The 72089-nt window shown below is 46.0% G+C and overlaps 1 protein-coding gene across 1 annotated transcript; it reads right to left on the minus strand.

The window, feature by feature from the left end:
* Positions 1 to 9904: 9904 nt before the first annotated feature.
* On the minus strand, positions 9905 to 43772 carry PTGFR (prostaglandin F receptor). Its single transcript, XM_088450073.1, has 3 exons — positions 43543 to 43772; positions 39677 to 40517; positions 9905 to 13055 (listed from the first exon to the last, which is right to left on the minus strand). Exons 2-3 carry the CDS (start codon positions 40469 to 40471, stop codon positions 12720 to 12722), a joined length of 1131 nt encoding a protein of 376 aa, XP_088306199.1. The 5' UTR covers positions 40472 to 40517; positions 43543 to 43772; the 3' UTR covers positions 9905 to 12719.
* Between the last annotated feature and the right edge of the window lie 28317 nt (positions 43773 to 72089).

Here is a 72089-nt window from a genome sequence, read left to right on the forward strand (position 1 = left end):
TAGGAGCAGAAAAACCTACAAATTCTGTGATTTTAGCTGTTTTTATGCTTTTTTTCAAAAAAATACAGATCCAAAACACAAAACCCAGAACCCAAAACACGGAAGGGTGGTTTTGGCAAAACCAATCCAGATCCAAAACACAAAGAAAGATCCAGATCCAAAACCAAAACACAAAACACGAAAAGTGGCCGGTGCACACCCCTAGTCAAATATAGGATCCCTTCATTTACTAACATTCGATTTGCAAATCGAACTGAAAACTTAACTTGAAATCCCCAAATTAATAGAATAATGAGAGACAGTCGATTTGAGCTTCTAAACACCATTCTATTGGCTGGAAATTGATTGTGATGCCTTTAAAAGCATGTGGCGCAGTCTGGCTGTAGGAATAATGGCTGCTCAAGGCTATGCTATGCTGTGCACCTACCTGCAGTATCAGGGGTGTAACTAGCTCTTTGGGGGCCCCATAGCAAAGATGCACACAGCCCCGACCCCCCCTTTCCCCATGGTGGGGTTCAGCCGACATACTGTAGCAATGCAAACAAAAAATATATATATATTTTTAAATGATATGTATATACACATGTATACAGTATATATGCTCATATAAATGTGTGTGTGTGTATATATATATATATATATATGTATATATATATACTGTATATATGATCATATTATATTTATATAGAAATTAGAAATCACTTTCTAGAGTGAGCACGAGTGTTTCCAATATTTTCCCCGTTATTTAATGTGCATGTGATACATTTGGCCTAATAGGACGTAATGAGGGGAAGTTGAGTTGGATTTTGCATTCTATTTTAAAGGGGATTTGAGGTTCAATTTTTTAATGGATTTCGTAAACTGAACACAAAGGCCCTCATTCAGAGCCACTCGCTAGCGGCAGTACGCTCGTTCCGAGCGATGTTCGCACATCTGCGCATGCGTACGGTTTTTAGTACGCATGCGCGAACCAGTCAGTGCGGCCGAAAATCGTTGGTACGCAATATAGCGAGGGCCTGCTATTTTGAGTGACAGAATGAGGCGTATGTGGGTGGTAACAGGGGAAGGTGCTTGAAAACGGGGAGTGGAGATCCGAACGCAGGCGTGCTTAAAGGTCAAAACGGGCGTTTTAAGGGAGTGCATAATTAATACAGCAGCGTCATTGACCACGTCACTTGGTTTTTTTTAACTCAGAACTGCTCGCAAAATAGCAGTTGAAAACACCAACCACAAGAATAGCGATCAGTTCATACGCTGTACGATGTACTCGATTAATCTAATAAATAGCGGACATGACGTATGGTGCGTGCGGCCAGGGGGCGTTTTTATCAAATAAACGAGCGTATGTTTTGCGCGCTCGTTCAGACTTAGAGGCGGGAACAGACTGCAATTTGCGAACGGATCATTTGAATAGCCACCCCTTGTTTTTGAACGAACGACCACAAATAGCGAACGGCTCTGAATCAGGCCCAAAATCCCTTCTTAAAATCGACCAAAATCGAATATTACTAAATGAGGGATTTGTTAAGGGATTTTGCAGTTCGATTTAAATTCGATTTCAGTTGATTTTATAGATTCATAAAATCGAATACCAAATCGAACTTTAGTAAATTTACCCCTAGATGTTCAGTGGCAACATTTTTTATAAGGTAGAGGATAATCCTTCAAACCCATAATACTTTGTGGTGTCTGGCTCTGGGCATTTTCTGAAACCATGTTCTGTGGGACGGAAATGTGCCATAAAACTGTTTAGGGCTTGCACAGTAGATGCATAAATTCCTTTCTTGACTCCACCAACATTCCTGCTTGGGAGAGAGACCTTGAGTACCTCCAACCTTAATTTCTTCATTCAACTCTAATGATACTGAAGTTGTAGAGATTACACCTAAGGGTAAATTTACTATAGTGAGAGTTTTTAGAAGTGAGTTTTAAAAGTGATGTTACCATAGCAACCAGTCAGATTCTACTTAACATTTAACTAGCACCTTCTAGAAGATAATAGCTAGAATCTGATTGGTTGCTATGGGCAACATCACTTTTAAAACTCACTTCTAAAAACTCTCTCTTTAGTAAATTTACCCCATAGTGTTATCGGGCCAGCTTTTCAATCCTGCTGTATATTCCAGTAAATTTTCAGAATATGTGTTTTAGGGACTCCTCAGCTGTCAACCTGTGACGTGGATCACTAAAAGCAGATGCAGAGGTTTTCAGGAAAGCATACAAGAAATTAACAACTGTATCACCTCTTTCTATTCATGGTATAACCCAAGCCAAGGCCTCTTCTAGCAGCTGTATCACAGATTAAGATCATCATTATCATCATATCAGTGCCATATGGTCTATGTCAGGAAAACCAGGTGAAACTGAACCAGAATGGTCAGTGATGTGAATGCTCACCCTCAGATTTGTCCGCCAGGTAGTCTCACCTAAATTGTGTCTGCCAGGTACTGTAGGTGAGACCTCAGAATATTTTGTCAACCAGTGACATGCAGTGCGATCAATGGCTAGGGAGGCACACATTCAGATAGGTCTGAGTGCTGGGAGCCTGTCTCACCCCCTACTCACTGTAATGCTCCCCTCACTACACTAAGTTTAAGTATCCATTGATTCTCCTACCTGCATCACTGTGTCTTCTCTTGCTGCTGCTGACTCAGCTCCAATCTCTAAGCACTGAGGTGTACTTCCTGGTGGCATGACATATACAAGGTGTCTATCAGTGCTCAAGGCATGTCCCCCACATATTCTGAGGCATGCCTCTATTAGCTCTCTTACTGTGCAGCTTACTGCCCGTGGTGTGGCCCCGCGCCCAGTTTTGCAAGCAGTGTCTGACTATACAGAAGCGAGGCTGAGCTGTTGCTGCCTCATCTCTCATCTCCCTGCAGTCCCAGGGAGCGCCACAAAGCTGGGGAGTGTTAACTATAAAATTGATTACAATAAACAAAGAAGATGTTTATAAGTGATAAATATCTTCTTTGTATTGGTCTAATAATTTTTATATCAAATCCCAGGAGTATGACGCGGAAGCTCTGCCTCACCTGCCTACCCTCACTGCACGTCCCTGTTGTCAACATACAAGAAAACTGAGCCTTGCAGAATTCTGTGATCTGAAACGGATGATACTCTAGAGTAGCGGGTTTCAACCTCTGTACCACGGCACGCTGGTTGTGAGGTGTGCCACGGCGCTGTCAGGATTGGCGGTCAGGGCCGCCGGTCACATTACAGATCTGCAAAACCGGGCAGAGCTGCCGCTGAGCTCCTCTGGGAGACTCAGGCGTCCCCGGGCCGTGACCTGCCTAGACGCGGCGGCGTGACATCACAGGTCACGCACGCCGCTTTGCCAGCCAGCCCGCCCGCCCGCCATGCCCGCTCTGCAAGAGTCTTGCAAGACAGCCCACCCACCCACTCCGCAAGACAGCCCACTCACCTGCCCGCATGCTTGCACGCTCTCACGCTGCTGATAGCTCTGCACTGACAGGTATGTGGTTATCAATGTGGTTGACATATTGTTCTGTGAGGGCAGCCAATGTTTTAATTTTTTTGTGGGAATGTGGTTTAGATTTATTCTGTGGGGCTATCAATGTAATAGTTTTTCCTGAGGGGAGCAATGTGTTTTTTTTTTGTTTCTGTGGAGGCCGATGTAGTGTGTTTTATTCCTGTGGAGGCCAATGTAGTGTGTTTTATTCCTGTGGAGGCCAATGTAGTGTGTTTTGTTCCTGTGGGGGCCAATGTAGTGTGTTTTATTCCTGTGGAAGCCAATGTAGTGTGTTTTATTCCTGAGGAGGCCAATGTAGTGTGTTTTATTCCTGAGGAGGCCAATGTAGTGTGTTTTATTCCTGAGGAGGAAAATGTATGTGTGTTTTATACCTGTGGAAGCCAATGTAGTGTGTTTTATTCCTGAGGAGGCCAATGTAGTGTGTTTTATTCCTGAGGAGGCCAATTTAGTGTGTTTTATTCCTGAGGAGGCCAATGTAGTGTGTTTTATTCCTGAGGAGGCCAATGTAGTGTGTTTTATTCCTGAGGAGGCCAATGTAGTGTGTTTTATTCCTGAGGAGGCCAATGTAGTGTGTTTTATTCCTGAGGAGGCCAATGTAGTGTGTTTTATTCCTGAGGAGGCCAATGTAGTGTGTTTTATTCCTGAGGAGGCCAATGTAGTGTGTTTTATTCCTGAGGAGGCCAATGTATGTGTGTTTTATTCCTGTGGAAGCCAATGTAGTGTGTGTTTTTTATGTGGGAGCCAATGTAGTGTTTTTGCATTGGTCACACGCGTGACATCGCCAGATATTGTGCCTTGGCAATTCTTGCGTAGTGTGCCTTGCTTTGAAAAAGGTTGAAAATCAGTGCCCTAGAGGCTCCCCATGTCTGGAATATACAAATTGCAAGTTACTCATTCCATTTATATGTTTAAATTTAAACAGGTGCTTGTTATTGAGGGGTTTATCTAGGCAAGAAAACATAAAAAGCCCCACCAAAAATTTCACACTGCAATAAGTCCTGTACTCTATATGTAAATAATATGCAGGAAACTCAGTTACACACATTGGCAAATATATAATAAGCCTCTCGCCACGTCACATTGTCTAAAATTCAGACCACTCTCAGCTGAATTGATTTGGGGCCATTGTCTCTGCTCAGCCCCCTTCCCACCCTATATGTGTTTTGTGTGGATACGGTGCCTAATATTTTTATATGTGTGCTTTATTGACTTTGCGCCTTTCTCTCAAACACTGCACCCTATAGTATATATATATTTTTTTTTTATTAAATTTGTGCCCTTTTCACAAAATCTTATCCAGCCCCATATATATATATATATAAATGTAATAATATGTTGCCATTTTCTCTACTCCACAGCCAATATACTGTATATTTTTACAGCGTTCCTGTTACTTGTTCCATCCCATCGTTTTCATAAACTATAAATGTCTCCGGCAGATCATACTGCTATACTTTACAAAGGGACCTCAAGTATCAACTACTATACACAGTCTTTGATTGCTCACTGCTGAATATGTATTAGCTCGGCTCATGGCTTCAGACCCTGCTGTGAGCGAATCTCCGCAGAGGAGATGGATGATATATCAGATTATATCCAGATAAAAAACGTGAACATCTTTTTATTAGTTTTTAGATGCAGCTTAAAAAAAAATATTTTAAATGTCTACACATTACTGTGTTTTATTTTGACGATAAAGTTTGTATGTGTAGATCACCGTTCATATGGAAATCCATTAGAAATCATATTTACTGTTTACATAAAAGCTCATGGTGGACAGTGTTCTGCGTTACAGTCCTGAGGTCATCATGGGTTACATACAAATGGGATATGTTGATACATTTTTAGCATTTTTTTTTAACTGTAGAACTGATTTGATGAACCACTTGTAGAACCACATTGTGTAACAAATATGATCAGCTCTAATTTATACCATTTGTCCCATATTTAGAATTATTAAAATTCTTTAATTGCATTATTTATGCTTATTTTAGTTTTTTCTAGGTTTGGTTGTTGTATTTGTGCTACTTTTGTTTGTTTTTTCTTTTTTTTTTATTAATAAAGATAATTTGTAGGGGAATGCCGGTATAAGTTGTAGGGGAATGCTGGTATACTGTAAGTTGTAGGGGAATGCTGGTATAATTTGTACGGGAATGCCGGTATAAGTTGTACGGGAATGCCGGTATAAGTTGTAGGGGAATGCCGGTATAAGTTGTAGGGGAATGCCGGTATAAGTTGTAGAGGAATGCTGGTATACTGTAAGTTGTAGAGGAATGCCGGTATAAGATGTAGGGGAATGCTGGTATACTGTAAGTTGTAGGGGAATGCTGGTATAATTTGTACGGGAATGCCGGTATAAGTTGTACGGGAATCCCGGTATAAGTTGTAGGGGAATGCCGGTATAAGTTGTAGGGGAATGCCGGTATAAGTTGTAGAGGAATGCTAGTATACTGTAAGTTGTAGGGGAATGCCGGTATAAGATGTAGGGGAATGCTGGTATACTGTAAGTTGTAGAGGAATGCCGGTATAAGATGTAGGGGAATGCTGGTATACTGTAAGTTGTAGGGGAATGCCGGTATAAGATGTAGGGGTATGCCGGTATACTGTAAGTTGTAGGGGAATGCCGGTATAAGATGTAGGGGAATGCTGGTATACTGTAAGTTGTAGAGGAATGCCGGTATAAGTTGTAGGGGAATGCTGGTATACTGTAAGTTGTAGGGGAATGCTGGTATAATTTGTACGGGAATGCCGGTATAAGTTGTACGGGAATGCCGGTATAAGTTGTAGGTGAATGCCGGTATAAGTTGTAGGGGAATGCCGGTATAAGTTGTAGAGGAATGCTAGTATACTGTAAGTTGTAGGGGAATGCCGGTATAAGATGTAGGTGAATGCTGGTATACTGTAAGTTGTAGAGGAATGCCGGTATAAGATGTAGGGGAATGCTGGTATACTGTAAGTTGTAGGGGAATGCCGGTATAAGATGTAGGGGTATGCCGGTATACTGTAAGTTGTAGGGGAATGCCGGTATAAGATGTAGGGGAATGCTGGTATACTGTAAGTTGTAGAGGAATGCCGGTGTAAGTTGTAGTGGAATTCCGGTATAAGTTGTAGGGGAATGCCAGTATAAGTTGATTAATACTTACAGTTGAAGACTAGTTAGAAAGACTGCAACATATAGTATACAATAATATAATGAACAGAAACACATAAGGTAAAGTTAACCGAGAAAGAGGAAATATTAAATACGAGAGAGAGAGAGAGAGAGAGAGAGAGAGAGAGAGAGAGGGGTTGTTGAGCTGGTTGAGATATAGATTGTACTCGTACACAATTATTGACCTCTTATTACGTACAGGGAATGTACGCTGTTAGCATTGATTAATATATACACAGATGAAAGTGATAACAGTAAGTAACGTAAGCAGCTTCTCATTATCACAACCTGGACCAGCCACCGATTACACTAAGTATATCTATTACAAAGATAAGAGAGCTCTCATAGCATAGTACGTAGATGGATAGAGAAAAGTCAATATTAGGCAGTAGTCACACAGCGAAATAAAGCTTATCTGAGTGCTGTATAACATCAGGGCCCTTTCACAGATGTTCTCATCAAAATTATTAAGGACATCTGCAACCACTATTATCTCTGAGGAAACACAAGCCAAGTGCAGGTCAGCCTAGGGAGGTTTGTCGCATAGCCAGGGACATCACTAGGTATTTGAAGGCCCCATAGCAAAAATGTGTAAGGACCCCTATGTACCACCCAATGGTGCAAAATGTATATATCACAAGTAACTTTGACAAGGAAGATGGGTCCCCCTCAGCTCAGGGCCCCATAGCAGCTGCACCCCTGGTACCTATGGTAGTTACACCCAAGTGACAAGGAAGATGATCCCCCCTCAGCTAAGGGCCCCATAGCAGCTGCACCCCTGGTACCTAGGGTAGTTACCCCCATGTGACAAGGAAGATGGGTCCCCCTCAGCTCACGGCTCCATAGCAGCTGCACCCCTGGTTTTTATGGTAGTTACCCCCATGTGACAAGGAAGATGGGCCACCCTCAGCTCACGGCTCCATAGCAGCTGCACCCCTGGTACCTAGGGTAGTTACGCCCATGTGACAAGGAAGATGGGCCACCCTCAGCTCACGGCTCCATAGCAGCTGCACCCCTGGTACCTAGGGTAGTTACGCCCATGTGACAAGGAAGATGGGCCACCCTCAGCTCACGGCTCCATAGCAGCTGCACCTCTGGTACCTATGGTAGTTACGCCCATGTGACAAGGAAGATGGGCCACCCTCAGCTCACGGCTCCATAGCAGCTGCACCCCTGGTACCTAGGGTAGTTACGCCCATGTGACAAGGAAGATGGGCCACCCTCAGCTCACGGCTCCATAGCAGCTGCACCTCTGGTACCTATGGTAGTTACCCCCATGTGACAAGTAAGATGGGCCACCCTCAGCTCACGGCTCCATAGCAGCTGCACCCCTGGTACCTAGGGTAGTTACGCCCATGTGACAAGGAAGATGGGCCACCCTCAGCTCACGGCTCCATAGCAGCTGCACCTCTGGTACCTATGGTAGTTACCCCCATGTGACAAGTAAGATGGGCCACCCTCAGCTCACGGCTCCATAGCAACTGCACCCCTGTTACCTATGGTAGTTACGCCCATGCGGATAGCCTAATTACAGCCCAATATGCTTCTTAGTAAACCAATGGGCCCGACACTCTGCTCCTCCCATCCTTGTCCCCTCTTCCCATTATATTTACCCCCCCCCTCATTCTTCTATACTCTATTCTCCATTCACCGCTGCTCTTCATGCATGCACATCACATCTTCTGTGAACGACGTGCGCAGTAGGAGCTGGAGCGTGTGCCATGTATGTTACATGTGATGTACATGTGCGACAGCCACAATGAAGTCAGCACGCAGACGTGATTGTTTTTGTACATGCTTAAACTTATACCTGTGTGGTTAAAGTCGTAGCCCCATCGCAGCGGCTCGCTCACACATGGCGCCTCGCACCGTATGGCGTATAGACGCTCGGTGCATGAGGACACATCTGTACAGTATTAATTTTATTGGTTGAAGTGAGATGTAGGATGTGGCAATATGATTTAAGACACACCTGCACTCTTGTTAAATTAATTTAAATTGTAAGCGGGATATCATTACTATTGTGTATGCAATCCATGTTGTATAGATAATTTATATTATGTAATTGTTATTGTGTTCTACCACCTGTTATAGTGGTTACTGCATAGGACACAGGGTATACTCTCTATGTACAGCGCTGTGGAATATGTGTGCGCTATTTAAATAACTGGTAATAAATATATATATATATATATATGTATATAGACAGGTTGTTAGTTTTTTTTTTTTTTGGACAGTACAGGAATGGAAGACAGTAACTCCAACCCCCAGCTGCCTATACTCCATTATACAGTACATTGTCATCATCCAGTTGTAGTCAGATATTAAAGTCTTCATAAGATTTTTTGTTGGGTCTCCTTCCAACTTCCATTTTCTATATGACCATGTACTATGCACTGTGCTATATTGCTATAATATTTGATATCCTCCCCTTCAATTAAACTTACTGCACACAGGAAGAAAACTAAGTACAGACAGTGAGATCGCCTTCCTGAATACTGTGCAGGAGGAACGGGGACATCAGCGATATCACGTTTCAAGGGCTCATCTTTAAAAAGTGACTCAGTCAATCTCAATCTAATGCGGGGGACAGGTGACAAGTGTGATGGTAACTTGCCAACTTTGGCCCTGATTCAGAGCCGGATGCTCTTTCAGAGCGCTCGCTCTGAATCAGGGCGTTTTTTTTCTAGGAGCCAGCCTCCTAGCCTCTTGCTAAGCTGTGGGTGACCACCCACAGCTTTTGCAAGCGGTCAGGTGAAGGTCGCGATGGTCACGACCATCGTGACCATCGGGCTTGCGACGAGACCCTTGTGGTAGGTTCTCATTCCCGCAAGCCCCAGGAAGCTCAACTACTGACATCACGAGTGATGTCAGTAGGGCCGCCCTCAAACGGCAGGCGTTCCTTCGGGAACGCCTCCATTTGGCCAGCCACCCCCCCTCCCCGCCTACAAAATGGGGCGAGCTGTCGATCAACAACGACAGCCGCCCCGTTTTGTTGCGAGCCCCGGAGCGAGTGATTTCTCCCTCGCACCGGGGCTTGCACACTGCCCGTCCATCGACCCGCTTGCGAGAGGGTCTGAATCAGGCCCTTTATTCTCATTGTGAATCCTCCATCCCAAAAACGTTTCTTACTCCTCTATGATCCGCCACAGATATGTTATGAACACATACTGTATATACAACGTACATATATAAAAAATAAACAACAACTGGTGCTAATAGGTGACAGCTGTAAGAAAATGAAATAAATCACATTGACGTTTGCAAAGGAAAAATATTTATTGCATCAGCGTCACGTTGGACAGGACACAGGACAATAGGCATCGGGTGTGATTTTTTTTTTTTCAGACACCGGACAAGTAACAAATCACATAACATTGTAACAACAATAAATGGCAAGGTACTGTTTTTGGTAAATCCTATTTAGCGCTCTCTCTACCAATAATGTCCCATAGAGGTTCTTATATTTGTGTAAAATATAGAGTAGCAAATTCCATGCAGATCGGTGCTGCGAATCATTCACAATATTAGTCTGGTTTTTACCAAATTGATTTATTTTTAATTTTTTTTTGTATTAAACCCAGACTTTTTTTTTTTAGCGTCCTGTGGTTAATTCTGAGACGCATGCAAATTGGCTGTAATTGCGTCAGCCGTGGAAAAGTGATTAACTACCGTAGGCTGATGCGAGTATCCATTAATATGTTGTAGGGGATTGTGCATGTGCGAGCGGAAACCGGTGCCGCCCATTGATTTTTTTTTCACCAGCCGCCACAATCGTCATCGTTCATATAAACAGTTGCTCCAGTCCCGTGCTAACTGCAAGAGATACGTCAGAAACAGCTGTCTCTTCTCGGAATGCATGTCTCAGAATCGCACAGTGTTTTTGATACATGTCTACGACACTCCCACACGTCAGGGGGTTACATGTGATCGCTTTTTCAGTTCCTGCCCCGTAGCACTCTACTTTACAGAATGACAGATCCAGACAAATTCTGCCCTACTCTGTTTAGGACGGACATACCCAACATTCGCTTCAACACTAGCGCTGAAATGAGAAACCATTAATTCTAAAGGAGTTTTCACTACGTGTCCAGGTCAGATTTGCAGCATCATCTATTGTCTTGCAGCTATGTCCCATACACTGTCTCACTACCATCAACAGCAATTCAACCGTGTTACCAAGCACATACAGTAGCACAGGCAGAAAAGCGCCCATGTCAAAAAACCTTAGGTGTATTCAAATTATTTTGTTATGTAAATTTGTTGCTATTGTTGTTTTGCATTTACCGTGATTTGTTTTCCAATTTCCATTTTTGAAAACACTTGTTTTTAATACTTTTTAAAACAAAAATTGTAGGATGATTGAAGTACTACATTTTGTAGAAACTAAGAATTTGGCAAAACTTTTTTATTTTTTAATACAATTACCAGCTTGTTGAATTTTTAATAGAAAATGATGTGTAATATTCTCTATTAACCAACAACAATACACATCCTATCAATATCATCCTATTAATAAATGCGCAAAAGAAAAATATTTTTTTTGTGCATCTTATAAAGTTCAGTAATCTGGACATTTGTACAACAAAAAGCCGCATACAAAACACACGTATGTTGACTCTGTCAACATAAATATTTTCATATATACAGTACTATTGCACAATTTGAGTAGAACAAAGTTACATAAAACTAAAAACATTTACATTCATTCTTTAAAAATAAAGATTTATTTTATGCAAAAATAATGTTTTAATCGAAAAAATGCACAGTGACTAAAATATGGCAAGGCAAAATGTTGGTGAATATTCCCAAAAATGGCAGACAGAAAGAAAAAAAATAGCTTAAAATTCAGGGGGAAAAATGTCAACTTTTCTTTTTCTTAAGAAATTCCAGAAAGAAAAAGAAATTATTTGAATCATAATATTTTTTAAAAAATATATACTTTTCAAAAAGCTAAACAAAGGTATATTTCAGTGAAATTAAGGTTTAGTGAAATGTTAGACTCATTTTAAATGTTTTTAAAAAAAAAATGTTTTTTATACTGTAATTATTATAGTAATGTATTTTATTGATTCTCACACCATGCTAAGTGTTTTTCTCTCTGACTCTAGTGAATGAACAATATCTTGTTTAAGATCTTTCTCTTTTTTTTTCTATTTTAGTGCCATTTTTTAGAATATCCTCCTTTGTGACCAATGTATAAAAACCTGGCCAGGGGGAGATGGGGTGTATCACTGGGGAGGTGCAGCTTCTTATGAATTTCCCATTCCCACCCATAGCGATAAAATAAAACGCCACTACCATGTAGCCAAGTTAATTTGCTATGAAATTCCCCAGGTCAGACATTGCTGACTATGGGACTGATTTTCACAGCTGTGGATGGGTGAAGATATGCTAATTCTACAGCGCCCGGGACTTGTATTCAGATGCCCACTGGAGCCTTAGTAGCTGTCCGCAACTGCGCACACATACGCAGCATCAGACGCAAGTCAGGCAAACATTGACTCTTTGAGTGAGTCTATGGTCACTCAGAATGACCTCCATAACTGAGATGCCACAGCCATGTTTCCTGCATAAGGGAACGTAGACGCAGCATGTGATGCCCCCGAAACGGTCAAGACATGTCTGCGTTTTTAGCCACCATTCCCCGTTGCCACCCCCAAACGCTCCCTGCCTGTCAATCTCACAGCAATTAAAGACTCACAGCGTACAACTTCGGTAATGTACCTTGACACATGCGCAGTACGACTCAGATGCATGCGCAGTGTTAAAAAAATTTCTTCGTTTGCAAAAACATCATCATTGTGTACAATACTGAATCGGGCCCTATGTACATAGGGATTTCTTTTTTATGGCTTACAGTATAATCATACTGTACCTGCAAAAAATGGCTCTACACTACCTGCATGCTATACAAAAAATAAATATACACTTTTCTAGACTTTTAAGCTTCATGGTAGATTCAACTAAAGTGACTCATGGAGTAAACGTTGGATAAGAATGATGTAGCAGCATCATTCGATACCAGCCTGTGGTATACGGGGAAATGACATTGACAAAAAAAAATGAACGGGTTTACTTAGTTTGCATGAGTTCACATTTTTGTTCCGTGTCAGTTTTCTGGGAGATGCTGAAAGTGTTTGTGCGAGAGCAACTGGGAGATTCCGAAATAGTGGCGACTTTCAAAGAGTTCTTAAAGGAGCTAAATTCCCAAGCGTGTAAGCCGATGATCTCCACGCCGCAGCAGCGCCTGGCAATTGTAAACAGTTTTTTGAGGACAGTTTTCCTCAGAAGAATGTAAACCCACGGGTCCAAAATTTGATTCCACGTGGCCATCCGGAGGGAAAACAGTATTGTCTCATTAGCCTCCTGGGATCTATACCTCTTCAGTCCAATGTTGGCCATCGTTACCTGAAAAAAACAAAGAATCACAAGTTGGTTAATGCATAATATATTTTCACTGCAGACCATAAATATCTAAAAAATGTTTTAGCTTGACAGGTCCTTCGGCTCCCAGTTCACTCCACGTCTTTCCCCATTTGCCCCGCTTCTTCCTTTCTTCCTGATACCTATTTTTAATTTCTTATTTATGCTGGAGTCTACCACTTGTTTAATCCTGTTATGCCTTCCTGTTCTGTACTTTTAAATTATTTTTTATATATTTCTTAAGTGGTGCTGCTAACACTTTCCGCTGTTTAAAAATTGTCTCAATGAAAAAAATACATTATATCTTAAAAATAAATTTATCGCAGACACGTTCAGGCTGATTTAAAGGCGCCACGCTTCTGTATTATTCAATGGAAACCAAAAATGTTTTCGATGCAGCCCATTGCCTGTTTATAGCCTGTAAATGTCTCTTATAGACCGTGCCCCAGTGACTGCAGCAAGCTCTCTAAAGGGAATTACAATGGAATGGACAGGTTTGAATTAGATATTACAATTATATTTTTAGGATACCTCTAATGTAGTAACAGATACATGATCAAAATCAAAACTGTTTTGTAAAATATGTTTCTCCTTTGTATATATTATTCTACAAAGAGATGCAGTATTATCAAAGTATTAATTTAATTAAACTTTGTACACACCTCACTGAGAAGACAATTTAAGTAATATTAAGGTACAACATGAAAACATCTACAAGGAACAGACTGAACTCAGGGCCTGATTCAGACCTGGTCGCAAGTGCTGAGCACTCGCAACCGGGTCGATGGTGGTCCACAGCGCATGTGCACGACGAGACCCGGTTAGCGACAGGCACTCCGTCGCTCCGGGTCTCGCACCAAAGGGGGCGAGCTATCGATGTTGAGTGACAGCTCGCCCCCTTTGGTGGGCGGGCAGGGGGAGTGGCTGCCCAAACGGAGGCGTTCCCATGAGAACGCCTGCCGTTTGGGGGCGGCCCCACTGACTTCACAAGTGATGTAAGTGGAGAGCTTCCGGCTCTGTTAGAACCGAAAGCTCTCTGGGGCTTGCGGCCACGAGACCCTACCACAAGGGTCTCGTCGCAAGCCCGATGGCTGCCCGCCCACAGCTATGCGAGCGGCCAGGAGGCCGCTCGAAAAAAAAAAAGCCTGGTCCTGATTTAGAGCGAGCACTCTGTCAGAGCGAGCGGCTCTGTATCAGGCCCTCAATTCATAAATGTGGGTGTAATTGAAACTTTATATTTAAAGGGTAAAATACAGTTATATTTTTACATTTTGTCTTTCTGGAAATGTTAAGTAAAATAAAAAGCAAAAGTTATTCTAGGCAGAATATATGTAAATGTGAGTTGAGGGTGACATTTATGCTACTGTAATGCTGCACGTCGGCAAAATTCTTCATCGGTTTTAACAATGCATTTGCAAGACACTGCAGACACTTCCCTTCCAAAAATAAGGTCAAAGTCACAAATCATAGAGTGAAGTAGCTCAATCATCTCTTTTCCTTTATATATTAGGCACTTTCCTGTGGCTAACAGAGCAGCAATTATACCATTGCTATCGCCATTTCTGACCATAAATCAATGTTACTCGGCATTCTCCAAATCTATCTGACAAATGTGCCACCAGTAAAAGCTGCTCAATTAGATGATCTACTGGATAGGACACGTAACGTTGCAGATTTCTCTCATTATAGAGACGCCAGCACTCTTCAAGAGCTTGTATCCGACAATCCGAGCAGCTGGTGCTACTCTTCCTGCATTTCAATTACAACTGCATTGTGGAAATATATAGCCTTGATTACAATTAACTAATAGACGGAATAATGAATACTCTCACCCAGATCATTGCAATTCAGAAATAAGTTTGGAAAGCGGAATGAAGAATATTATCATAGCATTAAATGGATTAGATTAGCAGAGGTATATGCATCTTTTACCATTTTCAGTCATTTAAATTGAGAAAAACAAGTGTACTGACCACCGCTTTTTTCAGGGAAAGAAATATACAGGAGCTCTCCCCTCCGCAGGCCTGTCTCCACTTTTACTATTCTTGTTTATTACTTTCCTTTCTATTCATGGGCCTGTACTTCATCAACAATGCCCCCACCCCTACCAGTTTCATACTCCTATCTGTGGGCCCTACACCCCACCTTTTGCTTTTTCTGGTTCATATTTCTCTTAGGGTCATCTCCCTACAAATCCATTGACGCCATCTTGCTCTCCCTGTACAAACCCAATTTTCCTTCCGTTCCACCAACACTATCTCTCAGACCACCAACAAAGCCTCTCACCAAATCTATCAGGACCATTTCTATCTACATTCACCAACACAATCTTGCTCCCAATCCAATGATAGATCTCATGCTTACACTGCGACTCCCAAACTACCAACACCAACCTCTCACCCAATCCAACAACTCAAGTTTTTCATACCTCTCACACGTCCAACACTAACTATATCCCAATCCACGAATACCTACTCCAATCCATCAACACCATATCTCTCACAACCCAACAACACTCTCTAAATCCCAATCTACCAATCCCAATCTACCAACACCATACCTCTCACAGTCCAACACTATCTATATCCCAATTCACAAACACCATCTCTCACAACCAAACACAATCTAAATCCCAATCCACCAACACCATCTCTCTCGCAATCCACCAACACCATCTCTCTCGCAATCCACCAACACCATCTCTCTCACAGTCCAACACTATCTATATCCCAATCCACCAACACCATCTCTCTCACCACCCACATCATTTTTTTCCAACTCCACCAACACCATCTTTCTCTGAATTCAGCAAAACTATCTCTCTCTGAATAATTCATTGCCATCTCTCTCCCAATCTATTAACACTATCAATGTACAGACACCATCTCTATCCTAATCCACAAGAACCATTTCTCTCACAATCCACAAAGTCAGTCTCTCTCCAAATATACCAGCACTAAAAATCCACCAGATCCATCTCTCCCCAACCACCAACACTATATGTTCCCAATGCACCAACACAGACTCTCTCCCAATTCCCCAATGCTATCTCTCTCCCAGTCCACCAACACCACATCTCTATATATCCAACAACACCATCTATATTCCAATCTACCAACACCATCTCTTCTCCATCCACCAGAACCATCTCCCTCCCAACACCATCACTTCTCCATCCACCAAAACCATCTCCCTCCCAACACCATCATTCTCTAAATCCACCAACACCATCTCCCTCCCACCACCAACACCATCTGTCTCCCAATCAATCAACACCATCTCTCTCCCAATCCACTGACACATCTCCCTCCCAATCCATCAACACCATCTCTCTCCCAATCCACTGACACATCTCCCTCCCAATCCATCAACACCATCTCTCTCCCAATCCACTGACACATCTCCCTCCCAATCCATCAACACCATCTCTCTCCCAATCCACCATCACCATCTCCATCCCAATCCATCAACACCATCTCTCACCCAATCCACTATCTCCCTCCCATTCCACCATCATCTCTCTCCCAATCCACCATCACCATCTCCCTCCCAATCCACCAACAACATCTCCCTCAAAATCCACCAGTACCATCTCCCTCCCAACCCACCAGTACCATCTCCCTCTCTCTAGCTACACATTCTATCTTTCACTATGTGCCACATTGTGGGCCAAAAGAAGCTCCTAAATTTGGTCATCTCAATTTTCCTATTTATATGCATAAAACCAAGTTTTGAGTTTACACAACAGAGAGCTGATAAATACAGTATATACTATGTACAGTAGTCTCTACCGTTCTATTCAGTTGCAAATAGCCACTAAAAATATTACAAACCAACTTGTCAAAGTTTTATGAAAGAAAACCCAACAAATAACTGATATTATTAAGCACTGGGAAGTTGTTTTGGTGACAATATAAATAATCTCTGTTTATAATCACTAAATACTTAGCGGCCAATTCAATTAGTCAAGGGTTCTGTTAACGAGGGTTACAGCAGGTCAATAAACCTAGCCACTAGTTTTTGCTATACAATTAAATAATCTGGAGGTCTAAATGGGATTTAACACATTATTTAGTTTGAAGCCCCTGAATAGGTGAAAAGCAGGAAAAAATATTTTTTTAAATAGCATAATTTGGTGAATTTCTTTAGGGGATTTTCTGTAAAAAGGTCAAAAAAAGGATTTAATTATGTGGGACATGTATTTTGGTGTGTTATATTGATGAGAAATGGGGTTTTGAACTTGTAGTTGGGATCTACATGTGTTTTTCCCAATATTTGTGAAACTTGCTTAAAAACAATTAAAAATCACATTACAGACATTGGGGCCTATTCATTAAACATTAAAATTCTCTGGAGATAATTAGCTTTAGAACTCTCATGGAGTTCTAGCAAATTATAGGTGGAATTCATCATTCCACCTCTCCATAAGTATCTATTCCGGTACCTGTCATTTTTGCGATGACAGCTTTTCGGGAAATAGATACTTTTCCTGCCTACACTACCTTATCGCATCTGGTAACAGTGCTGCGCATGCGCTGTTACATCTGTAAAACCAGCGCATGCGCAGCACTGCCTACAGATGCGTTAAGTTTCGTAACCCCCCCCGATCCCCCCCCACCCCCCTCCCCCCTCCGCTCACCTTCCCCCCCCCCCCAGACTTACCTGTCCGCGCAGCAGCCTCCGGCTCCGTCCTGCTGGTCTGTCATGTGGTTTCCCAGCAGACCACATGACAGATTAGAAAAAAAAAAAAAAAAAAATTATTTTTCTAAACTTTCTTGTGCTCTGCTGGGGAGCACACATGACAGACCAGCCTCCGGAGCCTGAGGACGGAGCAGAGTGCCGGAGGAACTCGTCGGGGGACCTGCACACGCTGATACAGGTAAGTGGATTCTGCTATTCTAGTGTTGATGAATAGGCCCCATAGTGCCTGATTCAGCAAGGATCGCAACTGCATAATCGCACGCAATTAATCTGCAAATACATGTTAATCACCTCCAACCACACACCAAACAGCAGCACCTTCAGTGCTCCCATACCTCCCTCAGTCCCCACACTGCCCCTCGCGATCTTGCCCCCCCCCCCCATGCGATCACCCTCTCCTGAACAGCAGTAAGAGCGGGGCCAGATTAAAGTTTCTGAGTGAGCCCTGGGCAACTAACTTAAGGGGGCCCCTACCAAAAATATTGTCAATAAAATATGCTGGTGACGCTCTTAAAAAGTATACTATATTGTGTAAATACTCTCAGCACCACTAGTGTGTTAAACACACTGTAGTGCTCCCAGTGCACATTTGTTTGCCACACAGAAACCCCAGTTCACATATGCCACAGTGGTTCCAACACTGGTAATGAAGCTATGTTTGGGCCCCCCACGTGTGTGGGGGCACCTGGGCAACTGCCCCAGCTGCCCTATTGTTAGTCCAGCTCTGCATAGGAGATGAGTTTACACCGCAGCTCTTCCGAGCTGGCCAGCAGAAATGACCGAGAAGTGACCTGTTAGACCGCTGAAATGGGACTCTTCGTGGGTGCGACAATGTTGTGTCATTTTGACGGGCTGCTGACTAGTATATATATATATTGATGCAATTATTTTTTGTTTAATCTTTTAGATCTGGCATTGAAATATTTGCGGGATACTTCTCAAAAACGTCCATTTTCGGGTAATACCCGCAAATATTAAAGATCCCCCATATGTTTAACGGAGGGATAGCGGCAGATATCGTAGATGGTTTCTCAATTTTCAACCTTAAATATTGTGCTGCCGGATTTACCAAGCATTCCGGAGCTTGGCCCCGATAGGATGACACCATCTCCAGACGGCGTTATCCTATAGTAGCACATGGGCTACTATATCGCAAATTCGCGCTTGTGCATTGACTATGGGAGTCCTGACCCAGGAAGCAGCTAATCACGCCGCTTCCAACTCTACGCCAGGAAGCGCTCTTATCGGAGCCCGTCTCCTGGCAAGCGAACATTGGTAAATTCATGTGCAAATATAAATTAGCAAATTTACGTGAAAAATATTTCTCACATCTGCATTAAGCATGCCCATTAAAGTGTTCAGGTATTTAAGAAAATTAAAAGAAGTAATTGAAAGAAAACCCCTGAAAGTATATTGTTTCATTATTTCATGTTCCATGTTAGAGAAAGGAATCATGGGATTTCCCAGCATTCAGAGGTTTCAAGGCAAGTAGGGTCTATGAACTAAGGCCCTGATTCAGAGCCGGACGCTCTGACCAGAGCGCTCGCTCTGAATCAGGGCCCACCTCCATTAATATGGAGCGTCCTCCTGGACGCTCGTATAGCTGTGGGTCACCACCCACAGCATATACGAGCGTGCAGGATGATGGTCGCGATGGTCTTGACCATCGCGACCATCGCCACTGCGAGCAGAAGCCTGCGGTTGAGTTTCTCAACCGCTAGGCCAGGAGTGATTTTGGCTCTATCAGAGCCAAAATCACTCCCACTGACATCACTAGTGATGTCAGTGGGGCCGGCTTCTGACGGTAGGCGTTCCCTTGGGAATGCCTCCGTCTGGCAGGCACGCCCACCAAAGGGGGCGTGCTGTCAATCAACATCGACAGCACGCCCTCTTTGATCAGACACTACGAGCGAAGGAAAGTCCTTCGCTCGTCGCGTCTCGCGCATGCGCACGACGGAGTTCCCTCCGTCATGCGCATGCGCAGTGCAGACCATCGACCCACTTGCGAGCGGACGGCCGCTCGCGAGTGGGTCTGAATGAGGGCCTAAGCCTGGAGAAAGATAAACTGGATGGTGATAAAGTACCAACCAATCAGCTCCTAACTGATTTTACAGACTGTGGGGTCTATTTACTAAGCAGTGTTAGGAGACAGAGTGAAAAGTGATGAGGTGCCAGCCAATCAGCTCCCTACTGTCATCTCACAGGCTGTGTTTGAAAAATGACAGTTGGTAGCTGATTGGCTGGCACCTTATCACTTTTTACTCTGTCTCCTAACACTGCTTAGTAAATAGACCTCTAAGTTTGAAAAATGACAGGAGCTGATAGGTTGGTACTTTAGCTCTCTCCAGGCTTAGTACATAGACCCCCCTGTTACGTCACACATTGTATACATAAAACATCTGAAACTGTGCTGGATCATTCTGTTTGAAATTAAATCTTTTTTTTTCAGTAAAGTTTTGACATGTTTCTGGCTCTGCCTCATGTTAATTGTAAATTTGCACAATGTAGTGTACAGCGCTGTGACCAGCGGGTGAATTCCCGCGGAAGGCATTCATTGGCAGGGGACCAATATAAGGGAATTAAAGCGCTCTGGACATGTGCAGGATTTAAGGAGTTAAACAGCTGATTAAAGGCGAATTCTCCGGGATCCCTGTAATCAGTCCCTCCTGATTCCATGAAGTATTTCTCCTGTGCTAATTATGTTCTATAGAGAAAGGTTTTACTATGAGGTCAGCGATAACTTACAGTAACTAAATTACAATCACAATATAGTCCTAACAAGCAACGTCGGACTTCCTGACAGCGATTACGCTTCCTCTGCAGAATAAAAGGCTGTTTGAAGTTCATGTTAGGATAATAATGGACCACACTACATTAACACATCCAATCTATACTGATCTTAAATATAACTAATTGCAAAAAGGTTGATCCTGTATTTTTTTCTTATTATTTTTTGGTTTTTTTTCAATTGTGTTTTTTTTTTTTAAATATGTTGGGGACAGTGAAATCTAATTACATTTTTGCATTGTATCTTATTATTATTATTATTTGATTATGGTTATTTCAATTGTTATTTCTACTCCTTCAGTATAATGTATGTTTTGCCTGTGTTATACCCCTTTTACACCCAAACAAAAACCTGGGTTTTTGCTGGGTCTACCCGGGTTGCAGCTCAGTGTAAAAGGGTCCCTGAAAAATAACCTTGGTCAAGTGACCCTGCAATCCAACCCAGGTAGCTACCAGGGTTGGACCCAGGATGGACCCAGGTAATGGTACAGTGTAAACGGTGCAACCCAGGTTATCTGATCTGGATCATGCCTAAAATGAGTGGATTGGTGGTTGTGGAGCAGTCACCTCCCACTTTTTATGACCTCACAGGTTTAGCAGGGCAGACCTGAGTTCAGTGTGAACAGGGCAGACCTGGGAGTAACCCAGATCAAAGGTGCAGTGTAAATGGGTCTGACCTGGGTTGGAACTAGGGGTGTGCACCGGCCACTTTTCGTGTTTTGGTTTTGGATCTGGATCTTTCTTCGTGTTTTGGATCTGGATTGGTTTTGCCAAAACCACCCTTGCGCGTTTTGGGTTCTGGGTTTTGTGTTTTGGATCTGTATTTTTTTGAAAAAAAGCATAAAAACAGCTAAAATCACAGAATTTGTAGGTTTTTCTGCTCCTATGCTATTATTAACCTCAATAACCTTAATTTCCACTCATTTCCAGTCTATTCTGAATACCTCATACCTCACAATAGTGTTTTTATGTCCAAAAGGTTGCACCGAGGTAGCTGGATGACTATGCTAAGCGACACAAGTGGGCGGCACAAACACGTGACCCATCTAGGCGTGAAACTGCAGTGGCAGACAGGATGGCATTGAAAAACTAGGCCCCAAACTGTACATAATGCAAAGAAAAAAAAGAGGTGCAAGATGGAATTGTCCTTGGGCCCTCCCACCCACCCTTATGTTGTATAAACAGGACATGCACACTTTAACAAACCAATCATTTCAGCGCCAGGGTCTGCCACACAACTGTGGCTGAAATGATTGGTTCGTTTGGGCCCCCACAAAACAAGCTGGCAATTTATCTGTCCCTGCACAAACTGGCTCTACGGAGGCAAGATGTCATCCTCATCCTCCTCATCCACCGATTCCTCACCCTCTTCAGTGTGTACATCCTCATCCTCACAGAGTATTAATTCGTCCCTGCTGGAACCACAGGTCCCTCTGTACGTTCTGGAGGCTGGTCTCCCTGGAAGAGTTGATAATTCATTTTATGAACATCATCTTCTCCACATTTTGTGGAAGCAACCTCCTACGCCTTTCGCTGACAAGGTTCCCGGCTGCACTAAACACTCTTTCGGAGTACACACTGGAGGGGGGGCAACTCAGGTAAAATAGAGCCAGTTTGTACAGGGACCTCCAAATTGCTTCTTTTTCCTGCCAGTACAGGTACGGACTGTCTGACATGCCTACTTGGATGCTGTCACCGATGTAATCCTTTAACAGACAGACGCACGCTTGTCGCTGCTGCTTTGAGGATTCAAGTGCGGCTACAGCCCACACAATTCACAAAGACAGAAAAAAAAAAAGAATATTTTTATTGTTTGTGGAGCACACTTTGAGGGTTACACCACCCTTTAACAGACAGACGCACGCTTGTCGCTGCTGCTTTGAGGATGCAAGTGCGGCAACAGCCCACACAATTCACAAAGACAGAAAAAAGAAGAAGAATATTTTAATTGTTTGTGTAGAACACTTTGAGGTGTCACCACCCTTTAACAGACAGACGCACGCTTGTCGCTGCTGCTTTAAGGATGCAGGTGCGGCTACAGCCCACACATTTCACAAAGACCGAAAAAAAAAGAACAATATTTTAATTGTTTGTGTAGAACACTTTGAGGTGTCACCACCCTTTAACAGACAGACGCACGCTTGTCGCTGCTGCTTTAAGGATGCAGGTGCGGCTACAGCCCACACAATTCACATAGACAGAAAAAAGAAGAAGAATATTTTTATTGTTTGTGTAGCACACTTTGAGGGTGTCACCACCCTTTAACAGACAGACGCATGCTTGTCGCTGCTGCTTTAAGGATGCAGGTGCGGCTACAGCCCACACAATTCACATAGACAGAAAAAAAGAAGAAGAAGATTTTTATTGTTTGTGTAGCACACTTTGAGGGTGTCACCACCCTTTAACAGACAGACGCACGCTTGTCGCTGCTGCTTTAAGGATGCAGGTGCGGCTACAGCCCACACATTTCACAAAGACCAAAAAAAAAAGAACAATATTTTAATTGTTTGTGTAGCACACTTTGAGGGTGTAACCACCCTTTAACAGACAGACGCACGCTTGTCGCTGCTGCTTTGAGGATGCAAGTGTGGCTACATCGCACACAAGTCACAAACACATTAAAAAAATAGTTTTTTATTTTTTGGAACACTTTGAGAGTTACACCACCCTTTAACAGACAGACGCACGCTTGTCGCTGCTGCTTTAAGGATGCAGGTGCGGCTACAGCCCACACATTTCACAAAGACCGAAAAAAAAAGAACAATATTTTAATTGTTAGTGTAGAACACTTTGAGGTGTCACCACCCTTTAACAGACAGACGCACGCTTGTCGCTGCTGCTTTAAGGATGCAGGTGCGGCTACAGCCCACACAATTCACATAGACAGAAAAAAGAAGAAGAATATTTTTATTGTTTGTGTAGCACACTTTGAGGGTGTCACCACCCTTTAACAGACAGACGCACGCTTGACGCTGCCGCTTTAAGGATGCAGGTGCGGCTACAGCCCACACAATTCACATAGACAGAAAAAAGAAGAAGAATATTTTTATTGTTTGTGTAGCACACTTTGAGGGTGTCACCACCCTTTAACAGACAGACGCACGCTTGTCGCTGCTGCTTTAAGGATGCAGGTGCGGCTACAGCCCACAGATTTCACAAAGACCAAAAAAAAAGAACAATATTTTAATTGTTTGTGTAGCACACTTTGAGGGTGTCACCACCCTTTAACAGACAGACGCACGCTTGTCGCTGCTGCTTTGAGGATGCAAGTGTGGCTACATCGCACACAAGTCACAAACACATTAAAAAAATAGTTTTTTATTTTTTGGAACACTTTGAGAGTTACACCACCCTTTAACAGACAGACGCACGCTTGTCGCTGCTGCTTTAAGGATGCAGGTGCGGCTACAGCCCACACATTTCACAAAGACCGAAAAAAAAAGAACAATATTTTAATTGTTTGTGTAGAACACTTTGAGGTGTCACCACCCTTTAACAGACAGACGCACGCTTGTCGCTGCTGCTTTAAGGATGCAGGTGCGGCTACAGCCCACACAATTCACATAGACAGAAAAAAGAAGAAGAACATTTTTATTGTTTGTGTAGCACACTTTGAGGGTGTCACCACCCTTTAACAGACAGACGCACGCTTGTCGCTGCTGCTTTAAGGATGCAGGTGCGGCTACAGCCCACACAATTCACATAGACAGAAAAAAGAAGAAGAATATTTTTATTGTTTGTGTAGCACATTTTGAGGGTGTCACCACCCTTTAACAGACAGACGCACGCTTGTCGCTGCTGCTTTAAGGATGCAGGTGCGGCTACAGCCCACAGATTTCACAAAGACCAAAAAAAAAAGAACAATATTTTAATTGTTTGTGTAGCACACTTTGAGGGTGTCACCACCCTTTAACAGACAGACGCACGCTTGTCGCTGCTGCTTTGAGGATGCAAGTGTGGCTACATCGCACACAAGTCACAAACACATTAAAAAAATAGTTTTTTATTTTTTGGAACACTTTGAGAGTTACACCACCCTTTAACAGACAGACGCACACTTGTCGCTGCTGCTTTAAGGATGCAGGTGCGGCTACAGCCCACACATTTCACAAAGACCGAAAAAAAAAGAACAATATTTTAATTGTTTGTGTAGAACACTTTGAGGTGTCACCACCCTTTAACAGACAGACGCACGCTTGTCGCTGCTGCTTTAAGGATGCAGGTGCGGCTACAGCCCACACAATTCACATAGACAGAAAAAAGAAGAAGAATATTTTAATTGTTTGTGTAGCACACTTTGAGGGTGTCACCACCCTTTAACAGACAGACGCACGCTTGTCGCTGCTGCTTTGAGGATGCAGGTGGAATCTAGACGGGATTTGGAACCGAGGACACACTACCTCCATCAATTGTCTAAATCCCACTGCACTAATGTCGGATACCGGACGCACGTCTAACACCAACATAGCAGTCAAGGCCTCAGTTATACGTTTTGCTTCAGGATGACTGCTGTCGTACTTCATCCTCATCGCTAGGGACTGTTGGAGGGTCAATTGTTTAGTAAAAGTAGTGATGTTCCTACTTCCTCTCTGGGATGATGAACAACTCCCAGCAGCAGCAACAGCACTAGGAGGAAGTGGTTCTTGATCTTTCCCTATTTTATTTTTATCGGAGAAAGTTTGGTCCTCCATTTATGTTATATTGATATATATACGTGCGGCTAAAGCGCACACAAACACAGAAAATATTTTTTTATTTTTGCTGGAGAGTAGTGCATTTTGTGGGTTACACCACCCTTTAAGAAATGAGCCAGCCGGCTCTTTACTTATGGGACACAGGCGCACGCTTGGCGCTGCTCCTTTGTTGATGCACGTGCAGCCACAGTGCACACAATTCACAAACACAGAAAATAATTTTTTTTTTGGTTTGGACTGGAGTGTACTTTCGGGGGTTACAGCACGCTTAACGGTCAAGCCAGCCGGCCCTTTACTTATGACACAGGCGCACGCTTGGCACTACTTTGTTGATGCACGTGCGGCTATTGCGCACACAATTCACAAACACAGAAAATAATTTTTTTTTTGGCTTGGACTGGAGTGTACTCTCGGGGGTTACAGCACCCTTTAACGGTGAAGCCAGCCGGCCCTTTACTTATGACACAGGCGCACGCTTGGCACTACTTTATTGATGCACGTGCGGCTACTGCGCACACAATTCACAAACACAGAAAATAATTTTTTTTTTGGTTTGGACTGGAGTGTACTTTGGGGGTTACAGCACCCTTTAACAGTCAAGCCAGCCGGCCCTTTACTTATGACACAGGCGCACGCTTGGCACTACTTTGTTGATGCACGTGCGGCTACTGCGCACACAATTCACAAACACAGAAAATAATTTTTTTTTTGGTTTGGACTGGAGTGTATTTTCGGGGGTTACAGCACCCTTAACGGTCAAGCCAGCCGGCCCTTTACTTATGACACAGGCGCACGCTTGGCACTACTTTGTTGATGCACGTGCGGCTACTGCGCACACAATTCACAAACACAGAAAATAATTTTTTTTTTGGTTTGGACTGGAGTGTACTCTCGGGGGTTACAGCACCCTTAACGGTCAAGCCAGCCGGCCCTTTACTTATGACACAGGCGCACGCTTGGCACTACTTTGTTGATGCACGTGCGGCTATTGCGCACACAATTCACAAACACAGAAAATAATTTTTTTTTGGTTTGGACTGGAGTGTACTTTCGGGGGTTACAGCACCCTTTAACGGTCAAGCCAGCCGGCCCTTTACTTATGACACAGGCGCATGCTTGGCACTACTTTGTTGATGCACGTGCGGCTACTGCGCACACAATTCACAAACACAGAAAATAATTTTTTTTTTGGTTTGGACTGGAGTGTACTTTCGGGGGTTACAGCACCCTTTACGGTCAAGCCAGCCGGCCCTTTACTTATGACACAGGCGCACGCTTGGCACTACTTTGTTGATGCACGTGCGGCTACTGCGCACACAATTCACAAACACAGAAAATTATATTTTTTTTGGTTTGGACTGGAGTGTACTCTCGGGGGTTACAGCACCCTTAACGGTCAAGCCAGCCGGCCCTTTACTTATGACACAGGCGCACGCTTGGCACTACTTTGTTGATGCACGTGCGGCTACTGCGCACACAATTCACAAACACAGAAAATATTTTTTTTTTGGTTTGGACTGGAGTGTACTTTCGGGGTTTACAGCACCCTTTAACGGTCAAGCCAGCCGGCCCTTTACTTATGACACAGGCGCACGCTTGGCACTACTTTGTTGATGCACATGCGGCTACTGCGCACACAATTCACAAACACAGAAAATAATTTTTTTTTTGGTTTGGACTGGAGTGTACTTTCGGGGGTTACAGCACCCTTAACGGTCAAGCCAGCCGGCCCTTTACTTATGACACAGGCGCACGCTTGGCACTACTTTGTTGATGCACGTGCGGCTACTGCGCACACAATTCACAAACACAGAAAATAATTTTTTTTTTGGTTTGGACTGGAGTGTACTTTCGGGGGTTACAGCACCCTTAACGGTCAAGCCAGCCGGCCCTTTACTTATGACACAGGCGCACGCTTGGCACTACTTTGTTGATGCACGTGCGGCTACTGCGCACACAATTCACAAACACAGAAAATAATTTTTTTTTTGGTTTGGACTGGAGTGTACTTTCGGGGGTTACAGCACCCTTAACGGTCAAGCCAGCCGGCCCTTTACTTATGACACAGGCGCACGCTTGGCACTACTTTGTTGATGCACGTGCGGCTACTGCGCACACAATTCACAAACACAGAAAATAATTTTTTTTTTGGTTTGGACTGGAGTGTACTTTCGGGGGTTACAGCACCCTTAACGGTCAAGCCAGCCGGCCCTTTACTTATGACACAGGCGCACGCTTGGCACTACTTTGTTGATGCACGTGCGGCTACTGCGCACACAATTCACAAACACAGAAAATAATTTTTTTTTTGGTTTGGACTGGAGTGTACTTTCGGGGGTTACAGCACCCTTAACGGTCAAGCCAGCCGGCCCTTTACTTATGACACAGGCGCACGCTAGGCACTACTTTGTTGATGCACGTGCGGCTACTGCGCACACAATTCACAAACACAGAAAATATTTTTTTTTTTGGTTTGGACTGGAGTGTACTTTCGGGGGTTACAGCACCCTTAACGGTCAAGCCAGCCGGCCCTTTACTTATGACACAGGCGCACGCTTGGCACTACTTTGTTGATGCACGTGCGGCTACTGCGCACACAATTCACAAACACAGAAAATATTTTTTTTTTGGTTTGGACTGGAGTGTACTTTCGGGGGTTACAGCACCCTTTAACAGTCAAGCCAGCCAGCCCTTTACTTATGACACAGGCGCACGCTTGGCACTACTTTGTTGATGCACGTGCGGCTACTGCGCACACAATTCACAAACACAGAAAATATATTATTTTTTTAGCACTTGGGCGGAGCACCCCTGATGGACAGAGCACCCCCTGGACAACACTACAGCACTCCTTTAGGACTGGGACACTGCACAGGACTTTGGAGTGGACACAGCCCCTATGGAGAACTGACTGCACAACACAGTCCAGCCAGCCCCTATGGACTTTGAAGTAGTGGACACAGCCCCTATTAACAACAGCAGCACAGCACAACACAGCCAGCCCCTATGGACTTTGAAGTAGTGGACAACAGCAGCACTACACTACACTACACTACACAGCCATAACTCCCACCCTCCCTCTTCACTGTCCACAGCCGAGTGAGAAAATGGCGCCGACGCGGGTACCTTATATAGGATCCAAAACCCACGAGACTCGGAAGGCGGGATGATGACGTTTTGCCTCGATTTCAGATCCGAGTCAGGCGGGAAAAGTCGAGCCTGACTCGGATCAGACTCGGATCGGGGGGGCTCGGGGGGTTCGGATTTCAGAAATCCGAACCCGCTCACCCCTAGTTGGAACCATGTCCAAAAACCCAGGTCGGACCTGGGTTTTTGTTGGAAAAGAGGTATTACTGTTGCTGGGTATTTTCCCCTAAATAATACATGTTGATGGGGTTTTGGACTGACCAATCGGTGCGCAGCAATCTAACAAACAAATAAATGCAGCTACCTAATGACATTTTGAATTTCATGATCAGGAATCAGTAAGAATAACCAATAAGACAATGAGTTCCTTCCCCAAGGTGGGCTGACCTTGTCCATCTCCCCATAATAGATGATTTTTAATACTCATCGTTATTACTCCTTGTCGGCTGCACATCCTGGTGCTTGAAGCGCAAAACTAAAAACGTAGTCAGAAAAAATCCCTGCCTACATTTCTTGTCTGGCTATTTCCCTTCTGTTGATGTTTCCTGTACCTCCGATTTATTATTGTACGTGGGAAGCTAAGTACATATCAGGTTCTATTTATATGAAGTGTCACGCCGCCTTTTGTTTATTTTTTAATTTTGGTTTATACCGAACTTTGCGCCAAGTTTATCTTATGTTCCTAGGAGGTGCAGATGGCGCCAGGAATAAAGTTACAGTGTCAATCATTCCCAAGGAGAGATTTTGCACAGAGAAAAAGCTCCGCTACATAATGCAAGGTACTATTGGGGTACATCTCTGAGCATTGGAACACGATAAGTAGGTTCTATAGCCCAGAATAACCAAGGAGACATTGGGTCTCATTCAGACCCGCTCGCGAGAGCAGGACACTCGCAAGTGGGTCGATGGTACCCAAATGCGCATGCGCACGACGGAGGGAGCTCCGTCGTGCGCATGCGCGAGACCCGAGACTCCGGGTCTCCGTAGTGCGCATGCGCGAGACTCCGGGTCTTGCACCAAAGGGGGCGTGCTGTCGATGGTGATTGACAGCACGCCTCCTTTGGTGGGCGTGCCGGGGGCGTGGCTGCCAGACGGAGGCGTTCCCATGGGAGCGCCTACCATCTGGGTCCGGCCCCACTGACAGAACGCCTGTTTTCTGAAGGTACCTTGCATGTTTTAGCATTGCGCATACTCAGCAACCAAGCCTACGCCATTATGGGAGATGAGGATGTGTACACGATGGAAGAGGAAGGTCGGCTAAACTAAGGGGTCTGCGGAATTGGACTTAAGCATAAATATGTCCGTTCCCAGGGATGTCATTTGAACAACAAATAATGAGGATGACTAGTAAGACCTTCGGAGAGGGGAGAGGGGAACGCTACAATGCTGCATATGGGTGTATAATATATATGCCTTTATTTCCATGCTCGCACTGCGGCAGCATCTGTGGTCGTTCAACTCTGCAACAGGCTCTATGTTCCTACATTCCCAGGACCACAATGTGGTTAACGGGCAACTGGGAAGATCCGGTTAGACTGGGGGACGTGACTGTGGGGTCTAGTTACTAAGCAGTGTTAGGAGACAGAGTGAAAAGTGATAAGGTGCCAGCCAATCAGCTCCTAACTGTCATTTTTCAAACACAGCCTGTGAGATGACAGTTGGGAGCTGATTGGCTGGCACCTTATCACTTTCTTATCACTTTTCACTCTGTCTTCTAACACTGCTTAGTAAATAGACCCCTGTGTTACTTACGACTTTAAATTGGAGGTCAGAAACATCTGAAGACTGTGCAAAATTAAAAGCGTTTCTCAGTATTTGGGGCACAGAGCCTGATTCAGCATTACATGTATGTGCAATGCTGAACGCAGATTCCCGATTATCGGGAATCTGCGCGTGCGCAGGACACATTCTGCGAATGTGCAGAACGGGTTCTGTGTGATCGCACGCAGCCCCTTCTATGTCTCTGCCTGATTGACAGGCAGAGGCAAGTTGGCCAGCGGCACCGGCCGCGATGGCGATCCCAATCTGTGATGGCAAATGCAGCAACTCCTGCTGAATTTGCATATTAGCAAAGATGGAATCACTAAGCTGCCTGAGTGCGCTACACACTACAGTATAGGCCCGCACTACACAATACAGTATATACCTGCACTACACACTATAGTATATACCTGCACTACACACTACAGTATAGGCCCGCACTACACACTACAGTATAGGCCCGCACTACACACTACTGTATAGGCCCGCACTACACACTACTGTATATACCTGCACTACACACTACTGTATAGGCCCGCACTACACACTACAGTATATACCTGCACTACACACTATAGTATATACCTGCACTACACACTACAGTATAGGCCCGCACTACACACTACTGTATAGGCCCGCACTACACACTACAGTATATACCTGCACTACACACTATAGTATATACCTGCACTACACACTACAGTATAGGCCCGCACTACACACTACAGTATAGGCCCGCACTACACACTACAGTATAGGCCCGCACTACACACTACAGTATAGGCCCGCACTACACACTACTGTATATACCTGCACTACACACTACTGTATAGGCCCGCACTACACACTACTGTATAGGCCCGCACTACACACTACAGTATAGGCCCGCACTACACACTACAGTATAGGCCCGCACTACACACTACAGTATAGGCCTGCACTACACACTACAGTATAGGCCTGCACTACACACTACTGTATATACCTGCACTACACACTACTGTATAGGCCCGCACTACACACTACAGTATAGGCCCGCACTACACACTACAGTATATGCCTGCACTACACACTACTGTATAGGCCTGCACTACACACTACAGTATAGGCCTGCCCTACACACTACAGTATAGGCCCGCACTACACACTACAGTATAGGCCTGCACTACACACTACAGTATAGGCCTGCTCTACACTCTACAGTATATACCTGCCCTACACACTACAGTATATGCCTGCCCTACACACTACAGTATATGCCTGCACTACACACTACAGTATAAGCCTGCCCTACACACTACAGTATAAGCCTGCACTACACACTACAGTATAGGCCTGCTCTACACTCTACAGTATATACACTACAGTATATGCCTGCCCTACACACTACAGTATAGGCCTGCACTACACACTACAGTATAGGCCTGCACTACACACTACAGTATATGTCTGCACTACACACTACAGTATAGGCCTGCACTACACACTACAGTATAGGCCTGCACTACACACTACAGTATATGTCTGCACTACACACTACAGTATAGGCCTGCACTACACACTACAGTATAGGCCTGCACTACACACTACAGTATATGTCTGCACTACACACTACAGTATAGGCCCGCACTACACACTACAGTATAGGCCCGCACTACACACTACAGTATAGGCCTGCACTACACACTACAGTATAGGTCTGCACTACACACTACAGTATAGGCCTGCACTACACACTACAGTATAGGCCCGCACTACACACTACAGTATATGCCTGCCCTACACACTACAGTATCAGACCCTCCAACATGACCCGTTCCATCAGGTACAACGTGCTCTGCTCCTGGACTTCCCATCTGATTTATGATTGCTGTCACCTGTGTTGAAGCTCCCTTCTCATCAATTACTTAGTTCAACATAGGTAGCTGCTATCATAAATCAGATGGGACGTCCAGGAGCAGAGCACGTTGTACCTGATGGAACGGGTCATGTTGGAGGGTCTGCAGTATAGGCCTGCGCTACACACTACAGTATAGGCCTGCAATACACACTACAGTATAGGCCCGCACTACACACTAGAGTATAGGCCCGCACTACACACTAGAGTATATGCCCGCACTACACACTACAGTATAGGCCCGCACTACACACTAGAGTATATGCCCGCACTACACACTACAGTATAGGCCCGCACTACACACTAGAGTATATGCCCGCACTACACACTAGAGTATATGCCCGCACTACACACTACAGTATACGCCTGCACTACACACTACAGTATACGCCTGCACTACACACTACAGTATACGCCTGCACTACACACTACAGTATAGGTCTGCACTACACACTACAGTATACGCCTGGACTACACACTACAGTATAGGCCCGCATTACACACTACAGTATAGGCCTGCTCTACACTCTACAGTATATACCTGCCCTACACACTACAGTATATGCCTGCACTACACACTACAGTATAGGCCTGCACTACACACTACAGTATAGGCCCGCTCTACACACTACAGTATATACCTGCACTACACACTACAGTATAGGCCCGCACTACACACTACAGTATAGGCCCGCACTACACACTACAGTATAGGCCTGCACTACACACTACAGTATAGGCCTGCACTACACACTACAGTATAGGCCCGCACTACACACTACAGTATAGGCCCGCACTACACACTACAGTATAGGCCTGCCCTGCACACTACAGTATATACCTGCTCTACACACTACAGTATACGCCTGCACTACACACTACAGTATAGGCCCACACTACACACTACAGTATATGCCTGCCCTACACACTACAGTATCAGACCCTCCAACATGACCCGTTCCATCAGGTACAACGTGCTCTGCTCCTGGACTTCCCATCTGATTTATGATTGCTGTCACCTGTGTGGAAGCTCCCTTCTCATCAATTACTTAGTTCAACATAGGTAGCTGCAATCATAAATCAGATGGGACGTCCAGGAGCAGAGCACGTTGTACCTGATGGAACGGGTCATGTTGGAGGGTCTGTAGTATAGGCCTGCGCTACACACTACAGTATATACCTGCCCTGCACACTACAGTATATACCTGCTCTACACTCTACAGTATATACCTGCCCTACACACTACAGTATATGCCTGCCCTACACACTACAGTATAGGCCCGCACTACACACTACAGTATAGGCCTGCACTACACACTACAGGATATGTCTGCACTACACACTACAGTATAGGCCTGCACTACACACTACAGTATAGGCCTGCACTACACACTACAGTATAGGCCTGCAATACACACTACAGTATAGGCCCGCACTACACACTAGAGTATAGGCCCGCACTACACACTAGAGTATATGCCCGCACTACACACTACAGTATAGGCCCGCACTACACACTAGAGTATATGCCCGCACTACACACTACAGTATAGGCCCGCACTACACACTAGAGTATATGCCCGCACTACACACTAGAGTATATGCCCGCACTACACACTACAGTATACGCCCGCACTACACACTACTGTATATACCTGCACTACACACTACTGTATAGGCCCGCACTACACACTACAGTATACGCCTGCACTACACACTACAGTATAGGTCTGCACTACACACTACAGTATACGCCTGGACTACACACTACAGTATAGGCCCGCACTACACACTACAGTATACGCCTGCACTACACACTACAGTATAGGTCTGCATTACACACTACAGTATAGGCCCGCACTACACACTACAGTATAGGCCTGCTCTACACTCTACAGTATATACCTGCCCTACACACTACAGTATATGCCTGCACTACACACTACAGTATAGGCCTGCACTACACACTACAGTATAGGCCCGCTCTACACACTACAGTATATACCTGCACTACACACTACAGTATAGGCCTGCAATACACACTACAGTATAGGCCCGCTCTACACACTACAGTATATACCTGCACTGCACACTACAGTATAGGCCCGCACTACACACTACAGTATAGGTCTGTGTGCAGCTTTGCAATTCCGTCTGAAGCTGAATCACCCCCACAATTCAGAACTTTCCCAAATATTTAAACTACAGTAAAGCTAATTGTTCTCAGTGCTGTAACTCCCAGAGGCAACAGAAGCGTTCATCTCTGTGTGCCAGATGTTAGGGAATGGGCTGCCAACAGCGGGCACCGAGAAAGGCCTAGGGCACCTCTAGCATTAGAGAGGCAGTGCACAGCCATTTACACAGGCTGCCCCCTCCTGCACTCACACAGACCTCTCCTGCACTCACACTGGCCCCTCCTGCACTCACACTGGCCCCTCCTGCACTCACGCTTCCCTCTCCTGCACTCACACTGTCCCCTCCTGCACTCATGCTGCCCCCTCCTTCACTAACGCTGCCCCTCCTGCACTCACGCTGGCCTCTCCTTCACTAACGCTGCCCCCTCCTTCACTAACGCTTCCCCCTCCTGCACTCACGCTTCCCTCTCCTGCACTCACACTGCCCCCTCCTGCACTCATGCTGGCCCCTCCTGCACTCACACTGCCCCCTCCTGCACTCATGCTTCCCTCTCCTGCACTCACGCTGGCCCCTCCTGCACTCACGCTGGCCCCTCCTGCACTCACGCTTCCCTCTCCTGCACTCACACTGCCCCTCCTGCACTCACACTGCCCCCTCCTGCACTCATGCTGCCCCCTCCACTAACGCTGCCCCCTCCTACATTTACGCTGCCCCCTCCTTCACTAACGCTGCCCCCTCCTGCACTCACACAGACCTCTCCTGCACTCACACTCAGGGGCGCAGAGAGGGGGGGGGAGCGGGTACAGATTACCCGGGCCCGGGCTTCCTGAGGGGCCCGGCGGGGCCCGTGTCCGATGCCGCCCCCCCTCCCTCGCAGCAGCCCAGCACACAGCGTGTGCTGAGCTGCAGTTGGAGGCTGCTCGTGGCTGCTGAGCAGCAGCCATGGCAGTCTCCTAAGCCTGTGCGGGGGAGCGATTACACTGATCGCGCCCCCCTGGCTTTGCGCCGGGCTGAGGGGGCTCAGAGCGCCCCGCTTTGCGGCACTGCAAATCTTTTCTTTTTTTTTCTCGGCAAGAGGGAGTGGCCATGCCTCCAGCGATTAGGTCACGCCCCCTATTACCGGGGCCCGCTACGGCTCTTGGCAGGCCTGCACTCACTGCCCCCTCCTGCACTCACTGCCCCCTCCTGCATTCACGCTGCCCCCTCCTGCTCACACTGCCCCCTCCTGCACTCACTGCCCCCTCCTGCACTCACTGCCCCCTCCTGCATTCACGCTGCCCCCTCCTGCACTCACTGCCCCCTCCTGCACTCACTGCCCCCTCCTGCATTCACGCTGCCCCCTCCTGCATTCACGCTGCCCCCTCCTGCACTCACTGCCCCCTCCTGCATTCACGCTGCCCCCTCCTGCATTCACGCTGCCCCCTCCTGCACTCACTGCCCCCTCCTGCACTCCCATCATTCTTTAAAGTCCAGACAAATGTCCTAGAATGTGGAACGTCCTCCCTAAACCAGATCAGTAAGGAGATATGGATAGACATGGCTGCACCTGTCAGTCACACACAGGAGACCAACTCAGACGAGAGGTGACTGTTTGCGTAGAGGAGATGGAACAAATATAGGGACCTTCATCGGAATCAGACGCAGTCGTCCTTCCTTTTCTTTGTCATGGCAACTTTATGCTAATGCTGCTACAAATCCCTTCCCTGGTATATAACCGTGCGTCCAAATGTGCAAGAATCGCCATCGCCGCAGCGTCCAACACAGAATGAAGCCCTTTGTGTCACTGGGGCCTGTGGACATGATCAGAAGATGTATACACAGGATAAATATGGTCATCGTCTGACTCCATTTATAATCGTCATCACTATATTATATAACATTGGGGAAAATGTCAGGCTGTGATACCGCAGTGTATATAGATTCATTATTGCTTTACCACGTCACAAGTATTCAACTGTAACATGCTAATCACCCTACCGCACCTGCAATGATAGTCATGGACATTACGCTTTACTCCAGACTCTCGCTGTCCTCTGTCCGCGCACAGAACGCCTCGGGTAATAAACCGCTCATGTGCTGGTCACTGATGCAGTTTTATATTTGGTCTCATCTCTTTTGCACATTTACTAACGTGTGTGTGTGTGATCGCTTCCTTCTGCCAGTAACTCATCTCCCATCATGCTTTGAGGTACAAAAATGGCCTAATTTGTTTTCATAAGCTATTAATTATCTTCAGTATCATTATATTAAGTGCAGCTAATATGGAAACATTTCTTCACTGTGCTCTGTGCAAACATAAATGAAACAAAAACAATTACATGTGTCTGCAACATTTTACATCATTCAGCAAGAAGAATGTAGAAGACGCTGGCTATAGCTTCTCGTACGTGAGAGACCTATGCATTATATGTATCTTTTTCTGTGACGGTGCATATACTGTATACACATCTACTGTAAGGTTTATACAAATGAACTTCAGTTACAGATTCTGTATAATCAGATATTCAAGGGTCGGCTCTAGGGAATCGGTATGAAATACCGCCGGCCGCATGGCCGGCAGTTCGATTCCTGGCAGCGCCTGGCCGACAAAAGCAGAGTTCCTGGCAGCGGAAGCCCAACAGCGCTGGAAATCCCGATCGTCGCTAAGGTAAGTATAAACTAACCTAACCTAACCCCCTAACCCTCCTTAGGGGTGCCTAACCCTAACCTCCCCCCCAAGTGCCTAACCCTAACCCCCCCCTTCCCCACTGCCTGAACTCCCCGGGGGGTGCCTAACCCTAAGTCCCTCCCGGCGGTGCCTAACCCTAACCCTCCCGGGGGGGTGCCTAACCCTAAGTCCCCCCCGGGTGCCCTAAACCTAACCCTCCTCCCGCGGCTGTCCGCTCGCGGCGCCAGGCGTCGGGGGAAATGACAGACGTCTAGATATAGACACTGGTCATTTATCCAACGCCAGGATAAAGCAGTCGGAAAGCCAGCTGTCGGGATTCCGGCAGCCAGCTTCCCGATTGCATACCGGCTCTAGGGGTGTTAGACAGCATGGTCAAACAGTGACGCCACTCCATAGAGAGCGTAGTCCTCCCAACCGTCCCGATTTCAGCTGGACAGTCCCCCCATTTTTCAGACAACCTGTTCCAGCCACAGGCCGAAGTGTCCCATGGGTGGTCTGAAATTGGGGACACACCCCGTCACAGCTCTGCTTTGCTAAGCAGAGAGCAGCAGAGCCAGTGAAGCTGAATGGATCGCAGCGTCTATTCAGTGCAAGGAGACGGCTTGCCCCCAGCATGACGTAAAACAGGAGGTGTGCCATACGGACATGCCCCCAAAATGACACCGTCTAGGGGGCGTGGACTATGGAAATTAGGTCACCCCCCCATTTTGGTTGTACACAGGGGGCACCAGATGATAATGGCACAGGGCGCTACTCCACCTGCAACCGGCCCTGAAATATTCTATCACTTAAAACATTTTTTAGAAACTGAGTACAAAGACGCAGCATTGATCGCAGAACAGTCGATAATCGGCCTTCCCAGTAACCCCCTATGGCCACGGGAACTGAGACACCAGAGACAAACTTAGCTCATTTCCTAAGCAGGGACATGCCTCAAAAATTGTTAATCTGTAATATTATTTTGCAATTATTGTGCCAGATTCTGGATCGGATGGAAAAGGCGTAGGCAGCAGCGTCTACTGGCTGTCGTCCGCCTACGACTTTATGCAAACTTCCTTCTCTTGTGTAAGTCCGTGCGGCCGAATGCAAGGACGGAGGTGTCCACTTTTAGCGTCCGTAAACGCTGTAACATAGATTGGCTTGCATCCAATGGCAATGATTTTAGCAGTCGACAGCAGCTCAGGGAGGACAACTGGTGGATGAAGTTACCATAGTTCCTGCTTTACGCATGCACAGCCGCCATTCATTTCATCTGCGCATATACGCTGTCCTCAGCCATCAATGCAAAGCCATCTATGGTCTCTGGCCGATGAGGTGAAGCCATCGATGCTGTCATCCCCAATGGCCGTACCTTTTTCAAACTGTCAAACTTACAGAACGGTGAAAACAGTTGCACGGTACAAGCCACCGGCGTTCTGGCTTGGGAATTCAGCGCGTTAGTAGGTGGTAACACAGCTTTGAATAGATCAGCTATTGTAGCTGAGGCAGAGAGTTGGCTGAAATTATCTTTTCATGGCTATTTGCCAGATCTTGCAATACAAAGCATAGGTCTGAACGGCGCAGGGGGGATTGCCCAGGGCGCCTGCAGAGAGTGCGATGAGAAAGTCATTAGCGGGGAATAGGATTTTCTTATCCCTCCAGCATATAAACATTCATTTCCTTACACAAACCAAAGTGTTTTCCAGTTGTAAGCACACACAAGTAACACCCATGCCTGGAAAAGTGTTGCCACATGGCGTGTGTGTCCATGTCATGCCGATTTCCTGCGCTGGGAGATTTACTTGTGTGGGGGGTAAAGTTCCTTCTGTCGCCAGTTTCAACAAGAACCTTGTTTACAAAATAAAAACATTGTGGTAATGACGAATAAGTAAGAAATCTCGTAACCTGCCGAACAAGTCACCTTATGTGAAAATCCTACTAAAAATACTCCCAGATACGTTTAATTCTCGTAATTAGACCATAGGACGTTTGGCATTATTCGGATGTTGTTATGCAACAGAGTGTAAACTACTGTTCTCTGTTATCAGCCATATCCTTCTATGGCTGTGTGCACCAAAATATGTTCCATCACAATCATGAAATATCTTATTACATATGTACAGGTTATTATTACTGGCACCTCTTCCACTGGCATTGTAGGTATATAGGGCCTGATTCAGAGCTGAACGCTCTGACCAGAGCGCTCGCTCTGAATCAGGGCCCTCCTACCTTTTTTTGGAGCGTCCTCATGGACGCTCGCATAGCTGTGGGTTACCACCCACAGCTAGAGCGCGCGTCCATGATGATGGTCGCGATGGTCTTGACCATCGCGACCATCGGGCTTGCGACGGAGACCCTGCGGTAGGGTCTCGCTGATGCAAGCCCTGGAGTGATTTTGGCTCTATCAGAGCCAAAATCACTCCCACTGACATCACTAGTGATGTCAGTGGGGCCGGCTTGAGGCGGTAAGCGTTCCCATGGGAACGCCCCCATCTGGCAGGCACGCCCACCAAAGGGGGCATGCTATCAATCAACATCGACAGCACGCCCCCTTTGGTGCGAGACCCGGAGCGATGGAAAGCCCGTCGCTCCTCAGGCCTCACGCATGTGCACGACGGAGCTCCCTCCGTCATGCGCATGCGCAGTGGGGAACATCGACCCGCTTGCGAGCGTACTGCCACTCGCGAGCGGGTCTGAATGACCCCCATAGTGTCCAAACCACCCATCTAAAAATGAGTGTATGTCGGGAGAATAAATTAAATTACTGTGTTTGGAGAAAGGCGACTCTGTCACATTCAGACAGACACAAAACCATACTTTGGATTTGAGAACTTACCAAGAATGGAGTCCAGCAAATGCAAGAGACGCACATGATGGCCAGAAGCTGGACAATCATCTCCAGATGATGAGATCGTCCCTGCCGGTGCTGCTGGCTTTTCAGTTTGGATCTAAGTAACGTTACTCCGGTCATGGCGTTACACAGGAATGAGATGGCCAGGGCTAGGAGTCCCAGAGAGGAGAAGAGCAGCAGATTGAACTGGTCCATCCAGTCTTTGATCTCTTCTGTTTTAAGAAAGCACCACGTCTTGGTGGCCTGGATATGGTAGGACCTCAAAGTCAGGATCGGCAGCAGCGCCACAGCAATGGCGAATAGCCAGACACACGCCAAGATAATTTTGGCATGCCTTGAAGTCATTTTGGTGGAGTGGAAGATTGGCTCGGTGACGCCGATACACCGCTCTACCGCCATCACGCTGCCAAGCAAGAGCGGGCAGAGGCCGAAGAATACCATGCACATTCCAAAGATGCTGCAAAGAATGTTCGAGTGATCGAATTTCGACCAGTTTCTGTCTGAGGCGTAGACATAGATAGCGATGGTCCCATTGATGAGATGTCCAAATAGGTCAGTGAAGACCAAGCCACTAGCAAACAGGAGGAATGAGGCTTTAGACTTCTTTCTAAATCTTTGGTAGGCTTTCAAGAGTATCACAATGGCCAGGCTGTTGGAGGTTATTCCCACTGTCATGAATACGATGGAGAAGAAGACAGATATCTTCTGCTCCTTGAGGTCCGTGGTGTTTGATGGGGACACATTGTCACTGTACAGTGTGATATCCGTACTGTTGTTCATTGTTGGATGTGTAGATCCAAAACTTAAATCATCTCTGCAACACAACCTGTGAAAACAGAGTAACACATGGAATTGTAAAAATTCACCGACCCTTACAGAAATTTACAGACGAGTTCTCTAAATGTTTAGGATAGAGTGTTAAAAGCAAATGAAAATGTGAAAAGGACACTAGCACTTATGTTTTATGTTAGTAATGATAGGATACAGTGTGTCATCAGTGTTGCAATAACACAATCTGAAGCTGTTTAATATTTGGAGTCACTGGTGTCTATTTGCAAACACTGTGGGTGCAAATTTGCATTAAATGGTAACACTCAATCAAATCCTTGAACTTGGAGAGTGAAAGCAATTGTCTGATTAATTGCTGTTGCTTAGTGCATTTTTTCACTTAAACGTTTAGTAAATAGCCTTCGCCTTGTTTGTACAAGAGCAGCTATGTCTCACTTTAGGATATCTCTTTTTTATTCACTGATGCAGATAAGCGCAGGGTTTGCAGGTTACACAGTAAACATCGCTATAAGTTCAGGAGACTCCACAAGTAGTGGGTGATCTTACAGATGCTCGGCCAGATGGGGGTCATAGCAAAGCATAACAGAACTATTCGCGTCATCACATTGTGGCCACCGTGGTGTAAAAGTGTATACTCTATCATAACCCCGCAGTGGGCTGGGCATAAGGATGCAAACTGTGTTATTAGATCGCAGAGGGTGGAGCATGGTGACACTACTCACGGTAATTAAATTCCACCTGAGCCCTGGCCCCAGCAGGATTCCCCTCATCTCTCAGAGAGAAGCTCAGAACAGTAACCGAATATGGGGATAATTAGAGAATAATAATAAAAATAATAGTGAAAAGTATCATGTGAGAGACAGAGACAGAGACAGAGACAGAGAGGGTAGCAGCGATAAAAATAATCTCTAACAATAAATGTATACATAGGAATAAATTAACAGTATCCGATCAAGTGACAGTGTTCCCCTTTAAGCAAGGTATTGTAAAAAAAAAGGTGTATATATATATATATATATATATATATTTATATATGCACACACATACATATATATAAATGTGTATACTGTATACAGTGTATGGATGTGTATATTTCTGGACTAAGGATGTAACCTCAGTGTCTATTATTTGTACGTTTGTACAACGTTTACACAGCGAAGTAGGATGACCCCCAGTTGTGCCTCCCTGCCAGCTGTGTGTTAGTGCAGATGTGCAGTATTGTGCTATTCTAAACATCTTACTGGATGGTAGACAACATATAGCTGTACAGCTTCAGTGGTACTACAAGTCTCAGCATGTCCTGCAAGCTTCTTGTGCCAGGGCATTCTAAGACATGTAGTTCTGTGATGGCTGAAGACTCCGATGTCAACCTGCTCCACAAAAGTGTCTCTGGCAGTGCATGCTGAGACTTGTAGTTCCACACAGGTTGCTTAAGCCTGATCTGGAGGGATAGAGCACATTATAAAAGTTAGTCTCATACGTTGCAAAGCAAGCATTGCACAATGAGGTCTAGAATCCACCTCACGATAGGACATGTACTCCAGAAAAACCTATTGCACTGTATATGAAATGAGCTTTTAGAGCGCTTGGCAAGCCAGGAGACACACGTGTTCCCAGCCAAGAGTGAAAGCAGCAAAGGAACATCCTAAAGGGCTTTTTTATACTAAGCTTTTTATTCCTGTTTCAACATCCAAGGTTCTAGTCAGTGACCAGGGCAAACAGCTGGGCTAGATGCTGAGAACACGATGAGAAATAGACACCAAGCACAAACCTCCGAGAGACCAAGTTATTATACTAGCATATGGTCTTATCGGAACTGCAATAAACCAGACTTGTTCTATGTCAGGCTGACAGGACTTAAATTCATACACACTGAGCTTGGGTTTTGTTACAGTCTATATTTCACAAATGTACAGTACAGCAATTATTGATATTCCTGCTATTATTACTCATATGCTCTATTCATGCCAGGAATCTATATCATTGCCGAGCTAATGTGTTTCCCTGTTGATCCAAAGGAGAAAGACTTTATACCAGTTGCAGAGTGAATATAGTTTAAGAAACAAACTGTAAAACGCAAATAAAAGTTCTCCAGTGAGATAAACAAAAAGTGTCTTGGAAAAGTCTGTCCAATAATAGTTAGTTCCCCGGAATCATAAGTAAGAACTTCTCGTTCCTGCCTATATATAGAACATAGTGAAGGAAACCTAAAAAAGTACTGTCCTGTACAGACCTAGCCTGGAGACCTTTATCAGTAAGGAAAATGCTGTCCTCATTTACTGCTGAATTTCAGAAGCATTGACCCCTGAATATTATTACATGACCTAATGCTTTCTGCAATATTTATCTGCTTATAACAATTTGTGTTTTACGGTAATTTTTGTATTCAAAATCCCGTCCTGGCCCATAGGTGCGCCCTTTACGGCAAGAATAAACGTATTTTACAAGAAGTGTCACTTTGGGTTTATAAAAGGTTGGGGACATCTGTAATCTTTACACAAAGTTATTTTAAGCCGTAAAAAGCCACATTAATGCCTCCATATGGGATCTGGATCGCATTTACCACACATAAGGTATGGAGTGACTTTAGCACACTAAGCAAAGATTTAAATCAAAAGCATGTCCCAGTTATTTACTCTCCCACATTCTTTCCTTGGTTCCCTCTTGCATCCCTAATATAAATCTATGGGGTGGTAAAATGACATTACAGTAATTATTTTGCAAAGCTCAGGAAAATTAAGACCATGTATTGTTGATCAATAAACAATCAAAGTTGCGGATTTTACGTGGTGAAACTTGCGACCGCCCTCAGAAAAGCGTAGCGTATATCATTCATACCGTGACTTCAAATCTGCATTCTGGCAAAAAAACATTTTCGAACACAGATAAGTGAATTTTGGGGTCTATTTGTGATCTCTCTGTAACCTTATCAGGTTATGAAAAGCGGTGACGTTTTTCTAAAAAAAAAAAAAATATTCTTATTTTTTGATTAATCGTGCAGCAGCGTAATCATATGTCACGGGTCAATAACGGCAATCACAGTGGGCATGGCTCAGCCTTACCTGTCCTTGTGTCCCGCCGGCAGCTATCACTCACTGAGCTGTCCATCCTGTCCTGGGCTCATTCTGTACAGACTGCAGAGGGGGTGATGTCCATTCCTCCCTGTATACAGGGATCCTGCGAATCCTCGGCCTCTGCTCACATCTGTAGCCGCTTGTTGTCTGGACATGGAGTGAGCTAGCCTGACATAAACAGGCACTTACACAGAGGTGGGCTCTCTCGCAGCCGCCAGTTCTTCTCTCTGTACATAAAAAAATCAATGTGGTTCTACAGGAGCTGGTCCTGCCCCTCCCACGTCAGTTAACCATTGAGTGACAAGGAGATCATAGTCTGCCGATGTGTACTATGATATATAATATCTATGCTATGATATGTATAGTATTCACTGTACTATTGTAATAAACAAAGAGCAGTGATTTAAACATCTTCATCTTGGTTCTAAAAAAATAAATTTCATCGCACTCTCTTTCTCATAAAAGGGCAAATTCTTTACAAAATTTGCGCAAAGCGCAATTCACATAACTTTGTTTTTGCAAACTATGGGGTCTATTTACTAAGCCTTGGATAGAGATAAAGTGAACAGAATAAAGGTGCGTATCCACTACACGAGAGTAGAATGACTGTACGATGACAACATTGTTATTGTACAATCATTCATTATACTGTGCAGTGGATAATGGCCCTGATTTAGAGCCGGACGCTCTGACCAGAGCACTCGCTCTGAATCAGGGCCCACCTCCATTAATATGGAGCGTCCTCCTGGAAAGTACTTCGCTTGTCGGGTCTCGCGCATGCGCACGACGGAGCTCCCTCCGTCGTGCGCATGCGCAGTGGGGAACATCGACCCACTTGCAAGCGTACTGCCGCTCGCGAGTGGGTCTGAATGACCCCCAATGTGCCCACACTGAACGATATGTCGCTCAGTGCAGACACCCTCCCTCATCCCCAAACATGAACAACCTGTCGATATCGCCAGACTGACCGGCATGTTCAGGCAATGACAGATGCCGACAACGACCAGCGGGAACGTGCATCGCTGGTCGTTGCCGGCATTTTACTGCACGATTAATGATCGATTAATGAACGATAGAACGATGTTGTAATCGTTCAGTCGGTCACTTTTCTCGTCTAGTGTATACGCGCTTTTAAATTCCCAACCAATCAACTCCTAACTGCTATGTCACAGGCTGTGTTTGAAAAATGACAGTTAGGAGCTGGTTGGTGGAGACTTTATCTTCGTGCACTGTATCTCCATCCAAGGCTTAGTAAATAGACCCCATTGTCCCTCATGTCGCGCACAAATAGATGAATTAGTACATTTTGCTTCGAAACTCTCCCCATTGGAAATATGGCCCTAGTATGGGGGGTTCTCTTTATGTTATCATTGTCTGTTCTTAACTCAGAACAGAGATTTGACCACGTGTGGCAATATTAATGCACTGAATGAATAGAAATAATAAAATAAACAGTACACCAATGATTAAAGTACATTCTATAAAATTCTGTTTTTTATAGTAATTCTAGTAAAACAGAAATATTAGTTAGTGGTTCATACAGTTAAGCTCATAACCCAAAGTCAAGGGCTCTACTTTTTAGTCCCTACACTCGCGTCTGTGCTCCAGATATTATTGAAACACAATCCACACACAATTACCTACTCTCTATATATGTCCTGGATTTAAGGAGGGAGAGGTGCGTGCGTGTGTGTGCTGTATATTACGTTGTCATGGCCCTGCCCCCTGCGGCATGATGCCATGCAATGATGAATTACATCACAGAGGGTGGGGCCATGATATTGCCAATGACAACACCACACCCCCTGTACTTGCCACCTGATCTTACCTTCCCAGGTGATCCCAGTCTTAAAATGTAGCAACTATGAATTAAAATCACATGCGCTCAGCTAAATAGCCCTTTATACTAGGCATTATTAGTAGGCAGAATAGAAAAGGTTTTCCCTACTCATCGCTGAACCAGGCCCTTACCACGCAACGATCTTACCATTAGTTACTTTCATTTAATTTACTTTTTGAGACTGCCAGGTGTACTCAGCGATCGGCGCTCCCTCTCTCCTATCTCCCCCCCCTCCTGAGCTCCAGCTTCCGGGTCCCGTAGTGCACTATGGGAGTGAAGTCATGAGCGGGCGCCGGGAAGTGTGCGCCGGGGACGGACGGAAGCAGGCACTGGAGCGGGGTTTAAGGTAAGTGTTGTGTGTGTGTGTGTGCACGTGCAGGGGGCTTACTACTGGGGGCATCCTATGGGAGCACTGCAGCGGCCTTACTACTGGGGGCACTATTGGGAGCACTACAACTGGGGGCACTACAGGGGCCCTTACTACTGGGGGCACTTCAAGGGGCATTATTACTGGGGCACTGCAGGGAGCATTACTACTGGGGGCATTACAACTGGGGGCACTACAGGGGCCCTTACTACTGGGGCACTGCAGGGGGCATTACTATTGGGGGCACTACTACCGGGGAGAATTACTTTTAGGGGCATTATTACCATGGGCATTACTACAGGGGACATTATTGCTACTGGGGGCACTGCATAGGGGGACCACTACTGGGGGCACTGCATAGGGGGACCACAACTGGGGGCACTGTATAAGGGACACTACTGGAGGCACTGCATAGGGGGACCACTACTGGGGGCACTGCATTTGGGGACCACTACGGGAGGTACAGCATAGGGGAACCACTACTGGAGGCACTGCATAGTTACTGGAACCATTACTGGGGGGCACTACATAGGCAGGCACTGAATAGGGGGACCTCTACTGAGGGCACTGCATAGGGGGACCACTACTGGGGGCACTGTATAAGGAACTGCATAGGGGCGCGGCAGCAGCTGGGGCTGACACAGGTGCTGGGGGGTGGTAAATTTTAATTTGGGGGGCGGTTGTGAGCACCAACACTTATCTTGCCTTTGGGCACCTGGCGTGAAGTTATGCCACTGAACCCATCCTCTTTGTGCCTAACCGCCCCCCCAGTGGTGCCTGAGCCTAACCCTCCCCCCTAGGGGTGCCTAAACCTAACCTCCCCCCCCAAACCCTAACTTACCTAAATCTAATCCTCACCCCCCCCCCCCGCGCGACTAACACTAAGGGCGCCCCGGCTTACCTTCTGTCACGCACTCCCCCCTAGGGGTGCCTAAACCTAGCCTCCCCCCCAAACCCTAACTTACCTAAATCTAACCCTCACCCCCCCACCCCCGCGACTAACACTAAGGGCGCCCCAGCTTACCTTCATTCACGCACATGTCCTCATGAATTCCAGCGTCGAGATCAAGATAGGCATCGGTATTTCCATGCCTATCTGAAGTCCCTTGCTGGGATTCCAGCGTCGGGATTGAGCCCGGAGGCCTCGTGGCCGCGGTCTCATAACTGTATCCCGTGTCCAAAGTATATCTTAAGGTCCACTAGTCAGCTATAAGACTGGCTATAGATCATTTGTATACTTTTCAGGGTTGAAAGAAAAATTCCAAGGAATTATAAATTTGACCAATATTAGTAAAGATTTTGAGGGGTCGGACAATTACCTTACATGGTTGTAAAGTAGGGTGAAATTAATGACAATATGGGCCAAATGTAATAGGGTGAGAGTTTGGAAAAGTGAGAGTTTCTGACACTTTTTAAACTTTGCCAATGTAATAGAGTCCAAAAACAAAGTAACAGAGCGAACGTGCCTGTTTTTTTAGACTTAAAAAACTCTCACCATTTAAAATCTCATTCAGATATTTTCCCATTTTGAAGATAAATCTCGACCAATGTGAGAGGTTACTGCTAAACTCTCACATTTTCTAAACTCTCACCCTATTACATTTGGCCCTATATATTTACATCTTTCTGAAATTACACGCAATGTAACCATAACACACACACAAGAGAATGAAAGCTCAACTTCACTTTTTTGGAAGCCCGAGAGATTGTCTGGGAGGCCAAAATGTAAAACCTGCTGACATAACTGGCACTCAAAAAAGATTAATTGCCATTATGAATATATATTCCAATAAGCAAAGGACAATTTCACTTTAATACGCTAATTAGCATTTCCCAAGCAGCAGAACTAGTTTAGGCAGAAAGTTGTGGAACATTAATATGTAATTTGACTCTTCTGCATATTGAATCGAGAAAGTTAGTTCTCAAATGTAATCCTTACAACCCCTATGCACCCATCTAGACTGTTAACTAGGATTGTGAGATCTATAGGCATTCTATTATAAAAAACGGCATGGAAAAGTTGGTATAATTAAATTATGTAATTGTAAATATATGTTTGCAGGCAAATTTTTGGGGGCAAAAAACATTTTTAAACCAGCAATCAAACATTGAGATATATTTTCTTTAATATCTATATAATAAGTGAGAAAGTGTTTGTGTGTCTGTCTGTTTGTCCTTTATAACGGCCAGAGTTTTGTATCTGTAGCTCCACCAAAGTTGGCATGGTGATGTAGTTTGACCACGATTCGGTTTTTGGCTATGCTTGAAGTTTGTCAGGACCACCAAGTAGGTCGTGGAGTCTCTGATTTGAGATTTTGTTTATGCAAGTTCGCTCAGGATGTCTTCCAGTGCCTAAAACTGCCCTGATCTGAAGGCACATTCTGATATGTACCAGTGGGGGGCAGGCAGAGCTCCAACAGAAGAGCAGTGTGTCAGAGGATCAACTGTCACACTGCACCTGCACTGACAGTTACTCCTTTCCTCCAACTGTCACACTGCACCTGCACTGACGGTTCCTCATTTCCTCCAAGCACATTTTCATATGCCATGGTCTCCAATGCTGGTCTGCAATGTAAAAAATGAAGGCTGCAGCTGTACTTTAAGGTCCATTCTTCAACCTGGGCAATGCTAGTGTTAAATACACACATACAAGTTAAAGCATGCATCTTATTTACTAAGCTTTCCTCCTACAAATCATTACCTCCTTTTCATAATCTCTTTTAGGGTTGAATACTATGGCTACCAGTCACATACATAGAGGGCCTGATTCAGAGGTTGACACTGGTGCATTTGTTTGCTGAGTCATGGAGACGATAATATGCAAATACTAGTATCAGTCATCCTCTTGTGCATCAACATGTGCCTGAATGTGCAAGCACTGAAACTCCTGCTTTCAGCGTCTCTGTATGATTCTTTACACGCCACCATAGGCGCACTATTGACACGTGCCACTCCTGTGGCAGATGCCAAGTCTCAGTGTGAACGTGGCCTCTGTGGAAGCCGCTGTGCATCTAGAAATGCAGCCACTTTTTTGCGTTCTCCTCAGGCCACCTCCCACTAACTGTCCAGGAACGCCCATCACTCTGCTGCTCCATTTCTGATACAGTTTGTCCCGATCACAATAGAATCGTTGTGTATCTCATGTGCCATAGGGATTTTCAGGACTTTTCGCGAATGTCAGCGTTGTGTTCAAATTGCGTGCACCTCTAAAACAGGACCAGAGTCCCTTTATTCTCAGCATCTCTTGTGATGTGGGAGCAGACTGAGCTCAGAGGAGCACTCCAAAGCCTCTCTGCTCACTACATAATGCACCATGGTAGTCTTTAACACTGAAAATCATTATAAATCATTAGTAGCAGCTTGAAGAAACAAACCAAGGAAAATGGTAATTATCAACATTCTTCTTATAGCCTGTCCCATTGAGTTATGTTTTTGTTTTTTTTTAAAAAAATCATTTTCCATGGGATTGTTGCTTTAATATATATTTATTTTTCTTCAGATTCATTTTTTTTCTGGGCAGTACTGCATTTGTATATTTTAATGGTGGGTACACACCTGAAAGATATATCTGCAGATCGAGTGATCTGCAGATATATCTTTAGATGATGGTCATACACACTGAATGGCCATCATCTATCCGGCAGCCGCGGTCTGCAGACCACCCTTACTCACTTGCCGATGGACAGATATGTCTACAGACATATTTGTCCATCGGCTATGTAGCACAGCCAATGTGATATGTCTGTGAACGCGACGGTTATATCACAATATATCGGCCAGTGTGTACCCAGCATTACAAAAAGCCATCGTAACCATTTAAAACTGTACATGCTCTTATCATGCATTATTTGGAATGGTTGGTAATATTGTTTGTTATCAAGCACCACAATATTAACCCACACGTAGTACACCGTAAGATTTATTGTAATCTGGTAGAACAGCAAGTAACAAATGACACATGAATATCACAGGTGTAACAGCACTATGCATATTGTGACACAGTCATGGTAGGGGTCTCCCTCCTGGGGTAGATGGACTCCCTCTTTACACAAACAGTAGGCGTAGAAACAGGATACAAGTCTGGGGTTCTCGTACAAACCGGTCAGCGCCAGTCTTTATTGTACCAAATTAATATAAACATAAACAAAACATAAACATAAGTCCTAGCCCGGCTGGGCACTAGCTACACTGCAGATTCCCGCTCTATAATAATGGTAGGGCCTATTGCCCTCACCATCAATAAAATACGTGCACAGTACTTACAAAGAAAGTAACCAAGTGTCTCTGAACAGGCTAATCTGTCTGCTCTCCCAGGTGTGAGACACTCAGCCAGAAACAAACCCAGCTTATATTAGCCATTTCCAGCTTCAAGCCCTAATGAGCCTGTTACCAGGCTATAAGGCCCAAAACCTGGAGTGGCCTGTGATGGAGCCCTCCCTCTCCTCACATCCACACCCCCAGGACCCAAACCGGCTTTTCTCTAAAGCCAACATTTCTAGTCTGTTTTTCCCAGACAGACTTCTCCTGGGGGTTTCAGAACACATATGACAGGACATATAATAAAGAGTGGTTGAAAGCGCTCTGGTTAAGGTGACAGGAACCTAGGACATACATATAAGCCATTCCAAACTTCTCCAGTGCTTCTATCACAAAATAAATATATATATATATATATATATATATATATATATATACATATATATATATGCACAGACTGAAGCTTAGGGTAATGCTAGGCATTATAGTGCGCTGGGCATGAGCTGCGCGAATGCACTGGCGTATAGTAGCCCTGTACCTATCAGCGGTGGTATAGAGTACTTGCGGGTATGTTTGGGTGATGACATGGCTCTGGCTGCGGTGAGAATCTCAGTCTGTCCTGTCCTCATGGTTGCAATAGAGCAAAGACATGCGTAGATGGCGCGCATGCACAGTAGCGCATGTCAGCGGGTCCTAGCCACCGCCATTGGCTCAGTGTGACTGACAGGATGCAGGAGGGAGGCAGCGCAGGAGCGTACTCCTTACAACAACCGTACCCCCATACCCACCACTCCAGCTCAAGGACTGCTGGATGGACTGCCATCCATCGCAGGACACATTACGAGCATCACTTCACCTTTGATATCTCTTTGCTACAATGGAAGACATTGAGGGTTAGGAAAAAAGACATTTTGCCAAACAAAGCATCAACATTTTGAATATGTTCCATATTCCTGTAAGACAAAAATGTGAGCACAAGAGATCACACAGTCAACATTTCACTGGAAACATAAACTGCGCTGACTAAAGTATTCTTCATTAGAGCCCTGATAAAGTGATCTTCCGTAGTAACGTTGATGGCCCTCTCTGAACTAAACATATTTAAATCACATTTAGCAAAACAAGCCAGAAAAGCAACTTCATGGTTTCTTTCCTCTACTTCTTCCCTTCAGAGTTGGATACACAAGACTTGGGGCTCTATTTATTAACATTATTTTTACTAAAATAAAGTGAAAAAGTCTGTTTTGTGTTTTCACACCCTTTTCACATTATTTTAGTTTCACCTGTAGTTATTACAGGGCAATTGGAGTAGAATTAGTAAAATTCGACTCCAACCCCCAGTATCACTTATTTTTAGTAAAGCAGATCGCATTTCCCATAATTGTAATGGGAAATGTGATCCAACCATAGTTACTAAAAATAAATTGTAAAAAAATACCGGGGGAAGCCCTGTGCTAATAACGCCACCTGGAGGTGGCGTTATCCAGGGTCTCCCCCGGTTACCGGGCTCCCACTCTGCTCTAACGGGGAGAGCAGAGGCGGGAGCCGGTACCAGTAATCAGCTGTGTGGTCTAAGCAGACCGCAAGCTGATTACTGTAAAAAAAAGAAAAAAAAAATTAAACATTTTTTTTTTACTTATCTGAATCCAGGGACCGGTGATCGGGCCTCCGGTGATGGCTCCTCTCCAGTCAGCTGGTCTCCCATAGTACACTGGGGCCCGGTCATCAGGTGATCGGGCCCCAGTGCAGTATGGGAGATCACCTGATCGGGAAGCCCGGAGAAGATCACCGGAGGCCAGGAGGATGCAGGTAAGTGTAATGAAGGGAGGGGGGGTCGCGGGGGGGAGGGGGGGTCACGGGGGTCCGCGTTCGCGGGGGTGGGGCTTAGCACCAGGGGCGGGGCTTAGCGTCGGTGGGGGGGTAGTAGCGGTGGTCGGTTGGCGTATGCGCGGGCTCTTAGTCGCGGTATTTTTTCCGAAAATACCGCGACTAGAGTGCGGAGGGGATCCGCAGGGACAGAGCTTTATCGCAAGCTCTGTCCCTGCAAGGGATTTATAGTAAATCCCTGTGATATTGCCTGAATTCGCAATGCGAATTCACTCGGTAATATCACACTACAATCCGCATTCAATATGCGGATTGTAGTAAATAGAGCCCTTGGTATTTTCATGCTTCTCAGGCCTTTGTCACAGAAATCGGGATTAACAGTAGACTTACATTCCTGCCAATGATACGTTGGCCCTGGATCATGAAGTCTCTGAGGTAAAGTATGCAGCAAACAAGTCCAGCAAAAGCCTCACTAAGGGGCCTATTCCTCTTGGCCCCCGATGATTATGTTATCATCTCGCTGCAAGGGATACTTAAGGATCCAACTAACAGCGAAGGGAAACTTTTCCGAAAGCAGCTGTCCCCTCGGTTAGTATCGCAGCTAGAGAAGTACCTGCGTTACTTACCTCTTACCCATCGTCCCGGCTAGTGTAATTGCCCGGCTCTTGGGCATAGTGTATTGGCCCGACAAGAACACTGTAAAGTATATGACCTTGCCCTCTAATGCCTCAGGCTCTTGTTGAGCCTCACTTATCTTCATAAACCATTTGCAGTTCTATCCACAACCGGGTCGATGGGTGGCCCTGTGCATGCGCAGCGGCCGCACTGCGCGTGCGCAAGCCCCGGAGCGAGAGAGAAACTCTCTCGCTCCGGAGCTCGCTACAAAAGGGGCGGCTTTCGATTTGATCCACAGCTCGCCCCTTTTTGTAGGCGGGCCGGGGGGTGGTTTCCAAAACTGAGGCATTCCTTAAGGAACGCCTACCGTTTTGTGGGCGGCCGCACTGACATCATCAGTGATCATCATCATCATCATCATCATCATCATCATCATCATCAGTGATCATCATCATCAGTGATGTCAGTGGGGAGCTTCCTGCTCGATCAGAGCAGGAAGCTCCCTGGGGCTTGCGAGTGCCCAGACCCAACCTTAGGGTCTGGTCGCGATGGTGATCACCATCGTGACCATCACCCTGGTCGCTAGCTAAGCTGTGGGTGGTAACCCACAGCTTAGCTTGCGACCAGGAGGCCGCACCAAAAAACCAGAAGCGGCCGCCCTCATTCAGAGAGAGCGATCGCTTCTTGCGATCGCCTCTGAATGAGGTCCAATAACTGCTGTATCTTTTTCATGGTTTACTGAATAAGCATGTGATTCATTCCACCTCTAGACCAATTGTCCCCATAGCTCTGTCTACATCTTCAGGATTTGGATTGTCACCATGGGTACTAGAACAGTGGCAGAATAGTTTGGTGACAACAGTGAGCAGCAGCAGAGTAGTGTTGTGACAGCAGAGAACAGTAGCAGAGTAGTAGGGTGACAGAAGATAGTAGTAGCAGAGTAGTATGGTGATAGCAGTAGCAGAGTAGTGTGGTGACAGTAGATAGCAGTAGCAGATTAGTATGGTGACAGCAGATAGTAGTAGCAGAGTAGTGTGGTGACAGCAGATAGTAGTAGCAGAGTAGTATAGTGACAGCAGATAGAAGTATTAGAGTAGTAGGGTGACAGCAGATACCACTTAGCTCCTCAGGTGAGACCATTATAACCTACATTATTACTGTGGTGGTTACCGCCAGAGACCACCGCTGTTATCACTACTATTACCGCTGTTACCAATAAACCTGCAAGCCTGGTTGTGGACTAACCTCCATTTCACATTCCGCTGGTACCACTTGAAACCTCCTAGGTTCTACAACAATAGGTCATATCAATATGTATCCCTGTGAGAAGTTATACAAAATGAAAAATATCACCTCATGATGCAAAGCGCGTGGACCAGTCCCTCACAGTGACTGTCTGCTTCTACCGTACCCTGGGGGAACTCTCCCGGAGGGGAAAAATTAAAAGTTGGCAAGTATGATCCATCTGTACATCCAATTTCCTAATTCCTAAGTGTATTTTCAAATGTATAATTCCACGAAAGTTATGATTTGCAGATTGTAAATGTCTATGATTATGGTGTCAATTACTTTTGCCCTGTGGTGTTGTTGGGGTACAACTCCATCCAGAACAGAAAGCCGGCCATGCGTCAGCCGGTATTTCATACCGAATGCTAATTGGGATCGATAGGGGGAACTTAACACGCAACATACAGTATAAGGGGAAATTCTGCCAGTGGAACGTGCGAAATGACATGTCCAAATGCGGACAGAGGTGAATACTCCCCAGAACAAAATTGAAAACTGCTCATCTTTAATTGCTGGTATGGAAAATAAACAAGATCTTGGCACGCAGCCTGGTATATTGGGTGTGGACACCGCCAAGAATATTCCTGTTAAGAATCAAGACAGCACAACAAGGGGTCTGATAACTGAAGGCCTTTAAGTAACATGTAGTTCCATGTTTCTCTCCCTATCTTATGTTATTCTAGCCCAGGCATGCAGAATATCATATAGGCAGGGTCAGAGCTAGTCACATAAACAGGATATCATATAGGAGGGTGGGGTCAGAGCTGGTCACATATATAGGATATCATATAGGAGGGTGGGGTCAGAGCTGGTCACATATATAGGATATCATATAGGAGGGTGGGGTCAGTGCTGGTCACATAAACAGGATATCATATAGGAGGGTGGGGTCAGAGCTGGTCACATATACAGAATATCATATAGGAGGGCAGGGTCAGAGCTGGTCACATAAACAGGATGTCATATAGGAGGGCGGGGTCAGAGCTGGTCACATTTACAGGATATCATATAGGAGGGTGGGGTCAGAGCTGGTCACATATACAGAATATCATAAAGGAGGGCGGGGTCAGAGCTGGTCACATAAACAGGAGAATCATATAGGAGGGTGGGGTCAGAGGTGGTCACATATATAGAATATCATATAGGAGGGTGGGGTCAGAGCTGGTCACACATGCAGAATATCATATAGGAGGGCAGGGTCAGAGCTGGTCACATAAACAGGATATCATATAGGAGGGCGGGGTCAGAGCTGGTCACATATACAGGATATCATATAGGAGGGCGGGGTCAGAGCTGGTCACACATACAGAATATCATATAGGAGGGCAGTGTCAGAGCTGGTCACATAAACAAAATATCATATAGGAGGGTGGGGTCACAGCTGGTCACACATACAGAATATCATATAGGAGGGCAGGGTCAGAGCTGGTCACATATATAGGATATCATATAGGAGGGCAGGGTAAGAGCTGGTCACATATATAGGATATCATATAGGAGGGCGGGGTCAGAGCTGGTCACATATACAGGATATCATATGGGAGGGCAGGGTCAGAGCTGGTTACATATACAGAATATCATATAGGAGGGTTGGGTCAGAGCTGGTCACACATACAGAATATCATATAGGAGGGCAGGCTCAGAGCTGGTCACATAAACAGGATATCATATAGGAGGGTGGGGTCAGAGCTGGTCACACATACAGAATATCATATAGGAGGGCGGGGTCAGAGCTGGTCACATAAACAAAATATCATATAGGATGGTGGGGTCACAGCTGGTCACATAAACAGGATATCATATAGGAGGGTGGGGTCACAGCTGGTCACATAAACAGAATATCATATAGGAGGGCAGGGTCAGAGCTGGTCACATATATAGGATATCATATAGGAGGGCAGGGTCAGAGCTGGTCACATATATAGGATATCATATAGGAGGGTGGGGTCAGAGCTGGTCACATATACAGGATATCATATGGGAGGGCAGGGTCAGAGCTGGTCACATATACAGAATATCATATAGGAGGGTTGGGTCAGAGCTGGTCACACATACAGAATATCATATAGGAGGGCAGGCTCAGAGCTGGTCACATAAACAGGATATCATATAGGAGGGTGGGGTCAGAGCTGGTCACACATACAGAATATCATATAGGAGGGCGGGGTCAGAGCTGGTCACATAAACAAAATATCATATAGGATGGTGGGGTCACAGCTGGTCACATAAACAGGATATCATATAGGAGGGTGGGGTCACAGCTGGTCACATAAACAGAATATCATATAGGAGGGCAGGGTCAGAGCTGGTCACATATATAGGATATCATATAGGAGGGCAGGGTCAGAGCTGGTCACATATATAGGATATCATATAGGAGGGCGGGGTCAGAGCTGGTCACATATACAGGATATCATATGGGAGGGCAGGGTCAGAGCTGGTCACATATACAGAATATCACATAAGAGGGTTGGGTCAGAGCTGGTCACACATACAGAATATCATATAGGAGGGCAGGCTCAGAGCTGGTCACATAAACAGGATATCATATAGGAGGGTGGGGTCAGAGCTGGTCACCTATACAGAATATCATATAGGTGGGTGGGGTCAGAGCTGGTCACATAAACAGGATATCACAAAGGAGGGCGGGGTGAGAGCTGGTCACATATACAGGATATCATATAGGAGAGCGGGGTCAGAGCTGGTCACATATACAGGAAATCATATAGGAGGACGAGGTGAGAGCTGGTCACATATACAGTATATCATATAGGAGGGAGGGTGGGGTCAGAGCTGGTCACATATACAGGATATCATAAAGGAGGGAGGGTGGGGTCAGAGCTGGTCACATATACAGGATATCATATAGGAGGGCGGGGTCAGAGCTGGTCACGTATACAGAATATCATATAGGAGGGTGGGGTCAGAGCTGGTACATATACAGGATACCATATAGGAGGGCGGGGTCAGAGCTGGTCTCATATTCAGGATATCATATAGGAGGGCGGGGTCAGAGCTGGTCTCATATACAGGATATCATATAGGAGGGCGGGGTCAGAGCTGGTCACATATACAGGATACCATATAGGAGGGCGGGGTCAGAGTTGGTCACATATACAGGATGTCATATAGGAGGGAGGGTGGGGTCAGAGCTTTTCACATATACAGGATATCATATAGGAGGGTGGGGTCAGAGCTGGTCACATATATAAGATATCATATAGGAGGGTGGGGTCCGAGCTGGTCACGTATACAGAATATCATATAGGAGGGTGGGGTCAGAGCTGGTCACGTATACAGAATATCATATAGGAGGGTGGGGTCAGAGCTGGTCACATATACAGGATATCATATAGGAGGGAGGGGTCAGAGCTGGTCACATATACAGAATACCATATAGGAGGGCGGGGTGAGAGCTGGTTACATATACAGGATATCATATAGAAGGGCAGGTTAAGAGCTGGTCACATATACAGGATACCATATAGGAGGGCGGGGTCAGAGCTGGTCACATATACAGGATATCATATAGGAGGGCATGGTCAGAGCTGGTCACAGATACAGGATACCATATTGGAGGGCGGGGTCAGAGCTGGCCACTCATGCAGGATATCATATAGAAGGGCAAGGTAAGAGCTGGACACTCATCCAGGATATCATATAGAAGGGCAGGGTAAGAGCTGGTCACACATACAGGATATCATATAGAAGGGCAGGGTAAGAGCTGGACACTCATCCAGGATATCATATAGAAGGGGAGGGTAAGAGCTGGTCACACATACAGGATATCATATAGAAGGGCGGGATCAGAGCTGGTCACACATACAGGATATCATATAGAAGGGTGGGGTAAGAGCTGGTCACACATACAGGATATCAGGAGAGACAGATAGTTCTATAAAGCCCAGTGCTGGTTACACATACCATTATGGCCACTATGCTTATAGCGGCAGTGAAATCTATCAAGATTAATAACAAGATTACTGCGCCCATCATTCAACCACACAGACCCTGTGACATTGGATATGATAGCGCTACGAGACAACCCACCATCTTTCAGTTACGCTGATAGGCTGTTTGGCTGTTTATGACAGCCTTGTTGCTGGTCAGTTTATAGTGCTGGTTGGTCAGATGTTTTGCTCTATGGCTGTCTATGACATCCTTGTTGCTGGGCAGATTATAGTGCTGGCTGGTCAGATGATTGGTAGAGCCAATGACATGGATTGAGGGAGGGGTCGGTTTATCAGTATATATTGGCTCATTTGCTTGATGACAGCCTCTTTGGTGATGGATCTTTGAAACCCACCATCCCACCCGTTAATGAATTTTGTTGTGTCACACTAACCTTTTCTTTCCCAAATAGGGGAGGCGTAGCATGGCGGGAGTACGCTGCAGCTCAGTGGCTTTATGTGGCGTAAGATAACTTTGTGGGGGCACTTGCCTTCGATTGAACCTGGCAAATTTGTCCTTCTCCGTACGGGGGGACCCAGGCGCTTTTAGTGCGTAAGCGCCTCGGATTGGCCCAGAGTGGAAGTGGGACCCTCACTTCATTAGTGCGTCTTGAGGGGGGATGTGTCAGTCGTTCCCCGAGTATTTGAGTGAAAGAAAGCTGGAACTGAGGGCCTGGTTCAGAGCCAGACACTCTGAACGAGCGCCCGTTCTGAATCAGGGCATATTTTTTTTATTTGGTTGCGGCCTCTTGGACGCTCGCATAGCTGTGGGTTACCACCCACAGCTTATGCGAGCGTCCATGACGAGACCCTTGCGGTAGGGTCTCGTTGCCGCAAGCCCTGGAGTGCATTTGGCTCTATCAGAGCCAAAAGCACTCCCACTGACATCACTAGTGATGTCAGTGGGGCCGGCCTCCGTCTGGGCAGCAACGCCCCTGGCACGCCCACCAAAGGGGGCGTGCTGTCGCTCACCATCGACAGCATGCCCCCTTTGGCGCGAGACCCATAACGACGGCTTGGCTGCCGTTATTCGGGTCTCGCGCATGCACACAACGGAGCCGCCTCCGACGTGCGCATGCGCACATGGCCAACATCGACCCGCTTGCGAGCACTCAGCGCTCGCAAGCGGGTCGGATTTAGGCCCTGAGTCTGCAGCGTCTCTTGCCACCCTGGTTAGGTGAATTAATTATTAATAAAAGTTGTGACCTTTTAGCCAAGCTCTTGTTGTCTGTGTCGTTAATTATCAGTTTAAATTAAGTAAGCTATACAAGGTTGTTAAAGGTTTGAAGCAATAAACCAATGTATTATCTTATTTATTTATATGGCGTCACAAAGTACATAAACAAATAGGTGACCAGCGACTTATAGTACAATACAATACAATACAGGACAAGGACATGGATAATATACTTTGCTACTTTAGCGACCATAACACCCACATAAGCAGCAGAGCATAAGCACCTAAGGGCCGTATTCAATTAGGTGTGAAAAGTCCCGTACTTTTCGCATGCCGGTCTTTTCGCCATCATCGCTGGTTTTCCATGCGGAAAAGTATTGCGCTCGTCCCCGCTTATCCCCGTGTTCAATTAGAAAGAAGCGAAAATGGAACCCGGCGAATTCAGACCTGGTGAAAAGTACTGTCAAAAATGGGGAAAACACTCAGGACCTGATTCAGACTAGGGGTGTGCACCGGTCACTTTTCGTGTTTTGTGTTTTGGTTTTGGATCTGGATCTTTCTTCGTGTTTTGGATCTGGATTGGTTTTGCCAAAACCACCATTCCGTGTTTTGGGTTCTGGGTTTTGTGTTTTGGATCTGTATTTTTTTGAAAAAAAGCATAAAAACAGCTAAAATCACAGAATTTGTAGGTTTTTCTGCTCCTATGCTATTATTAACCTCAATAACCTTAATTTCCACTCATTTCCAGTCTATTCTGAACACCTCACACCTCACAATAGTGTTTTTATGTCCAAAAGGTTGCACCGAGGTAGCTGGATGACTATGCTAAGTGACACGAGTGGGCGGCACAAACACGTGACCCATCTAGGCGTGATACTGCAGTGGCAGACAGGATGGCAGTTTGAAAAACTAGGCCCCAAACTGTACATAATGCAAAGAAAAAAAAGAGGTGCAAGATGGAATTGTCCTTGGGCCCTCCCACCCACCCTTATGTTGTATAAACAGGACATGCACACTTTAACAAACCAATCATTTCAGCGCCAGGGTCTGCCACACAACTGTGGCTGAAATGATTGGTTCGTTTGGGCCCCCACAAAACAAGCTGGCAATTAATCTGTTCCTGCACAAACTGGCTCTACGGGGGCAAGATGTCATCCTCATCCTCCTCATCCACCGATTCCTCACCCTCTTCAGTGTGTACATCCTCATCCTCACAAAGTATTAACTCGTCCTCACTTGAATCCACCACCACAGGTCCCTCTGTACGTTCTGGAGGCTGGTCTCCCTGGAAGAGCTGATAATTCATTTTGATGAACATCATCTTCTCCACATTCTGTGGAAGCAACCTCCTACGCCTTTCACTGACAAGGTTCCCGGCTGCACTAAACACTCTTTCGGAGTACACACTGGAGGGGGGGCAACTCAGGTAAAATAGAGCCAGTTTGTACAGGGGCCTCCAAATTGCCTCTTTTTCCTGCCAGTACAGGTATGGACTGTCTGACATGCCTACTTGGATGCTGTCACCGATGTAATCCTCCACCATTCTGTCAATGGTGACAGTATCATATGCAGTGACAGTAGACATGTCAGAAATTGTTGCCAGGTCCTTCAGTCCGGACCAGATGTCCAAACTTGGTCCTGCCTGCCCTGCATCACCGCCAGCGGGTTGCTTAGGATAGCTAAGTTTTTTCCTGGCAGCCCCAGTTGCGGGAGAAAATGAAGAAGGAGCTGTTGACGTGTCACGTTCCGATTCAGCTGACAGTGTGTTCACCAGCAGGTCTTTGCACCTCTGCAGGCTTGTGTCGGTCGGAAAGAGAGACACCACATAGGCTTTAAACCTAGGATCGAGCACGGTGGCCAAAATGTAGTGGTCTGATTTCAACAGATTGACCACCCTGGAATCCTGGCAAAGCGAATGAAGGGCTTCATCCACAAGTCCCACATGCCGAGCGGAATCGCTCTGTCTTAGCTCCTCCTTCACTTTCTCCAGCTGCTTCTGCTAAAGCCTGATGAGGGGAATGACCTGACTCAAGCTGGCAGTGTCTGAACTGACTTCACGTGTGGCAAGTTCGAAGGGCTGGAGAACCTTGCACAACACGGAAATCATTCTCCACTGCGCTTGAGTCAGGTGCATACCCCCTCCTTTGCCTATGTCATAGGTGGATGTATAGGCTTGTATGGCCTTTTGCTGCTCCTCCATCCTCTGAAGCATATAGAGGGTTGAGTTCCACCGCGTCACAACCTCTTGCTTCAGGTGATGGCGGGGCAGGTTCAAGAGTGATTGCTGGTGCTCCAGTCTTCGGCATGCAGTCGCTGAATGGCGAAAGTGGCCAGATATTTTTCGGGCCACCCAAAGCGTCTCCTGCACGCCCCTGTCGCTTTTCAGAAAATTCTGCACCACCAAGTTTATTGTGTGAGCAAAACATGGGACGTGCTGGAATTTGCCCAGATGTAATGCCCGCACAATATTGGTGGCGTTGTCAGATATCACAAATCCCCAGGAGAGTCTAAGTGGGGTAAGCCACTGGGCGATGATTTCCCTCAGTTTCTCTAAGAGGTTGTCGGCGGTGTGCCTCTTACTGAAACCAGTGATACACAGCGTAGCCTGCCTTGGAACGAGCTGGCGTTTCAGAGATGCTGCTACTGGTGATGCTGCTGCTGTTGCTGCGTAAGGTGATACATCTACCCAGTGGGCTGTCACAGTCATATAGTCCTTAGTCTGCCCTGTTCCACTTGTCCACATGTCCGTGGTTAAGTGGACATTGTGTACAACGGCATTTTTCAGGACACTGAGGACACTTTTTCTGACGTTTCTGTACAGTCTCGGTATCGCCTGCCTAGTGAAGTGGAATCTAGACGGGATTTGGAACCGGGGACACACTACCTCCATCAATTGTCTAAATCCCACTGCACTAATGGCGGATACCGGACGCACGTCTAACACCAACATAGCAGTCAAGGCCTCAGTTATACGTTTTGCTTCAGGATGACTGCTGTCGTACTTCATCCTCCTCGCTAAGGACTGTTGGAGGGTCAATTGTTTAGTAAAAGTAGTGGTGTTCCTACTTCCTCTCTGGGATGATGAACGACTCCCAGCAGCAGCAGTGGCAGCAGTAGGCGTAGCAATGCAGGATCCTCCGGAGGAATCCCGGATAGGAGAGTCAGTCATGCCAGTGACATGGCCTGCAGGACTACTTCCGATCTTGACTAAGGAGGAAATTGACGAGGAGGGAGTTGACGGTGTGGTTTGCAGGCGCTTGGATACAACAGGACAAGGGATTTAGGTGTCCCTGGACTGCTTACAGTCTTAGCCAAAGTTTCTGAACTTGACAGTAACTATTTTATGAACGCGCTGCAGGTGCCGTATAAGGGAGGATGTTCCTAGGTGGTTGACGTCCCTACCCCTACTTATTTCACCTTTACATATGGTACATATGGCAAGACAGTTGTTGTCCGGATTTGGATAGAAATATTGCCAGACCAAAGAGGTGGAATGTTTGGTCTTCTGCCCAGGCATGACCGTGATGGGCTTTTTCATCCCACGGACAACAACTGTCTCCCCCGGAGCCTGATTTAAACAAACCACATCACCATCAGAATCTTCCTCGCCAACTTCCTCCTCAGCGCCAGCTACACCAGTATCCTCATCCTGTTGTACTTCAACAGTGACATCTTCAATTTGCATATCAGCAAGTGGACTGTGGGTGCTCCTTTCAGCACTTGCAGGGGGCGTGCAAATGGTGGAAAGAGCCACCTCTTCCCGTCCAGTGCTGGGAAGGTCAGGCATCGCAACCACCACCACACTTGGACTCTCCTTGGGGATTTGTGATATCTTCTTAGAAAGCACAGTTCTTCGCTGTGCTTTTGCCAGCTTAACTCTTTTGATTTTTTTAGTGGGAGGAGGGCTTCCATCGTCATGTGAAGCTGAACCACTAGTCAAGAACATACTAGGGATCGACCTTAGCCGTTCCTTGCCACTCCGTGTCGTAAATGGCATATTGGCAAGTTTACGTTTCTCTTCAGCTGATTTAAATGTTTTTTTCAAGGTCATTTTCCTGAACTTTGTCATTTGGGATTGTATGTGCCCTCCATTATGACATTGGGCATCGGCCTTGGCAGACGACGTTGACGGCATGTTATCGTCTATGTCATGACTAGTGGCAGCAGCTTCAGCACTAGGAGGAAGTGGTTCTTGATCTTTCTCTATTTTATTTTTATCGGAGAAAGTTTGGTCCTCCATTTATGTTATATCGATTTGATATATACGTGCGGCTAAACACAGAAAATATTTTTTTATTTTTGCTGGAGAGTAGTGCACTTTGTGGGTTACACCACCCTTTAAGAAATGAGCCAGCCGCCTCTTTACTTATGGGACACAGGCGCACGCTTGGCGCTGCTCCTTTGTTGATGCACGTGCGGCTACTGCGCACACAATTCACAAACACAGAAAATATATATTTTTTTGGTTTGGAGTGTACTTTGGGGGTTACAGCACCCTTTAACGGTCAAGCCAGCCGGCCCTTTACTTATGACACAGGCGCACGCTTGGCACTACTTTGTTGATGCACGTGCGGCTACTGCGCACACAATTCACAAACACAGAAAAAATATTTTGTTATTTGGTTTGGAGTGTACTTTGGGGGTTACAGCACCCTTTAACGGTCAAGCCAGCCGGCCCTTTACTTATGACACAGGCGCACGCTTGGCACTACTTTGTTGATGCACGTGCGGCTACTGCGCACACAATTCACAAACACAGAAAATATTTTTTTTTCTGGTTTCGACTGGAGTGTACTTTGGGGGATACAGCACCCTTTAACGGTCAAGCCAGCCGGCCCTTTACTTATGAAACAGGCGCACGCTTGGCACTACTTTGTTGATGCACGAGCAGCTACTGCGCACACAATTCACAAACACAGAAAATATTTTTTTTTTTGGTTTGGACTGGAGTGTACTTTGGGGTTACAGCACCCTTTAACGGTCAAGCCAGCCGGCCCTTACTTATGACACAGGCACACGCTTGGCACTACTTTGTTGATGCACGTGCGGCTAATGCGCACACAATTCACAAACACAGAAAATATTTTTTTTTTTGGTTTGGACTGGAGTGTACTTTGGGGGTTACAGCACCCTTTAACAGTCAAGCCAGCCGGCGCTTTACTTATGACACAGGCGCACGCATGGCACTACTTTGTTGATGCACGTGCGGCTTCTGCGCACACAATTCACAAACACAGAAAATATTTTTTTGGGTTTGGACTGGAGCGTACTTTGGGGGTTACAGCACCCTTTAACGGTCAAGCCACCTGGCCCTTTACTTATGACACAGGCGTACGCTTGGCACTACTTTGTTGATGCACGTGCGGCTACTGCGCAAACAATTCACAAACACAGAAAAAATATTTTGTTATTTGGTTTGGAGTGTACTTTGAGGGTTACAGCACCCTTTAACAGTCAAGCCAGCCGGCCCTTTACTTATGACACAGGCGCACGCTTGGCACTACTTTGTTGATGCACGTGCGGCTACTGCGCACACAATTCACAAACACAGAAAATAATTTTTTTTTTTGGTTTGGACTGGAGTGTACTTTGGGGGTTACAGCACCCTTTAATGGTCAAGCCAGCCGGCCCTTTACTTATGACACAGGCGCACGCTTGGCACTACTTTGTTGATGCACGTGCGGCTACTGTGCACACAATTCACAAACACAGAAAAAATATTTTGTTATTTGGTTTGGAGTGTACTTTGGGGGTAACAGCACCCTTTAACGGTCAAGCTAGCTGGCCCTTTACTTATGACACAGGCGCACGCTTGGCACTATTTTGTTGATGCACGTGAGGCTACTGCGCACACAATTCACAAACACAGAAAATATATATTTTTTTGGTTTGGACTGGAGTGTACTTTGGGGGTTACAGCACCCTTTAACGGTCAAGCCAGCTGGCCCTTTACTTATGACACAGGCGCACGCTTGGCACTACTTTGTTGATGCACGTGCGGCTACTGCGCACACAATTCACAAACACAGAAAATATTTTTTTTTGGGTTTGGAGTGTACTTTGGGGGTTACAGCACCCTTTAATGGTCAAGCCAGCCGGCCCTTTACTTATGACACAGGCACACGCTTGGCACTACTTTGTTGATGCACGTGCGGCTACTGCGCACACAATTCACAAACACAGAAAAAATATTTTGTTATTTGGTTTGGAGTGTACTTTGGGGTTACAGCACCCTTTAACGGTCAAGCCAGCCGGCCCTTTACTTATGACACAGGCGCACGCTTGGCACTACTTTGTTGATGCACGTGCGGCTACTGCGCACACAATTCACAAACACAGAAAATATTTCTTATTTTTGGTTTGGACTGGAGTGTACTTTGGGGGTTACAGCACCCTTTAATGGTCAAGCCAGCCGGCCCTTTACTTATGACACAGGCGCACGCTTGGCACTACTTTGTTGATGCACGTGCGGCTACTGCGCACACAATTCACAAACACAGAAAAAATATTTTGTTATTTGGTTTGGAGTGTACTTTGGGGGTTACAGCACCCTTTAACGATCAAGCCAGCCGGCCCTTTACTTATGACACAGGCGCACGCTTGGCACTACTTTGTTGATGCACGTGCGGCTACTGCGCACACAATTCACAAACACAGAAAATATTTCTTTTTTTTGGTTTGGACTGGAGTGTACTTTGGGGGTTACAGCACCCTTTAACGGTCAAGCCAGCCAGCCCTTTACTTATGACACAGGCGCACGCTTGGCACTACTTTGTTGATGCACGTGCGGCTACTGCGCACACAATTCACAAACACAGAAAATAATTTTTTTTTTGGTTTGGACTGGAGTGTACTTTCGGGGGTTACAGCACCCTTTAACGGACAAGCCAGCCGGCCTTTTACTTATGACACAGGCGCACGCTTGGCACTACTTTGTTGATGCACGTGCGGCTTCTGCGCACACAATTCACAAACACAGAAAATATTTTTTTGGGATTGGACTGGAGTGTACTTTGGGGGTTACAGCACCCTTTAACGGTCAAGCCAGCCGGCCCTTTACTTATGACACAGGCGCACGCTTGGCACTACTTTGTTGATGCACGTGCGGCTACTGCGCACACAATTCACAAACACAGAAAAAATATTTTGTTATTTGGTTTGGAGTGTACTTTGAGGGTTACAGCACCCTTTAACAGTCAAGCCAGCTGGCCCTTTACTTATGACACAGGCGCACGCTTGCCACTACTTTTTGATGCACGTGCGGCTACTGCGCACACAATTCACAAACACAGAAAATATATATTTTTTTTGGTTTGGACTGGAGTGTTCTTTGGGAGTTACAGCAGCCTTTAACGGTCAAGCCAGCCGGCCCTTTACTTATGACACAGGCCCACGCTTGGCACTACTTTGTTGATGCACGTGCGGCTACTGTGCACACAATTCACAAACACAGAAAAAATATTTTGTTATTTGGTTTGGAGTGTACTTTGGGGGTTACAGCACCCTTTAACGGTCAAGCCAGCCGGCCCTTTACTTATGACACAGGCGCACGCTTGGCACTACTTTGTTGATGCACGTGAGGCTAATGCGCACACAATTCACAAACACAGAAAATATTTTTTTTTTTGCTTTGGACTGGAGTGTACTTTGGGGGTTACAGCACCCTTTAACGGTCAAGGCAGCCGGCCCTTTACTTATGACACAGGCGCACGCTTGGCACTACTTTGTTGATGCACGTGCGGCTACTGCGCACACAATTCACAAACACAGAAAAAAATATTTTTTTTGGTTTGGAGTGTACTTTGGGGGTTACAGCACCCTTTAACGGTCAAGCCAGCCGGCCCTTTACTTATGACACAGGCGAACGCTTGGCACTACTTTGTTGATGCACATGCGGCTACTGCGCACACAATTCACAAACAGAAAAAATATTTTGTTATTTGGTTTGGAGTGTACTTTGGGGGTTACAGCACCCTTTAATGGTCAAGCCAGCCGGCCCTTTACTTATGACACAGGCGCACGCTTGGCACTACTTTGTTGATGCACGTGCGGCTACTGCGCACACAATTCACAAACACAGAAAATATTTCTTTTTTTTGGTTTGGACTGGAGTGTACTTTGGGGGTTACAGCACCCTTTAACGGTCAAGCCAGCCAGCCCTTTACTTATGACACAGGCGCACGCTTGGCACTACTTTGTTGATGCACGTGCGGCTACTGCGCACACAATTCACAAACACAGAAAATAATTTTTTTTTTGGTTTGGACTGGAGTGTACTTTCGGGGGTTACAGCACCCTTTAACGGTCAAGCCAGCCGGCCCTTTACTTATGACACAGGCGCACGCTTGGCACTACTTTGTTGATGCACGTGCGGCTTCTGCGCACACAATTCACAAACACAGAAAATATTTTTTTGGGTTTGGACTGGAGTGTACTTTGGGGGTTACAGCACCCTTTAATGGTCAAGCCAGCCGGCCCTTTACTTATGACACAGGCGCACGCTTGGCACTACTTTGTTGATGCACGTGCGGCTACTGCGCACACAATTCACAAACACAGAAAAAATATTTTGTTATTTGGTTTGGAGTGTACTTTGAGGGTTACAGCACCCTTTAACAGTCAAGCCAGCCGGCCCTTTACTTATGACAAAGGCGCACGCTTGCCACTACTTTTTGATGCACGTGCGGCTACTGCGCACACAATTCACAAACACAGAAAATATTTTTTTTTTTTGGTTTGGACTGGAGTGTTCTTTGGGGGTTACAGCACCCTTTCACGGTCAAGCCAGCCGGCCCTTTACTTATGACACAGGCGAACGCTTGGCACTACTTTGTTGATGCACATGCGGCTACTGCGCACACAATTCACAAACACAGAAAAAATATTTTGTTATTTGGTTTGGAGTGTACTTTGGGGGTTACAGCACCCTTTAATGGTCAAGCCAGCCGGCCCTTTACTTATGACACAGGCGCACGCTTGGCACTACTTTGTTGATGCATGTGCGGCTACTGCGCACACAATTCACAAACACAGAAAATATTTCTTTTTTTTGGTTTGGACTGGAGTGTACTTTGGGGGTTACAGCACCCTTTAACGGTCAAGCCAGCCAGCCCTTTACTTATGACACAGGCGCATGCTTGGCACTACTTTGTTGATTCACGTGCGGCTACTGCGCACACAATTCACAAACACAGAAAATAATTTTTTTTTTGGTTTGGACTGGAGTGTACTTTCGGGGGTTACAGCACCCTTTAACGGTCAAGCCAGCCGGCCCTTTACTTATGACACAGGCGCACGCTTGGCACTACTTTGTTGATGCACGTGCGGCTTCTGCGCACACAATTCACAAACACAGAAAATATTTTTTTGGGTTTGGACTGGAGTGTACTTTGGGGGTTACAGCACCCTTTAACGGTCAAGCCAGCCGGCCCTTTACTTATGACACAGGCGCACGCTTGGCACTACTTTGTTGATGCACGTGCGGCTACTGCGCACACAATTCACAAACACAGAAAAAATATTTTGTTATTTGGTTTGGAGTGTACTTTGAGGGTTACAGCACCCTTTAACAGTCAAGCCAGCCAGCCCTTTACTTATGACAAAGGTGCACGCTTGCCACTACTTTTTGATGCACGTGCGGCTACTGCGCACACAATTCACAAACACAGAAAATATTTTTTTTTTTTGGTTTGGACTGGAGTGTTCTTTGGTGGTTACAGCACCCTTTCACGGTCAAGCCAGCCGGCCCTTTACTTATGACACAGGCGCACGCTTGGCACTACTTTGTTGATGCACGTGCGGCTACTGTGCACACAATTCACAAACACAGAAAAAATATTTTGTTATTTGGTTTGGAGTGTACTTTGGGGGTTACAGCACCCTTTAACGGTCAAGCCAGCCGGCCCTTTACTTATGACACAGGCGCACGCTTGGCACTACTTTGTTGATGCACGTGCGGCTAATGCGCACACAATTCACAAACACAGAAAATATTTTTTTTTTTGCTTTGGACTGGAGTGTACTTTGGGGGTTACAGCACCCTTTAACGGTCAAGGCAGCCGGCCCTTTACTTATGACACAGGCGCACGCTTGGCACTACTTTGTTGATGCACGTGCGGCTACTGCGCACTCAATTCACAAACACAGAAAAAAATTTTTTTTTTGGTTTGGAGTGTACTTTGGGGGTTACAGCACACTTTAACGGTCAAGCCAGCCGGCCCTTTACTTATGACACAGGCGAACGCTTGGCACTACTTTGTTGATGCACATGCGGCTACTGCGCACACAATTCACAAACACAGAAAAAATATATTGTTATTTGGTTTGGAGTGTACTTTGGGGGTTACAGCACCCTTTAACGATCAAGCCAGCCGGCCCTTTACTTATGACACAGGCGCACGCTTGGCACTACTTTGTTGATGCATGTGCGGCTACTGCGCACATAATTCACAAACACAGAAAAAAAAATTTTTTTTGGTTTGGACTGGAGTGTACTTTGGGGGTTACAGCACCCTTTAACGGTCAAGCCAGCCGGCCCTTTACTTTTGACACAGGCGCACGCAATTCACAAACACAGAAAAAATATTATTTTTTTAGCACTTGGGGGGAGCACCCCTGATGGACAGAGCACCCCCTGGACAACACTACAGCACCCCTTTAGGACTGGGACACTGCACAGGACTTTGGAGTGGACACAGCCCCTATGGAGAACTGACTGCACAACACAGTCCAGCCAGCCCCTATGGACTTTGAAGTAGTGAACACATCCCCTATTAACAACAGCAGAACAGCACAACACAGCCAGCCCCTATGGACTTTGAAGTAGTGGACACAGTCCCTATGGACAACATCAGCACTGCACAGCACAGCACAACACTACTCTGCACTACACTTCACTACACAGCCCAGCCAGCCCTAACTCCCACCCTCCCTCTTCACTGTCCACAGCCGAGTGAGAAAATGGCGCCGACGCGGGTACCTTATATAGGATCCAAAACCCGCGAGACCCGGAAGGCGGGATGATGACGTTTTGCCTCGATTTCAGATCCGAGTCAGGTGGGAAAAGTCGAGCCTGACTCGGATCTGCCTTGGATCGGGGGGGCTCGGGGGGGTTCGGATTTCAGAAATCCGAACCCGCTCACCCCTAATTCAGACCCATTCGCAAGCAGCCGCTCGCTCGTTCCTGGCCGATGTTATGCAATTGCGCATGTGTACGCATCGCAGTGCGCGTGCGCGGACTAGTCCGAGTGATCAGGATGTGCTCGCTCACCCAGCAAAGACAGCAAAGTGCAATGAGTGACAGGAGAGCCCGTTTGTGGGTGGCAATAGGGGCAGGCCAGTAGTAACGAGGGAGTGGAGTTGTGGACGCAGGCGTGTCTGAGTGCTTCAACGCTGTTTCTGAGGCGTGCATAATTAACCAGCAGCGTCATAGTACACGTCACCTGGTTGAATTATACACTGAAGTTCTCGCAGTGCTTGCGGTAGGGTACCGTCAACCACAAGCGCTGCGGTCAGTTCCGATGGAACCCGATGTACCGATGGTTGTATATACTTCCTGGAGATGACGTGCGCTAGTGGGCGGCTAAAGACAGGCTGGTGGGCGTCTGCATACACAAACTGATCGCTCGCCAAGACATAGTGGGCGTGCTTATGCCTTGCCGTGCGAGCGGCTGCGTTGACGTCACTTAGCTGAATTTGCATAGGCTGGGAGTCAGCGGCCATATCTAGTGTACGGGTTTGAATCAGGCCCTCAGTACCCCCCAAAAAAGCTGCACTAACATAGGGGATCACTGTAGGTGTGTTCTAGTACCCCTATTAAAGCTATGCTGGGGGGGGGGTTTCTTCAAAAGCTTGCTATTAGCGTCTTTGCAGAAGTGGTGAAGAATGGAATTAAGCAATATTTTTTTATCAAAACAATTAGTCCCAGCAAATTTGGGGTACATGAAAATGGGCGCTAGCATATTTTAATGTTGCTAATGTGAAGTTTTAATATACGTAAAAAATCCACCTGCCGCAGCCACCTGCAATCTTAAAAACACCTGGGGCATACTTGGGGAACCCCCTGGAGTCTATTTCGACAGTTTTTAAGTTTGTCCCCCAACTTTGTACTTTTTCGCCCCCTTTTTCAAAGTAATTTTTGGGGTGTTCTTAAGTTTTTTTTTATCTTTTTTTGACACAGTATACCTTTGGGGGGACTGTCCCAAGGGTGCAGTGTGGTTCCCGCAAGTTTGCACCCCAAAACCCCAATTCTGCACTTTTTTTCGACAGCTTTCACAGGCTAATCTTTTTCGCTATTCCAATGCATTGACTATCCACACCGGCGAAAAGGCTGTGGAATTGAGTACGGTGAGAAGTTTTCGCCTGGCGAAATGACGTCACCGGCGATACTTTTCCACAGAAATGGGCTTTTCGCACCTACAGTAACTGAATACGGCCCTAAGTGTTAGGTGCCCTAGTGGGGAGTAAGAAGTAGATGAAAGTAAAGTAGGATATTCTCCTCTGACACCGGGCTATCTTCTGCTCCTCTGACACCGGGCTATCTTCTGCTCCTCTGACACCGGGCTATCTTCTGCTCCTCTAACACCGGGCTATCTTCTGCTCCTCTGACACCGGGCTATCTTCTGCTCCTCTGACACCGGGCTACCTTCTGCTCCTCTGACACCGGGCTATCTTCTCCTCTGACACCGGGCTATCTTCTCCTCTGACACTGGGCTATCTTCTGCTCCTCTGACACCGGGCTATCTTCTCCTCTGACACCGGGCTATCTTCTTCTCCTCTGACACTGGGCTATCTTCTGCTCCTCTGACACCGGGCTATCTTCTCCTCTGACACCGGGCTTTCTTCTCCTCTGACACTGGGCTATCTTCTGCTCCTCTGACACTGTGCTTTCTTCTGCTCCTCTGACACCGGGCTATCTTCTGCTCCTCTGACAACGGGCCATCTTCTGCTCCTCTGACAACGGGCTATCTTCTGCTCCTCTGACACCGGGCTATCTTCTCCTCTGACACTGGGCTATCTTCTGCTCCTCTGACACCGGGCTATCTTCTCCTCTGACACTGGGCTATCTTCTGCTCCTCTGACACCGGGCTATCTTCTACTCCTCTGACACCGGGCTATCTTCTGCTCCTCTGACACCGGGCTATCTTCTGCTCCTCTGACACCGGGCTATCTTCTCCTCTGACACCGGGCTATCTTATCCTCTGACACCGGGCTATC

The sequence above is a fragment of the Taudactylus pleione genome, unplaced genomic scaffold, assembly GCF_031769625.1.
Source record: "Taudactylus pleione unplaced genomic scaffold, aTauple2 ptg000506l, whole genome shotgun sequence".
Lineage (NCBI taxonomy): Eukaryota > Metazoa > Chordata > Amphibia > Anura > Myobatrachidae > Taudactylus > Taudactylus pleione.

Bases quoted from the DNA above. Each gene is read 5' to 3' on its own strand.
- PTGFR (XM_088450073.1), bottom strand. From the start codon at position 40,471: ATGAACAACAGTACGGATATCACACTGTACAGTGACAATGTGTCCCCA. The intron at 13,056-39,676 runs GTAAGTTCTCAA...TGTTTTTTTCAG, and splicing joins TTTGCTGGACTCCATTCTTG to GTAACGATGGCCAACATTGG.